Here is a 63,899-nt window from a genome sequence, read left to right on the forward strand (position 1 = left end):
CTGACCACTTTTTTCCTAATTACAACTATTCTATTGGGGTCCATTGATTGGGGTAGACTCAATTATTTATAAGTAATATGTCTGAATACGACTTAATATTACATCCTAATACTTTGGTTGCATAGGAAAATCCATATTGATAATAATAATAATAATAATAACTACCTAATTTTCAGCAAATTATGGACACTTCATTCGTAAAGGTTCTCTCTTTAATAAAATTTGAAATATAACTTAAGGATATGATTAAACTATAGCTACCCTAAGCATAATTAAGTCTAGTAATGTTTACGATTTGGATAAAAATTGATTCAAATCGAAAAATCAAATCAAATTAAATCAATCAAATAAATCGATTTTTTATTTGGTTTGATTTTACATTTTTAAAAATCGATAATAGTTGGTTTGGTTTTGGTTTTGTTCAAAAAAAATAAAGAAATAACCTAACTGAATCGAACCGACAAATTATATACATATTATTTTATAATTATATATAAATAATATATTATTTTTATGAACACTTTTTTATGTAAAAAAATACAGCACACTAATTTAAAATAGTATGATATGATACGTCTTTTATTTGTACAACCATGTCATCAGCTTATGCATTATTCGTTAAGTTTATATTGTTTAGCACACTTGATTAGCTAACAATATAACAGAAAGTTAAAAATAATTAAAGTTTTGGTATAAGAATTATAAGATCCAAAATAGAACGAAGACAATCTATTTTTTTTAATGAATTATTGTCTTTTCTTCTCTTTTGAATGAATAGTTTTTTTTATTTTTGTATATGGTTAATAACCGAATAATCGAACCAAACTAAACCGAAACCAATAACAACCAAACCGATGGATGTATATTTTAATTGGTTTGGTTTTGATTTTCAGCAATAACCGACCTAAACCGACCCATGAACACCACTAATTAAGTCTAAGAAACCAGCTAATGAAACAAATCATTGGACGATACTTGTAGATATTAATTTCATAATATTATTTATGAATTAAGGATAAGACCTTATGATAAATTATGAGTTATGACGATTCAAGTTAATTCGTCATTAATTAGTGCTCCTCATAAAGTCAAAAAAACAAATAGTCTATTCCAAATTGGTAATTAACAAACTAACCCCCAACATCAGCACTAATTTTTTTCTTTGGATTTAAGTATCGTACACTATTTTGGATACAATATTTTACACCAAAAAATAATATTGATCTGTTATTATACCTTACCAACTTTTACCTTTTTTTTTTCTTTTTCTAAATTATATATTCTAGTTTATTTTTCTTTTGAGTTTTAAATTATATCTTTTACCTGTGGTAATAAGTATAATATCTTATTTTTAAGATTAGAAATTACATATTTTAGATGCTCTTTAGATCATTTAATAATATATCAAAAAGAATTATATTGACATTGTACATAAGTACTCAATTCGAAGTTAAGTAATCTTTCATTGACTTGGGAGTTGGAAAGTCCAAAAGCAATGTGCTGTACTATTTTGGTACAGAAAACCCCGTCTTGCGATTAATTTAATTAATTTCTTTAAGCAAATTGAGCGACAAACTAATGTGGTACGAAACAGGAAAAAAAAATTAGTTAATTATTCTTAATCAACTAAGCAATTAAATTAAATTAGTTAAACAGCAACTGATCCGCAATTACTGGGGGAATGAAGGTATAGGAATAGGAACTATAATACCATTAAAAAAAAGACATGTGGGAACATTTATACTTTTACTAGTATGGGTGTTGTCGTGCCACGAGGATGACCGTGGAAGTAATGAAAAAGAAAAAGTTATGTAGTTGGACTATCCATTCGAGTTTTGAGGGCGGTGAGTGACTATTTAGATTCTCAGGTCTAATAAAATTTCCAATAATCTCACGAAAGGTGTCTGGAGAGGGTGGTGTATGACGTGTACGTAAACCTTATCCTTACCTTGTGAAGGCAGAGATGATGTTTTCAATAGACCCTGCACTAATGTTGAAGTTGCTACTTACATAAATTTCAACTGTCTTATGGGTCAAAGAACACCTACAATTTCACCTAAAATGATGTTTTGTTTCTTCAGCATATGCAATGTCCTCTTTGGCATGCCATACAAGATACAACCGACACAAATTGATGAATGAATCCTTTCTTGTTTACAGAAGGACCATCCATATAGGTCTACATTTCAGGTATAGTGCAACGAGGCAGAATTTTATACAACTTTGAAATCTAGCTAGGAGGTGCAAAATGCAGAGCTGGAGAACTATAGCTCCACACTTTTTCTTGGGATATAAACTTCTGTACATCTCATAGAAATCTTACTCGCAAAAGAATTGAACAAATAGTTACAAGTTACAACAATCATACCTCGATGAGTGGATTTGAACCAATGCAATCCCTCATGAACCATAAGACACAGCCACACTGGTAAGAGATTAAATAAGAATACACAACAAAGAGTCAGTCAGATCTTGATTCGGGGTTGTATTCACAGAGATCAGAGGCAGTTTGGATGCTTGAACACTGAGCTTGATTACTTGACGCGCTTTGATTTTGCCTCTCTCGTTGGAAATCTTTCAAGGCTTTAAATCTCAAATCGTCAGTATACATACTTGCTTCTGGGATATCATCAGGGGTATCTCTTTTTCCTTCAAGCATGCCTACAGCCTCAGACATTATAGGCCTGAGTGATGGCGTTGAACTAGTGCATAATAGTGCTACTTTTACTATCCTTTCTGCTTCTGCTTTGCTGAACTGAGAACCCAATTTTTCATCAATCAGCTCCTCCATTTTTCCATTTTGTAGCAAGTGAAAGGCCTGCAATAAAGTTTTATAAGCTAGCAACTTCAAAGGGAGTGGGGGAGGTTCATGGTTAAAAAAGTTCAAGGATTCTCAATCTTAGAAATGGTAGACTGGTCTGGCTTTGTTGAAGTGCATTAACAAAAGGGTAAAGGAAAGATACCCAATCTAAAAGACAAATGAAATTGTCAGAAGGCTCATAGCTATTGTTGTTCTTGCCGCTAACAATTTCCAGGAGGACAATTCCAAAGCTGTAGACATCTGCTTTGTAGGACAAATAACCCCATAGTGCATACTCTGGTGCCATGTATCCTCTGCAGTTATTAGCATACAATTATGCTACAAATTTTACCTAACCACACTGCTGACAAGATAACGGCAAAAAAGAAGATCTAGTATGAATTTTACGTTGAAACTTACATTGTTCCAGCAACTCGAGTGCTAATATGGGTATTATCACCTTCAGTAAGTCTAGCTAGCCCGAAGTCCGAAATTTTGGGATTCAGATCTCTATCTAGCAGTACATTAGTAGCTTTAATGTCTCTGTGTACAATTTTAAGGCTTGATTCCTCATGAAGGAAAGCCAGACCTTTAGCAATCCCAACACAAATCTTGAACCTTGTCGGCCAATCAAGTATCAATTGACTTTTCTCTGAATCTAAAGTTGTCCAACATATTAAAATGTTAATGGACATTTCATAGAGAGTTAGTAATAGTTTAGAAACTTTTTATAAAAGAGATCGAATAACTTACTAAATAATGCGCGAGCGAGGCTATTGTTTTCCAAGTACTCATATACGAGCAGTAATTCAGTTCCTTCAATGCAGCAACCATGCAGCTTAACAAGATTTGGGTGTTGCAAACAAGAAATCATGCCAATCTCATTTAAGAATTCACGGTTCCCCTGTCTTGATTGATGCGAGAGCTGCTTTACTGCAACTAAAGTACCATCAGATAACCGTCCCTACATCAAATATTTGGTCAGTGTTCACAAACAATAATGATAAAGACGATACTATATTAGTATTGTTACCAGAGTAATACCTTGAAAACTGCGCCAAAACCACCTTCACCTATCTTGTTAGAAGCATCAAAGTTATTAGTGGCAACCTTTATTTGCTTTAAAGTAAAAGAAATGGTCTGCAGCTCCATGCCCTCTAAATCTGTCATGGAAATCAAGAGACTTTACTGGTTAGTCATCTATTTACAGCTCAACTTCTGGATATGGAGTTTTCATTGATTATCATTTCTGTAGAATGTACTCATTCAAATGAGTAATGCATTGATCAGCTGCCTAGAAACAAAATTTGCTAGTTAAAATAACTTCTTTCTAACTCCTGTTCAGTGATCACCTTTTCTCTGTTTCTTTTTGCATTGCAGATATCCTTTCCACCAAAGTGTGCTCATTAACAACAGGAAAATGCATGTAGCCACTACTCCAACAATAACATAAACAGTCACACTCTTTTTATCTTCCTCTGAACAAGATCCAAAAGCTGCACAGAAATGAAGACAACATTGTTAAAAGTGTATGCAGTAGCAGGGGCGATAGAAAATAAGATTCATCCAGTTGATTACATATAACTTCAACACGCATATCATTCATGGGAAAATAATAGCAAAGAGAATACGTGGGCAATCATCCAACATTCCTTCAAGCTGAGAATTTCTGTTAGCTAATTCAACCAAAATTATGAAAATGGATTTCCTCGGCCATATAGAATGACCCTTTGAATGAATAACAGAAAAAAAGGAGAGAAAACAGTTATAAAATGTAAACCTACATCGAACATACCAGGAGAGATTTAATTCCTACTTATTTTTTTAGATGAAAAGAAAATAGCAATAGGAATAGGAAAGGAAATTAGAGCTTAGAACTATATATCGGAAGGCTGAAAAGAAGAACCTGGTTGAAATAACCACAATACAAATATTCTATCACCTGGTAAACATCTAAGCTTATAGATGTTAGTTGGGAGCTAAAGATTCATTGATATCTCTCAGATGCTAAACAAAACATACCACCAGTAAAGAAATTATATTTTTTTATTACCTTGGTGTTTGGACCAACTTGCCCGCACCTCGACTAATTCCACGAAATACCTACTACCGTCCACCAGCACAGGTGTCGGGTAACTCTATCCACCGGGCTTGAACAAATGAGAAGAAATTATCTAGTGTTTTTGCCTCCCTTGAGATTTAAACGTGAGACCTCATAGTTCTCAAACCAATTCAATCTAAACCATCAGCTTACAAACTTTCATATCGATATAAATGGTGAACTTTCCCCCTTGACATCACTACTGAAAATATACTGCCTTCATCCTTTTTATGCAGAGATTTTGGAAAACACATTTGTTGTACTTATATGGTTCTAATATTAGCATCGAACTTGTCTGCTGCAAGCCCGGAAATATGCAAGGACCAATAACACTTGGCTTTTGATTGTTCATACAAACGAAGAGCTGATAACAGATATAGTGCATGTATATAAAAGAGAGGCAAACAATTTCATAATTCCAGGGAAATAAAAGCTACAGTCATCAAGAACTGGGAGGCTTGTAGCATCATAAATCAGTAACACACTAATACTTATAGTTAGTACAGAATCATAGGAAGATTAAGCCAGGTATGAACTTTATTAGCTTAGTTCAAACAAACTAGTTTACCCACTAAAAATTAGGAAAGCTATTGAAAAATTGCTCTTTCAATCATTCGGAGCAGGCTAAGTTAAATCCACAAATTGGCTTTTGTTGCTGATAATATTTACTTGGTCGCTAGATAATATTGCAACTATGCAGAGACCAAAGCGAATCAACTGTTGAGAGAGATAGCCAACCAATTATCTTTTGCAATTTCAGGAGCTAACTGGTATTCAAATAGCAGGGTGAAGAATGGCAAAAAAATCAGAATTTCCCACATATTAACATGGATAATGTCAGATAGCAGACCAATTTTATCTTTTACAACAGAAGTTGATAAAAATTGTCAACCCCACAAATAAGCTAACAGAGCATGTAATCAAGCATTCCATTGCAGTATTTCTTCTAGAAGCAATTAAATTTGTCATGTATGAACCTGTTCATATGATATGTACGATCTCTAGAATATCTCTGTGGGACTTTAAACTGATACATGCCTTTTTGTGTTAGTTCTCACTGAGGCATGCTTAATACACAATATACTTGACGGAAACTGAAGGAAAAGTGTAAAAGTAGATATACTATGATATTCCCCTTAAAATGATGAAGGTTGAGGAAACTTACTTGGTTTGAGTGAGATAGCAGATATTAGGGGACCGTAATGCCCTCTAGATGGGATTCTGATAGTTCCTTTGCCAGCCCAGTAAAATCGAATCTCCAAAAAGTTATCTGTTACACTGGTGTTAAAATGCTTAACCACGGGCGTTTGAACTCCACCAGCCTCATTCACAATATTGAAGTCTTTCCAAACTAATTTCTCCTGAAGTAGAAAGAACATTGTGTAGGTATCTTGTTGAAAGACGGGAATTGATTCAGTGAGATGTTAGAATATGTCTAGATTAATAGTATACGAAATTCTTCCTATTCAAAAATCTCAGTATAAAGGAATGATAAAATTTTGTATTCTAGTTGTCTAAACTCCTATATAGAGACTACTTGCTTGTTATAGATCTAATAGCTTCCATCTAACACTGCCTGCCAGACAAAGTTTTCTTTTTTTTCATAATAAGGCTTGTCTCTTTCCAGATAAAGCAGCATCACTCTTTTCCTCTCTCTTCCAGGCTCCAGCATCTTTTGGGCAGCACGTGCCACGTATCAACAGTCTGCATTGGGTTGATATTATCACTCTATACCTGTTAACCTGTCAAGTCAAACAGTCTATATATGCCCAGCTAGCTGATTTTTCACCATCCATACAGCACCATGTCGCTTTCATGAGAACATTTCTAGTTGTGACTAGTACAACTCAATGCATGGTTACTCTATCATCACCAAGTTAAACACCGTGGATTGTCATCTATCCAATCAAGCTGGCACAGTGAGTGCTTCTCTTTAGCCACTAGCTAAGCTGGCAACATGAATGTCCTCAAATTCAATATAACTCCTACTCGATTTTGTCCGAGTAGTATCATGTCACTTTTCACTTTTATAAAAATATGGCACCTTGACCTAACTCAACCCCAAAAGCTAGCTCAAGAGGAGAGGATTGCCAAAGGCCATATAAGCAGACCACCAAGTCCATTCCCCAACCAACGTGGGACTTTGACCCACTCTAACACCCCCCTTCATGCCCCGGTACAACTGGAGCGTGGACCGGGAGCCCAAACGGAGATGGTCCTGGATCTAATACTATGTAAAATACAAAGACAATGGACCAATTTCCTTATCATATTATTCCAAGAACAATAGCTATTTGTAGGTGTACAAGTAAACCTATCTTACGAAACAAAATCAAGTAAATCTATCCAAGGAAACAAAATCAGAAAAATCCTTAAATATCTCTACCTATGATTGTGCTATGTATATTATAGCTAGACATGTCTATGTATATTCTGCAACAACTTTTAATTTGCAAACGCAAGTTGCTGTATCACCTTGAGTTTGGAAGGTGTGTTGAGGGAGAATTAATGCAGTGATGTGTTAAATATATTCTAGATTAGTGGTAGAGAGCATTGGTTTCTAATTCTGTATGGTTAATTTCCCTTATATAATAAATTATCTAATTTCATTAAGGTTAGCTTACCATATTTATAATTGTAAGAACTTCTATGTATGGAGGCACCTTGTATATCATCTCAACCAAATTGAATACAAGTTCTCTCTTTTTTCCTCTATTTTCACACATCTAACATAGTTTAACCTTATAGAAAGTTTTTTTCTAATTGACATACCAACCTGGATGTATATATCAAACACTCGCCTTCCAAGACTGGTATAGGTGCTGTCATTTGTAAAACTTATCTCAGCAAAGTGCAAGCTGACATTGTAACCCCCATTCCTCAAGCAATAACGGAAGTAAGTGAGTGAGAGCGGAGACATCCGTGCGTGATTGTACAATTCAGAGAGGCTTTTTGATGGTGTACTTTCAATAAAACGTGCATTTTGGTCGTTATTATCATCCATAAAGTCCCCAGTGCTACTCAATCCCCAATAATTGGTGCTACTGCTGAAATATCTAGCAGAACCACCATCAACGCTTGCATCTCCTGCATAATGAACTTCTCCATCGCTCTCCTTTACAGTAAAATCATTTCCACCACTACTAACATGTAATGAACACCCATCTGCCAAGGAAAATAATAGAAGTCAATGCTCAAAATATTTCTCATTAAGTTAGGAAAATGATCAAGCAGAAAATATTTCCAACGATTAGGTTGTGAATCCTCAAATCACCTAAAAACCTGTAGATATATGACTTTAAGACTGAATCCACCCTTAGAATGTCTCTGTGTTAAATATCAAAAATGAAACTAACTTGCTACAGTCTCTTGCATAGTTGAGCAGTTTGCTATTTGAGTGAAGGAGAAGAAGGCCAAGCGGCTAAAGATGTAGTTTCAGATTCTTACTACTGATGGGATTCATATTCCATATGAAAATTGAATAACTTTCCAGAGAAGAAAAGAACATACTTACACCGACGACAAGTGAAATCCCTCGTACATGGAAGAATTCTCATTCTGTATATGTTAAAGCACAAAAGCAGTTAGAAGAAAATCTGAATCAAATAGGAAAGTAACCACTTCTGCTTTGCACTTCCTTTTTCCCTCAGTTTCATCATAAATCAGAATTTTAATGTTTCAGAATAATAAGAAGAATCATCTTACAAGGGGCTTACTGCTGCAGAGCTCTTGTACAAGTTTAAATACAGATTCCTGTAGAAGGAATAATTATCAGAACCATATATGCTTATCCAATAAATAATGTAAAAGCATGAATTAACAAAAATGGACCTATCCTTACATGTTTTGCTGACAAGCATGTTTGTCAGGTCCTTGCCATGTAAAATTATTGTAAGAAAGATCACTGCATGCAACGGATGCTATTAGATGTCACCTTCCCGATTATGAACCAAGCAGTTGTGAGATCCACATGAAGACGAAATATGGAAAAAATAATGCCAATGTGAATGAATCAAAAATTGCTTTTGCATGCCACTGTATGACCACTATGTTTATGAATAAAAATTATGACATGTTCCACAAAGACTGAGTCCATCATACACCAGCAGAAATCGTTTATGAAATTAGAATATTAACAAATATACACTTACACATTTATTCCATTCTTCAAAATTGAGTCTGGTATATCTCCACTGAGCATGTTGCCAGTAAGAAACCTATGTAGAGAACATAAAGCAGTTAGGCAACAGCAAATCTGGAAGTATAAGAACATATTTATACACTTCATACTCGAAGATGTTCGGGTATGAGCAAAAGAAGATTGAGAAGAGACTGAAGTTACTTGCTAATAAAAAAATAAAAAGGACATCATATTTGAGAGAATCTACTTTTTGTAATTCAACTTACACAAACTTCAGCACACTTCTAGCACTAATATAGTTTGGGATTTCTCCAACTAACTTGTTGAAGGTAACGTCTCTGCATAAAATTGAATAGAAAATCATGATTACCATTTGAACTCTCAGAAGGAGATAGAGGAGATGAATCTGTGCACACAAACTCTTACAACCGCCACATGTATATTGTAGAAGAAAAATGTATAAGAGCCAACTCTATATGTTAGACTAAATAATGTACTGGAGAGATACAAGAAGAGGAAGGATGAGAAGTTTAATGAAAAGCAAAGAGCAGCATGAAACCTCTAGATATTAAGGTGTCATTTACTAATTAAGAACGAGCGCGTAGTTTCTCAAACAGCCTCAATTATCTTTTAAAACTGGAAATGCTAAACATTTTAAAGTCACAGAGAGCACACTAGCTGTGATAAATCTCAACTTTCCAAACAAAGAAATTAAAAGGGACTTTAATTTCTACAGGAGTTCTTGGTAGAGAAGAAATGATTCCCAATTGTTTTTGACTGGAGAATGTAGTGTTAACTGAAAGAGGTGCCAATAGAGGACAGTAAATAGTGTGAACTCAGAGGATCCAATGGTCAAGGACAGAGGAGGAAGGACAGAAAATCATGTAAAAGCTCTCTCTCTCTCTATTTAATATCATGGAATTTGGAATGCAGCTGAAGAACTTTGAATATTAGGTGCAGAAAATTAAGTCCATAACTTACAATACTTGCAGATCCTTCATCGCCCAAATATATACAGGAAGCTCTCCAGAAAGGCTGCAGTTTCTCAATACCCTGTATCGAAATTTAATTAGCTTAAGGAAAGCTAGAATGCTTCATAGCACACTGTAACTGTACAATGGTTTCCACATATCGGTATAATTTGACATACAAGTTATGCAATCCCATTATATCACTCAGTGAAGGAAATGCCTGAACTGGTCCACCTATGTCACTGATCCTCCTGTGTACAAAATTCCATGAGAAAACTGGCAAAGAGTAAATGCTCTACAAAAACCTAGTAAAAAATAGTTAAGATAATGTTGAAAGGTTCTCTACTCACAAATCTGTTAACTTATTCAGAAGAGATATGTTTGATGGAATGGGACCCTCTAGTCCGGTGGCATGCATCTCCCTTCATATATCATCAAGAAAAAGTTTAGAAACTCTGCCAAAATATTTTTTTGAAGGTTGGAAGGTATTTTGAAAGATCTTACAGTTTGGTAATTTGTTTCCAGTTCTGTATGAAATCCGGAATTTGTCCACTGAAATTGTTGTCACTTAACCTACTGTATAGTAAAATTATACTGTGAGATATTCTATTCCCCAAGAAAAATAGGGACTAAAAGGAGCTGGGCTAGAATGTATGCTCTTACAAATCTGTTAAATTTACGAGTTTGGAAAATGAAGTTGGCACCTCCCCCACCAATTGGTTGGAGGATAAAATCCTGAAAGTAGAAAAAGAATTAATCACCCAATCTATGCATCAATCATTCAGGTGCCAAATGCCAATTATTCTTCAAGTTTGCTTTAGGAGAATATAACAAAGTGGAAGAGATAGGAGAGTCTTACAGGGTTTGCAAGTAGATCAGTTTCCCTAGTTCAGAAGGAACACTGCCTGAAAACTGGTTTGCCTCGAGATTCCTGGTTTAAAACATTTCATCGGATAGAATAAAGAGAGCAAATAACCACCAAAATTATATTTGGACAACATAGCTGCTACATTTTCTTTTGCAATATGTATCAATAATATGAGAAATTTTTTGTCTAGTTAAGAGAATCCAATCTCCAGACCGACATCATAGAAGCAAGTTAAAATAGAAATTCAATACATACAGGTACAAAAGGCTGCTGATATTTCCCAACTCCTTTGGGATTTCCCCTGACAACCGGTTTACAGTAACAGAGCTGGATCAAAAAGTATGCAATTACAATTTGAAAATGAAGACATGACAAAAAAAAATCATCAGCCGGAAAGAAGGTGGGTCATTACATGTTAGTCAGCTGTGTTGCGGCCCACTCAACTGGAATTCTACCACTGAGATAGTTGTATGCAAAATCACTATAAATGGGGTAAGAAAGACGAAGGCAAAAGATTTAGTGACTTATGTTGATATTGTCATGAAAAAAGAGGCTAGTGAAAGGATCAACTGTGAAAATGGTAAAGAATAGCTCTTACATTTCTTCGATGTAGGGAAGCTTAACCAATTCAGGTGGGAGTACTCCTGGAAGATTTAAACCCTTTAATACACTGCAACGTGAAAATAATATATAAAGACATCAATTATGGAACCAAATGCAATAGAAATAAAAAAAGATGTGGACGCAAGTGGAGAAACCAAATGACTGTTTGTGATAAAAGAACAAAGACAATGAGTGGTATTTAGCCCAGTTGAGACAGAAGAGTTCGTATGAAGTCACTAGAAGGAAACTTCTGAATTGATATGGCTTTTCTAAACCCGATAAAAGCATAGCCTATAATGTTTCTCTTTACAAGCTCCAGGAATACTTAAGTTTGAATAAGCCTTTAAAGTAACCATACATATTGGTTCTAGGGAAAGGAAGTTCATGAAAAATCCGACAACCTCTTTACTTCAGAAGTACTTGAGTTCGTTCATTCAATTTTATTTCAGACAGACATCAAGTAGGATTGTCCCCAAGCTGGCTCTGGGGTACCATTGATAATCACTTAGATATTGGTAGAAACAAAACATGCATGACAAACTAAAAGGTTGCAAACAATTAATCAATCTCTATTTGGTAATAAGGTGTAAATGCCTCACATTTTTGTGATGTGGTCTTCATGATCACATCCAACAATTTTCTCATGCCACTGTAGCTTAACTGTGACTCCAACGTCTTCAACTCTGCATAAATCTGCATCGAAACTCAAATATGTTGCACCCATCGTTTTGGCAATATGTTGGAGGACATTCACTGAAAAACAATCAGTAGGTTGAAATCAACTAGTATAGCTTGCACTATGCAATCTCCACAAAGGTACTATTTGACAATTACAACTGGTAATAACCAAAAAGGTCATCAGCCGAAGAAGTTTAGAAAAATTGATTTCTATTTAGTGTCCATTAAATTGAAAAGAACTACTCTCTCTAGTAAATATTAAGTGAATTGTTGGGGGCACATCCCTTAAGAAAAATATTTTAAGGACATAAATTAAAAGTTATTTTCCACTATTAATCTTTTGATTATACCCAAACTATTCTACTAGAAAATAAAAAGTAGTTAAGAACCTCATTAAATGAAGGGTAAATATGAAAAAAAAGTCCCAACAATTTTTCTGAACTTTGAACAATTCACTTATTTTGAACTATGAAAAAAGTCCCAATAATTCATTTTATATGAACCAGAGGGAGTATATAAACTATTGAACACTTTCTATCTGTAAGACAAGCAGAAAGATTCAAGATTAGGCTGCTCAAAAGCATGTTTCATCCCTTAATGCGACCGAGATGCCATGATTGTAAGCTAATAAGTGTCCACACTGACAATTAACACCTAACAAAGAGACCTAGATGCACTCCATCACAAAAACTACTGAAATACATAAAGTCTTTCCAGAGAATAGGGGGACACGTAGTACACTTCACGCAAAAGTAGCGTATAAAAAAGGGACAATTTCAAATATATACAATAAATTAATTAGTTTACAACAAATATAGTCATGTTTTATTTACATAAAATAGCCATAAATTATACAGTGAATATATATTATACCTTGCCAAAAGTCATAGAAAGTATACACTAACTATATAATATAGATTACTTATATATGAGTTATACACTGAATATACATTATGATACATTGTATACATAAAATATACACTGAGTATTCATGAATATACACCGAATATAAATGAATATGCACCGAATGGCTATTTTTTTGGTAATTAAAATGACCGAATGGCCATCTACTGTAATTATCCCTGTTAAAAAATCATCCTCTTCGTGCCCTTGATTCTAGTAAAGGGGTTATGAAAAGACTTGTTATTTTCTTATATCCATGGTGTAAGGGCCAACTTGCATACACAACGACTATTCCACCAGGTACCTAACACTCAAACCAGTTCAGGTACCAGATAACTTGCATTCTCTGGACATCAACTTTGTACTTGTAGTTCTGGACAGAAATGACTTGTAAAATAATGCAACTCCAGAAGTAGAGTATAAATGTTCAACCCTAGAGGGGGCTTTACGCAAAAACTTACCAGATTTCTATGCAAATTTTTTATGTGAAAGATGGTCACATAGTATTCGTCAATCTTTTCTTAAAAACTGTTTCACTTCCCTTTGTAATTTATTCCAGATACATCATATAAATCCTAAGATTCTGGCAGCCAAACGTCTTATTAAGTATCTTTTTTCAAGAATAACTATTCAATATCTGTATTTCTTTTTCTTATTGATTTGTATATGCTTTACTTGATCTAAGGGTCTATTGGAAACCTCTCTACCTTCACAAGGCCAACACTTCCATGTCAAGACGAGCAAATCAGAATAACACCTAAATTGGAACATTCCAACAAGAAGACATAGCATTAATTTCAGGAAATTGGTAACTAACTTTAATAATCCATGATTTATCTATTTGAAAACAGTAAAGTTCACACCTTTTCACTATACATTCAAGTAATTCCATCCATTTCTCATCTTCTTTAAAAAGACAGAGCTGTACTAAGAAATTTAGTATTTCTTGATCTGCTAAAGTAACCCCACCCCACCCCACCCCCCACCCCACCTTCATATGGAGTCCAAAAAAATAAATACCCATTAAAGGAAGAGAAAAGAGCAGCAGTTTTTACCTTCTTCTTGAGGCACTCTGGACTCTGCAGATATCAAGAACAAGAAACAGCAGTGTAATCTCAGAATCCAAGCTATGGTTGGGTACATTTTTCAAGATTCAAAAATGTGTAAAAGAAAAGAGAAAAAAAAAGTGCACTTTACTAGGAGGAATATATGAATCCCAAGAACATAAACATCAAAAAAAAAAAAAAGAGAAAGTGCGCATCAAGTTGGAAATGATTGGTGCTGGAGCTGTAGTTGTGATATTTTTTTTGACAAAAACGAATGAGGAATTTTGGAGGCATGCATATCTGTTTGATCGAGTGCCATTATCCTACATTAATTTAGTCATAAATTTCCTACAACAACAGTAACCTTTCGTCTCGATTTATGTGAAATTAACATAAAATTTTATTAAAAAAATAAATTAACACTATTTAACAATTTGTGTGACTATACAAAATAATTTTAAAATCAATTATTTTTAATTAACAAAATAAAAAGATATGTCATATACACTGAGACAAAATAGATGTAGTTGATCTAAGAACCTCCTCCAGCTTTGATTTTTCTATATTGAGACCGGAGGCAATAAACAAATAATATCAGCATAATAAATAGTATTTTTTTCATTTAAATTTATACGGTATAATTTGATTCGGTATTACATTTTAGAAAGAAAAAAAAACTTCAAATGTTAACATATCATAACATTTATGTAATTATAAGATTTTTAAAACTTGTAATCTTGAATATGTCATAATATTCATCACTAAAAAAAGTAGTAGCAAACAAAATTTATAGTTAGTTATTAAAATCTATCGTTAATCTTATTTGGCATTATTGATATACTGTTAAATTTGTGAGGTGTAAATTAATATTTTTAATGGATTAAAAAAATAGTAATACCACATAAATTAAAATGAGAGAGTACTTTATTTGATCGAATGTATTAGAAAAAAATTATAACTATAAGCTTTGGTTGATTGTATTAAACAATACACGCATTAAGTTATGCGGAAATTTATTATATAATATTTTATGTAAATATAATGTGGAATAAAACTACGTATTGCAAATATCGAAATAGAAAGTATTTAAAAATAAAAATAGTCCTTAATGTAAATTATCCCTTCATAACATTCCACGTATATAATATTATTTCTTAGTATATAATATCCTTAATGTGGAAAAATATATTACTATTTAAGCTAATCAACACATGTGCCCGGTCAAATTTCCACCATGAAGAAAAGTTATATGCAACATTAATTATTGAGATAAGTGTAAAAGCACATTTAAATTATCATATTTTTTTTGAGTTTCATATCTAAATTATTGAAAGGTTGAATTTTATATCTAAACTATCACTAGTTTAAGAAACACACATCAGTGATATGTGTAGAAAACTCTCTCTACTCACTCTATTTTTTGAAAAAACCTGACCATATTGTATTCCATATGGACAAAATATTTCACTTTGATAATAAATAAATAAATTAATAATATTAGTTAAAAGTTAAAGACTAAAGTATTTATATCTCCAAAAAAAATATTTTTTTAATAAAGAAATTACTTTTTTAAAAAAAAATATTAAAAAAATAAACTTTAAAATATTTTGGTCACGCACTCCACTCACAATCTCCGTCCTTTTATTTTTAAATTTTTTTAAAATTCTTTTATAAAATATTTTAAAAAAATTCATACTTCACCCATCCCCACTCCTTCCTAAAAAAATTATTATTTTTATTTTTCAAAAAAAAAAATTATACCGACTCCATCTAACCCTCCGCTATATATATATATATATATATCTTATTTTGTGTTATATATGTACATATATTTTTAGGAAAATATTTTTTCCTACTTGCGTACCGAATATAACAGAAATAAAAATTTTATTTTAAGAAAAGTCTTGTGGGAAGTAAAAAAAATACTTTTCTAAAATTATATATATATATATATATATATAACATAAGACAAGAAAAAAAATTGAAAGCGGAGGATTAGCTGGGGCGGGGTAGATTTTTTTCTTAAAAAGTAAAAATAAAAACATTTAAATTATTATTTGAATGGGCGGGGGATGAAGTAAGATTTTTTTTAAAAAAAAATCTAAAAGAAATTTAAAAATTAATAATAAAACTAAAAAAGTCGGGGTGGGCTGGGGTGGGGTGGGCTGGGGTGGGGGTATGGTGAGAGAAAGTGGTGGAGTGAGGTAAGAAAAATATTTTTATATTTTATTTTATAATTTTTTGGGGGCGAGAGATAGTAATATTTTAATCTTTAATTTTAACTAATAATTTATTTAGTATTTTTAAGGTTAAATGTTTTATCCTTATGGAGTGTGATGTGACTATTTTTTAAAATGAATCCCTTTGCCCCTCATTCTTCAAGAATAAGGAAGATCCTTTTCAAGTTTGAATTTGTTCATTTGGAATCTTGGTTCTTCTACTTCATATTTATTTAATATGAATATTTTCCCTCAAAGAGAGAGTGTATTACACACACCATAATAAGAGTGCAATAAAAGAGAGATGTATGTTTCTCAAACTAATAAGTGATAGTTTAGGTATGAAACTAACACTTTCAATAGTTTAGGTATGAAACTCAAAAAAATAAAATTGTTCAGGTGTGTTTTTGACACTTATCTCTTAATTATTCGATAAAGTTATGAAATTAGTCCATATTGTTTCTCTTTTGTCTGTCGATCGACAACCTATTTAAATTAAATAATGTAGTCATAAAATTTAAAGAATTTTACATTAACTTACAAGGGTCCTAAGTAATTTTTTTAGTTGGTTAACTTCATAGTTAATGATCATGTTTTCAAAGTTTCTAACGTTCAGGATGTCCAAAAAAATAATAATACAAAAACAATAATCTCTCATTATATTGGTTAAGACAAAACAAAATTGGATGAAACAATATTTATCTTTCAAAAAGTAATAGCAAATTAAAATAAAGCTTTCAAGTAACATGATAATAATGTGACAGCTAAAATATGTAAATTACATGACCGGATAAATATAAGGTAAATATTTATTTAAATTATATCAATTTAATGTATCATAATTTAAAAAATTTAATTAAGTAAAAATATATATTAAATAAATAAATACATACGTAAATATTTGAGGTGAGTAAATGACAATCAATTCAAGTTTTGAGACTTTTTGGGTGCTCAGTGCTCATATTGGTGTTATCCAAAGTACAAAAGTCATAGTTCGATCTTCGTTGTAGTGGAGTGAGAACTATGTGAAACAATTCACCACTTTACTATAATAAACTTTTATATGGTTAATGACACATCTCTGTCACCTGGTTAAATCATGGCAACAACACTTGGTGATATTTCCATAGTTGGAAAAATATTGAAATGTTTGAAAGTTGTCTTACGTGTGTAAGTGACTAAGTTTAGTTACTAAAAAAAAATAACAATCAAGAAAGGAAAATAGGGATAAAAAATTATATTTATATTTTAATAATTTGTGCGAAGGTTATAATTTTAATAAAATTTAATGAAAAAGACGTAATTCTCTGATTCTTTTCCTCACGATCAACAATTCAAGAGCTTTGCTTTATTCCTAAATCGACGAAATACTTGTTGCAACTTTACTACGAATGCGGAGCCAAACTTTGATCACAACCGTACATGTATGAAAATTTGCAGCTCACAACTTAGAGATGAAGATTTTTTTGTATGCAAAAGATTTGTAGACCACCACTGAAAAGTAAAGTTTTTTTTTTTTTTATGTATTTCTTCATGTTCTTCCTTTGTCTATGTCTTTCTGGTCTTGTGAACCCCTTTATATAGGCGTGAGCTAGAGGACCTTGAGCTTGAAGAGCATGAGTTGAGCTCGTCTTGTCAATTTAACAGACTGACCCAAATATAGTTTGGACTTTATTTAAGTTATATAACTTTAATTTAAACATTGATCCAATTTTATTAACCAATAATTTGACTTGGTCAATATAACATGAATTTAACAATTAATTCAAAATTTAATATAAATTTATTAATAAAATTTCACTTTTGATGCATCCTTGATATTTTCAGCAGAAAAATTGAAATTTGTTTAGGATCACAAGTCATAACATTGATTCTTCAAGAAAATAAATATCTTTTGGAGGGACATTTTTTTCCTTCCTTTTTTATACTTTCTTTTTCTATAATTCAATTTTAATTTTAATTTAGAGAAATTAAAAATTTGTCATGATTCATTAACTAATGGACTCTTGATCAATTTCATAATCATAAATCAAGAAATTCTTCTTAACTCATATCTCTTCAATTTCTCTTCTTAATTATATTCATAACTCCCATAATTTTCATATTCATAACCCCTAAACTTTAATTTGTAATACCTCGTGATATTCCTCTATTATGCCTATATAAACTCATATTTTGTTTCATGAAGACTCCCGGTCAAAGTTAGTCTTTCTCTTCTCTATCACTTTGGCTTGTGAATTATAACATGTAACAGGAAAGAAGTATGTGAACACAAAAAATATTTAATTCTTAAGTCTTTCTTTTCATTTTTATGTTTAGTTGTGCTTTCTTAATTTTATAATATATATTTTTACATATTTGGTATCCTCCTCCAAGCAAGTATATATATATATGATCAAGAAATTCTTCACGACAATCATACTAAGGTAATTTTGATAGCGGTAATAATTTTAATGCATTATTTTTGTGTGGTTAGTTGAAAAGTCAATTTTCGTCGAACACTAATTTAATAATTATAAAGTGTAGCGATTATGATATTTGTTTGATTTCAAGATATTATGATTTTGAATTGTTAGTACACTCGATTTTTATTTTTATTTTGCAGATGTATTGTATAGTTTAATTTTTTTCCTCTTTTTGATATAATTATTTTTGAATTGGTATAATTGGAATAGAAATATTATAAATATCATACATAGTGCAATATCATATTAACAATTGTATATATTTCTCTTGTGTTTTGTGTTAGTATCATTCAATAAGTGAAGTGCATTAAAGACGAAAACGGAAAAGTATTGGTAGAGGAGACCCTTATCAAACAAAGATGGCAGTCATACTTCCATAAACTTTTGAATGACAAAGGGGACAGAAAAATTGTGTTGGGAGATTTGGAACATACAGGAAGGAGTCACGATTTTGGGGGTTGTAGGAGTATTACGGTCGATGAGGTTAAGGATGCTGTTCGTAGGATGCGCTGGGGAAGAGCGACCGGACCTGATGAGATCCCTGAAGAATTTTGGAAGAGTGCGGGCTTGGTAGGTTTGGAATGGCTGACTAGGTTATTTAATGTCATCTTTACGAGGGCAATGATGCCCGTAGAATGGAGATCGAGCATCATGATCCCGCTTTACAAAAATAAAGGGGATAGCCAGAGCTGTGACAACTATAGAGGTATTAAGTTTCTAAGCCATACTATGAAAGTGTGGGAAAGAGTGGTGGAGATGAGGGTGAGGAGAGGCGTGTCTATTTTAGAGAACCAGTTCGGATTTATGCCGGGACGCTCAACTACAGAAGCCATCCACCTTATGAGGAGACTAATGGAGCAATATAGGGAGAGGAAGAAAGATTTGCATATGGTGTTCATCGACTTGGTAAAGGCTTACGATAAAGTCTCACGAGAGATACTATGGAGATGTTTGGAGGCTAAAGGTGTACCTGTAGCGTACATAAGGGTGATCAAGGACATGTACGAGGGTGCCAAAACCAGGGTAAGGACAGTAGGAGGGGACTCAGAACACTTCCCAGTTATGATGGGGTTGCATCAAGGATCAGCTCTTAGCCCGTTCCTATTTGCCTTGGTGATGGATGGATTGACGCGACAAATTCAAGGTGAGGTGCCATGGTGTATGCTTTTTGCGGACGACATAGTCCTCATTGATGAGACTCGTAGTGGAGTTAACGCTAAGCTGGAAGATTGGAGACGCACCTTGGAGTCTAAGGGGTTTAAGCTGAGTAGGACCAAGACAGAGTACCTAGAGTGCAAGTTCAGTGAGACACCTCAAGAGGTTGGCGCGGAAGTTAGGCTCGGGGACCAAGCCATCCAAAAGAGAAGTAGTTTTAAGTACCTTGGTTCTATCATACAAGACAACGGAGAGATCGACGAGGATGTCACACACCGTATTGGGGCAGGATGGATGAAATGGAGGCTCGCCTCCGGTGTGTTATGTGACAAGAAGGTGCCACCACAACTTAAGGGCAAGTTCTACAAAGTGGTCGTTAGACCAGCTATGTTATATGGGGCGGAGTGTTGGCCAGTTAAGGTCTCCCACGTGCAAAAGATGAAGGTTGCCGAGATGAGAATGTTGAGATGGATGTGTGGGCATACCAGGAGTGACAAGTTTAGAAATGAGGCTATTCGAGAAAAGGTAGGAGTGGCCTCGGTGGAGGACAAGATGCGGGAAACGCGACTGAGATGGTTTGGACATGTGAAGAGGAGAGTCCCAGATGCACCAGTGCGGAGATGTGAGAGGCTGGCCATGGATGGTTTCAGAAGAGGTAGGGGTAGGCCGAAGAAATATTGGGGAGAGGTGATCAGACAGGACATGGCGCATTTACGATTTATCGAGGACATGACCCTAGATAGGAGGGTGTGGAGGACACACATTAGGGTAGAAGGCTAGTACATAGTGGTTTTATTCTCCCTTATTCGTAGGCGTATTAACGCACTATGATTTCTTTTACTCTGATGTATGTTATTTATGGTATTTATGTTATTATCCAATAATAATATCTACTGTTTTTTGTGCTTTGATTATACTATTGTTTGGACCGTTTTCGTCATCTACTTATCTACTTATTTACTTTAATATTCTTGTCTGACCTTTTTCTATGCTTTTATTGAGCCGAGGGTCTTTCGGAAACAGCCGTCCTACATTGGTAGGAGTCAGGTCTGCGTACACTCTACCCTCCCCAGACCCCACAATGTGGGATTTCACTGGGTTGTTGTTGTTGTACATTTTAAAAAAATCTTTAAGTAGTAGCATATGACAAGGACTTTGATATAACTTTAGGGAGAGGAACGTGGATCTACTTGCAAAGTAGACCTAAAAGAAAACTTTTTGAAGCATAATTAAAAAATATTTTTGCTAGAGATTATTCTACCTTGGCTTGTAATAGTAATATAACTCTACCTATTGACAACACAATTTTTTTTAGTTCTCAACGATTCTATTTTTCTTATGAAGCATAATTTATATAATTATCTCATTTCAACTAAAAGAATTATGAGGACCAGTTTTATATTTATTTTTCTCGCAAAGAAAATTAAAGATGAAATAATTTACTCTATAGTATCATCGTTTATTCTTTTACGTATGTAAAAAATTATTTTTGTAACTATTCTTTTCTTGGTTGAAATGTATTTATAATGTTATTTTTTTCCTTTTTATTACATTATGAATGTAATAGTATATATTGTTTTTTGTATGTCTTAACTATATAACTATAAAAATTTATGTCTATATATTATTTAGTTGTGATTTTTGTAGCCATGTAACACATCTCTTATGCAGCCAAATCATTTATTCTTTTTTTTTGTTTTATTTAATTTCCTCCCTTACTTTTGTTATTCATATTTATTTTTACAAAAAAAAACTAATGCATAATAATTAATGTATTTGATGTCTATTAATATTATACATTCAAGTTGTCAATAACTAATATCTCTTTGTCTTCTTAGTAGATTATCATTTCAAAATATAACCTCTAATTATTTCATTTACTTCACTATTCATATATTCTAAAATTTTATTTTATTATGTACATATGAAAGATTTATACTTAAAAAAATAAAAATAAAATTATTTTATCAATTAAAAAAAATAAATGAACTATCATATCCAGAATGAATACGTAAAAATACCTTTATTAGATTTTTTTTTTTTTTTATTTTAAAATACCTTTATTAGTAAGAGGAATATTCGAAGAAAACAAAATGATCAAACATTTATAGTTGGAAACTTTTTATAAAAATAATAAATGCTTAGTCAAAAAAACCAGTTAAATATGAAAACAGTGATAAAAGTTGACTAAGAAAAGTTTGGTAGGACTCATAATAGAGTATATTTTATAGTAAGATTTATATGCATGCACTATTGGAGTGCTGTCGTTTCTAATATAAAATATATTGCAGTACTAATCAACACATCCCATTATTGACTTTGTTTCCTTCTAGCTCTCTCTACAAGCAACATATGTTTTAATAAATCAAATTTTAATAAAATAATTGAAAGATATTTGGAGTTTACTATGAGTGTTGAGGCTTCTATTATTTCATCTGCTCTCTTTGTTTTCTAGAATTAAGGTATGAAAGTTTTACAGTTATATATTAATTATACATTATGATAAACTAAATAAACTAAATATAATTAACTATATATGAGGTATACACTTGTTATAAATGAAGTATACACTAATAATTCAATCTCGATCAACTTAAATTTATTTTTAAATAATTTTAAATATGAAATCTCTCGATGTTTCGAGTCTTGAAATATATAATTTGCTCAAAACGATTCTGCAACAAATGTAGAAGAAGAAGCAAGACTAAAAAAAAATCATAAGTAGATGAAGAAGAAGAAAGAAGGTAGAATAGATGTCTTCAAAATTAAAGAAAGTTTTTTTTATAACAAATTAAATCATTGGTGTTTCAAAAAATAAGAAGTAGGTCATCTATTACTATATTTCTTAAAGTTAAAAGTTATTAAGTTAAATTTTCGAGAGATGTTTTCAATTTTTTTAACTCAAGAAAATAAAATTCAATATGTTCCATAGGCATAGAAAGAAATCATGATATTTAAAAGGTAAAATTTAGAAGATAAAATTGATATTTAAAATTGAGAGAGAAATGAAGAATAATTATTTTTCAAAGTTGGAGGGGAATTTGGTTTGTAACCCATTAAATAGATTGGGCCATTAGTCTCCAAATTACAAGCCCAAGTCATTTCTTCCCAAATTAATTTCGGCCCGCAATTTTTGGGTTAGTTCTTCCCAATAGTCAATTGAACCACTACCACAAAGTACACAACTCACTCTGCTGTGACACTGCCGGCGACGATCTGCTTAACTCATCCTCTTTCTCCGGCGAAGACGTCTACTTGTAGGTTTAAGTACTCTCTGCTCCTCATTAGGGATAATTTCTAATTTCTTCTCCAAATGCTTATTTTGTGTCTGCTTCAACCTATTTGTTATGGATTATAGCTACTGTGAGAAATATACCAATTAATCCTCCTTTCAGTTTCCGATTTTTAAAGTTTTCTAATCGTTTCTTTTCTCAGAAAAAAAATAAAAAACATAAAGCTCTAGAACAAATTTGAAATTTTATCACATATTAGAGAGTAGAGTCTAATTTTGGTTTGTTGTCAGAATATAGATGGACTGCAAAATTCTATCATTGAGTAGTTCCTGTAGCTTGGCTAGTAATCTTCGGGCAATTCATACACGCAATACTGTATTTTATCGGAAATATTCTTATCTGCCTGCAGGTATTACTTTCACAAGTTCCTTCTTTTGCAGAATGTTATTTTGCATTTTATGCATGACAGTTTTTGCAAAACTTTTAATTACAGTAGTAGCTTTTAGTTGTTCTTATTGGTGATAACCATTGCAAAGTTCTATACTTCAAATTAAATGTGTCTTCCTAGAGATTTACTGTTGGGTTAATGTGTCATGTTGTTTTTGATGGTTATTAACAGGGTTAATTCGTAAGTCAATTAGGTGCTCAATGAAGTCGTATAAGTTATCAGAGCTTACAACTTCTGAGGTTGACAGCCTCAAAGCTCGTCCTCGCATTGATTTCTCTTCCATTTTCAGCACAGTGAGTTAACAGTGCTTCTTGAACTGATTTCTTATTTTTTCCCCTTTAACTTATTGTACAGTTCAATCTAGTAGACTTGTTTTGAATGTTGAATGAATTGTATCAGGTTCAACCCATTGTTGATGATGTTCGTAATAGAGGTGATGCTGCAGTTAAAGAGTTAGTGCTTGTTTCAAAATGTTACCCTATATCTGCTATGTCAAATCCCCTTATTTTCCTCTTCGCTTTCCATAAGGATGCAGAACATGAGTTTACCTTTAATGATTTAAGGAAAAAGAATGCAGAACATGTGTTGTTGATCCATAGAAAATGCCAAAGATATGCTCCATGTGGAGGTCCTGGACTATTAAACCATATATAAACAATTTGTGTAATATTAATGAATGATGTAATGGAAATCTCTCCTTACATATTATGTTGTAGAAAATTATGTTGTGTGTCCTCATTCATATTGCATGGACCAAAATGATAATATTAGTAAGTGACATAAAGATGAGGTTTATCATGCTCCACATTTCAATCTCTGGTACAGTGTTCTTAAAAATGAGAAGTGCAAAAAAATGACAAGGTTCCATGTAGAAGATCCAACTGGATGGCCTTTGTGGCTTTGCAACTGTTAGCCTAAACATAAAATATAAAAGATTAATGATTCTATAATGCCATATCAGACTCTCCCTCCCCCTCTCTCTCTCTTCATTTTTAGTTCCCTTTGGAAACACTGGATATTGTGTCAACTTCTTAGTTATACTTTCTTTCATTAATTAAAGCTGATAACAAATATCTTTGGAGCGTGTTTTTACTCTTTCTGTAATTGGTTCTTATGTACTTTAGTTGACATTTTTTTAGTTTGATGGACGAAGTAATTTCAAACCTTCAGAATATCCCGAAGTTTAGATTAACTTGCCATAGAACGTACAAAAATCTTCATGTTTTTGCTCCTTGTCCATCACTTAGCAATTTTAGGAGTTAATAGTTCCATGTGAAACTAAAATTTGCCCCTATATGTAATCTGTCTTGTTGTATTGATGTTACTTTGTTATGATATCTGTAATGTGCAGTTACACATCACGGTTTGACAAAGTTGTACTGGACAAGATAGTTGAAGATGTCAATGAGCTTCCAGATCCCGAGGTATGTATTTGAATACACATCTTTTTTTTTAATGACAGCAATGGGGATTAAAGAGAGTATGACATTTTCTAAATAATTTTTCTTAAAAGACAATTGACTTCAGCTTTTCTAATTTTCAATCTAATTGCTTCTTTATTTGACTCAGCTTGATTCATCTGTTCAAGAAGCATTTGATGTGGCATATGACAACATATATGCCTTTCATGCTGCTCAAAAGCCTGTTGAGAAAGTTGTGGAGAACATGCATGTAAGTTTTGTGGATATTGTACAGGATTGATCTCAGTTGTGTGGCCTTATGTAGAAACATTGTGTTGACATTCTTACTTATCCTTTAACTTCTGTATTTCCTGCTTTGTCAGGGCGTCAGATGTAAACGTGTGGCTAGGAGTATTGCCTCTGTAGGGCTTTATGTTCCCGGTGGAACTGCTGTTTTACCTTCTACAGCTCTGATGCTTTCAGTTGTATGGTGATTCAATTTTCTGCTCTTATTAATCATTTCTTTCAACTCTAATTCCCTGAGTACAAAATCATCAATTTTTCCCTTTGGCCAGCCAGCACAAATTGCTGGATGTAAAACAGTTGTACTTGCAACTCCACCTTCTCGGGATGGCAGCATTTGCAAGGTATTTGTTTGCCATCTCACTTTGTTAGTATAACTTTATCAATGGTCATTTATTTGGACACCTTTTTTGTAGGAAGTGCTTTATTGTGCCAAGAAAGCAGGTGTGACCCACATCCTTAAAGCTGGGGGCGCTCAGGTATATGATGATACTCTTCCTTGATCTCGCATTCATCAACCGATGTTGCCCCTGATTCATTTCAATTAATTTCTTACTTTTTGGAACTCAAATCTTTTACTAACTGGGCCATTTATTGTAACTTTCTTACAGGCAATTTCTGCAATGGCCTGGGGCACTGAATCATGCCCAAAGGTACAACTTTCACCTTAAAGAATTGAAGCCTGGCATATTGAATCATACAAGCACTAGTATATTTCTATTGCTTTGCTGAGTTTAAGCATGAGACACAGAATAATGTAATTAACACGAGTACATGCAAGCAATAAATTTTGGCTTGAGTAGACTGTAGACACACACATTAAATTTCTGAAGTGTTCTTTTTTGATAAAGTAAGAGATTATCATTGCATGGGCCCCAAATTACAAAAGGTGTAACCAGTTGGCTCCAGTACAGAAGGGAAAAAAACATTTCAGCACTGGTACAAGTAATCTAAGCTAGAACTAAGGAGTGAACAAAGTCCAGAAACATGTCACTGCTATTAACAGGTGAAAGAAAATTTCAACTGAACAAATTAACTAACCATTTAGTCTTCAGAGAGTGGGTAGAAGTTGATATTCCATCAAAGCATCTGCGATTCCTTTCATTCCATGTAACCCAAAGAATGACTGCTGAGATCATCCTCCAGACTTTCTTGATGCCTTTGTCAACTCTCCAAAAATCCAGCTGATGTAGGGCTCCTTGATTGACTTGGGCATACTCCAGGGGAGGCTATATAGAGAGAAGAAAAAGTTCCAAATATCATCTGTGATGGGCAGTGCAAAGACAGATGGCCAACACTCCCAAGATTTCTGTTTGCATAAATAGCATCTGTTTACTAGATTAAGTTTCCTTCTGCTAAAATCATCTTGTGTCAAGCATGCATTACTGAGAGCTGTCCAGGCTAGGCATGCAACTTTGAGTGGTAGTCTGGTCCTCCAAACATGCTTCCTATTCCAGTCCTCCAGAATTCCACCTTGTAAACACATTAGATCATAACCTTCCTTGACTGAGTATTTCCCGCTTTAGATGTACTCCAAATGATTCTATCTTCTTGATGCTCATTAATGTTGAAATCTGCCAAGGTTGCAAGTAGAGCAATCGGGTCATTGATTTCCCAATCCTGTAGGTTCCTTCTGAAGGAGGGGCTCCATATGTTGTTGTCTATGTACTTGGTCTAGTGCACCAATGATTCAAAGAGCCATACTTGGCATCAATGACATCTTTCCAGTATCCTTCTCCTGGTTGACCATACCTCCATAACCTTTTCATTAGCATACTTTGGTTGTGAAATTTGAGATTCCTGATGCCTCGACCCCCTTTGGACTTGGCTTGAGTGACTCTAGGCCAACCATTTGACTAGAGAGAATGTATGAGTTTCACTATTACCTTCCCATAGGAAATAGTAAACATTCATTGAGATGATCCTAATTAGTTTACGATTGAGGCATATTTGTTTTATTCATGAAATAATATAAGCTTTAATAATTGGACAAGGGCCGATGGAAAAGAAACTATGCATCCCTTTCATTAGTCCATATTTCCTTTAAAACATGATGTCCCTGCAGTTATTGTTATTGTAGGAAATGCTATTGCTTGAAAGAGGGACACTGATTTCTAGGCAGTAACAGGAATTAAAGCACGTGTGTTGTAAATAAGAATGTGCTGAATAGATATTGCTAAAGGAACCAATCTTAAGGGAAAGCCAACAAAGCAACTATGCCTTGTTTTATTGATTGCTATAAAAAGACGATTCCTTGTTATATTGATTGTTCGAAAACATGATAGATGATAGTAGGTGAACATAATATTAATAGAATTTTGCACCTAAGGGTGTAGCTTAGTGATCAATGAAGTGGGTTGATAACCATGATGTCTCAGGTTCAAATCCCTTTCTCCCCATATGTCCTAGGCTTGGTGGACAAGGTTACCTAGTATGGTGGGAGGTGACAAATATTTCGTGGAATTAGTTGAGGTGCACGCCTAAAACCACCATTATTAAAAAAAAATATTCATAGAATTTTCTTGAATCATCAAAAAGAAAATGAGAATTTTGAAATAATTTTTTTTAAGTGGTAGTCGCCTTCTATTTTATAGGGATATAAGTTTACTGGGTATTGTTTATAGATTTTAGTAAAGAGGATATATGTTACAAAACTTGGATGCTTGGGGAAGTATTATCTTCTATGAGGAGGAACTGCATCTCAATAGCCGCTAAATACAAGCATTTCTATGCAATTCTTGTGGACACTGTGAAGAGCTCAGGGGCTCCTTTTCTTTTTTGCTTGGACAATGAGAGCATGAGCTACTTCTAATAGATCTTCATGACAAGGGACAGAAGGAGAGTGGTAAAGAGATAGAAGATCTTATGTTGGTATATTCCTTTTTTAAAAATTATTACTCCCTCCGTCCCATTTTATGTGGCACCATTTGACTTGGCATGATATTAAGAGAAAAAGGAAGATTTTTGAAACTTGTGGTCTAGAATAATCCTTAGACATTTATGTGGTTGTAAATCATTTCATTAAGGATAAAAGGAGAATTTTAAAGTTGAATTGTTTTTAATTATAGTAAGGTGACATTCTTTTTGGGGGGATTAAAAAGGAAAGGGTGCCACATAAAATGGGACAGAGGGAGTATTATTATCATTATTTAATAATAGTATTAGGATTAGAATCCAGATGGAGTTTTTCTTGGTTAATTTACAGAAATGGAAGATTACCCTTTTTGTGTTGAGTAAATCGAATTAAGGCTTAATAAAACAAGAGTAGGACTGAGAAGGCTAGATAGTACCATTGGTTTTGGTCGAAAGAACAAGAGAATGAGAATAGAAGAAGTTAGGTTAGGGAGGCGAGCAGTCCAGTCTGATATTAGCTCAGGAAAGTCTGTCGATTTTTTTCTGCAGTGGTTTAGGAGCAGTTTTATCCTATAAAATACAGTATAAGTTTTTGGAGTATTTGACAATTTACCTTTTGTTTCTTCTAAAAAAAGTTTCTGGTACTTGGCTGAAATTTATATTTTATTAGGGTTACATTCAGTCAATCACTTCTCAGAATATATATCAAGGAAGATGCCCCTGTGTACAGTGTATGCAGTTGATCCTTATTGTGGAACATTGACAATATTTCTTACAAAGGAAAGTAATTATGGCTTGTATAAGCACATACACATTCTATTTGTTCCTTATACATCTGTAAATCTAGAGCTACTAGCCTCGATGTCCTTGAATCCTGTGGTTGCTTTGTAGATACCTTACTGAAGTTGGTTTCCTTTCTTATTGGCCTTTGGATCACTTTACAATCAAACTTTCCTTTCTTTCTTTGATAATATTTAAAGGGGAAGCATTACATTGCCATCTATGCCAGGTTGAGAAGATATATGGGCCTGGGAACCAGTATGTCACTGCTGCAAAAATGATTCTGCAGGTATTGGTTTCAAGTAAGAGACAATCTTAGGTTAGGGATATTTGCAATGTAGATAAATGTCACTTGAAATAAATATGCAGCTGAAAGACTAATGTCCTCACTTTAAATTGTCTTTTGCTAAGTAGTATTCTCTCTCAACAGAACAGCGAAGCGATGGTTTCTATTGACATGCCTGCTGGGCCTTCTGAAGTCCTTGTTATAGCTGACAAGCATTCCAGTCCTGTCCACGTGGCAGCAGATTTACTTTCACAGGTATTAACTCCATTTTTCACTGCTTGATCAAGTTTCCATTCATACTTTCAGTGTCTTAATCAAGTGCTCTTATTTCACATTGGGACAGCTTATGTCTCTTCTGAGAGCAAAATAAGAGAAGATTTAAGCTTTTCATAGTGAAGAAGATCAACTGTTAATACAGATTAAACTGAAACTTCCATCAATTCCTAGCTATCATTGAGGCAAAGACGGCGCAATGGGCAACCTCTATTTATTCTTATCACCTCTTATGCATTTTTTCAGGCGGAGCATGGGCCAGATAGCCAAGTCGTACTGGTTATTGCTGGGGATGGTGTTGATCTAAATGCCATTCAAGAGGAAATTAGGAAGCAGTGTCAAGCGCTTCCAAGGGGAGAATTTGCACTTCAGGCACTAAGCCACAGCTTCACTGTGTTAGCACGGGATATGCTTGAGGTATGTTTGTGATTCGTTGATCTTGGTTGGCAGAAATTTGCATAGAGTTGGATGTATACTTGCTGTCATTAAATAATTCTGCCTGAACATATTTTTAAAAATTGATTACATCATTTATGTAATGCAATATTCCTTATAAATTTCTTTGTCAGCTACAGTCTTTTCTCTTAAACTTAAATCAAAATCTTTTCCAGGCAATTTCCTTCTCAAACATGTATGCACCTGAGCATCTTATAATCAATGTGAATGAAGCTGAGAAGTGGGAAAGTTTAATTGAGAATGCAGGTACTTTAGATCCATGCGTTTGCTAAGTTTTTCATTTTCCATTTGGCATATCCACTCTTCTGTTTGTACGTTTTGGCTATTGGGGCTGCTGATGTTTTTGTGTATCTGAAATATGATCCACAATCTTCTCTTGGTTTTTGCAACGTTAAGGCGAGATATGTAGTGGGTAATATGTTCATTTTTATTCTTCCTATCTTTTTAAATTCCTTTGTGTGAGTCTCCGTCCTGCCTTTTGTGATCCTCCATTGAATAAAACTTCTCCATATGATTTAACAGCCTTTTTTCTTTACCCGAGATTTTTGTTTCATTTTCTATTTTCCCCCTTGTCTCATCATCCAGCTGGTTAACTTTAGTGGTTTAAGACTGTATTGAACTGTATGAGATTGATAGTTTTTTTTTCCGTATTCCTTTGAACTGATGACAAATAGAAGGTTCATGGTGGCTGGCCATTGGTGAACCGGATTAGTTTTCTTCACTAGTGATCCTGTGAAGTGTTTGCATTGTTCTTAAATTATTCCGTGTCTCCTTTTTTCTTAGAAGATATTCGTGCATGGGGTAGTTGCCTAGCCTCTTCTTCTTTTTCCCACATAGTGGTCAGTCAGCTTGGGTTCCTAGGATAAGGTCTAATATTTCACTTCGGTAGTTGACATGCCATATTTTTCTATTTCGGAGTTCCGGGCTTAAAGAAATCTGGATTTACATTACAGTATTACAGATGAGGCAAAATGAAAGTACTCCCTGCACTCAACAACTATAGGGTATAAATAATAAGTAGTCTGCACACTAATAACCTATCTACATTAGGAAGAAGGCCTTTTTATATGGCTCACAATCAACTGAAATTATAAATTATGGAGGGAGCCTGTTTTTTCAAACAGACTGATTGATGTTACAACTATTGAGAAATTGGATGATGCTACTTCCTCAAGTTAAATTGTGAAACTTAGTAAAATTTAAGCAAATTCATTTACTATAAAATCAGCTGTATGTTCATTATGGTCACAACTGGCGAACAATCTCAAACATTATTAAGAGAAATTTCAGAACTTCCTCCGAAGAAGAAAAGGGAAGAAGAAAAACTGCAGAAACTAGAAGATGGTATGATGAATATTGAATTACTGTCCTTTCAATCTGTGTTTATGTGTGTGTCTGTTTCTGTAATTTTGTTTATTCCACGTACGAAATTGACACAATGCCAAGCACCAACTACTTGCGTTGATCAGTGGTGATGGATGCTTTTTCCTAGACTTTTTTGTCAGTCTGGTTTGTCCGATTGGTGGGAGCTGTCTAATGCTTGTCCCAACTTGGGCTCTTTAGAATAACAACAACAACAACAAACCCAGTATAGTCCCACCATGTGGGGTCTGGGGAGGGTAGGGTGTACGCAGACCTAACCCCCACCTTAAAAGGTAGGGCGGCTGTTTCCGAAAGACCCTCGGCTTAAGAGAGAAGAACAAGGGAGGAGAAACAAGGAAAACAAAGCATAGGTCAGTAGAGCCAGGCATATATCAAACAATATAAAAATATGAATAATGAGAGCGATAAAGTCAGGGTAGGAAAGATCGGGGATAAAGGAGCATTAACTACTATAGATAAAATAGGATACCCAAAGTAAACTGGGCCAACTAATATAAGCAGTAATCCCATGCAAAAATCATATGTTAATAAACAAATGAGCGCGACTACGACTACTATGGAGAAAAGATAGGCCACCTAGCCCACTATCTTAGTCTGAGTCCTCCATAGCCTCCTATCTAAGGTCATGTCCTCGGTGAGCTGCAACTGTGTCATATCATGTCTAATCACCTCTTCCCAATACTTCTTCGGCCTCCCTTTGCCCCTCCTGAAACCGTCCATAGCCAACCTCTCGCACCTCCGCACTGGAGCATCTGTGTCTCTCCTCTTCACATGCCCAAACCATCTCAGTCTCGCTTCCCGCATCTTGTCCTCCACCGATGCCACTCCCACCTTGTCTCGGATATCTTCATTCCTAATTCTATCCATCCTAGTGTGCCCACACATCCACCGCAGCATTCACATTTCCGCGACTTTCATCTTCTGAACATGAAGTTTCTTGATTGGCCAACACTCCACCCCGTACAATAGAGTCGATCTAACCACAAACTTAGGCTCTTTAGAATACAACTCAAAAATGTTCATGTTCATGTGCTAATTCTGATGTCTTCAGTGTTCGTATAGATACCAGGAAAGTTGGGTTGGAGCCTTGGAGGTTCATATTTTACCATCAATTAGCAATTTACTACTAATTAATCATGTTTCCCTTTGGTAAATCTAACATATAAATAATCAACACTGAATACTTGCAGGTTCTGTATTTATGGGACAGTGGACACCTGAGAGTGTAGGAGATTATGCAAGTGGAACTAACCATGTTCTTCCAACTTATGGATATGCACGGATGTATGGTGGGGTCTCTTTGGACTCTTTCTTGAAGTACATCACTGTGCAGTCTTTGACAGAAGAAGGGCTGAGGAATCTTGGCCCTTACGTAGAGAAAATGGCTGAAGTTGAGGGTCTGGATGCCCACAAGAGGGCTGTAACCCTTAGACTGCAGGACATAGAAGCGAGGCAAGTATCGCACTCAAGATGATCCCTCTATTTGTATGCATGAAAGAATAAATATTGAGCAATTCCAACCCTTCATGCAAATCCGAGGTCGTTTATAGTTTTGTTGAGGAGTGTTGAAGCTCTATGTTACCTGCACTCTGATTTTTGTCCTTCCAAGTGTTGAATCAAACACACACTTGGAAGAAAAAACAGTAATGGTGCCATGGATGAGCGAGTTCTTCTGCTGTATTTGTTAGAAATAAATTCAAACCAGATATCTGAAAAGATGATTTCATCAAATCTAGTAGTACTGAGTTTGAGGGTTGTATTTTAATTGGTCTTTCGCCATGCTTTATAACAAAAGTTGTATTGGAGCAAACGTGTAATATTTTGGATTGTATGTGTAGTTGTGGTGACAAGAGGTTGCTTAAGCTACACATAATGAAGAGCTAATTTGAATTTATATCCCAATTAAGGTACCAAGTGTATTCTATAGACAATCTTTCAATGGTTAGTTATGCACGTTAGACAACGATTCAACTGATTGATAGTCGAGTTGATTTATGCCCTAATTATGGTGCTTGTGAATCCATGATTTTTATAAAAGTAGGTATTTTATGTACATATTTTCCTAATATGTAATATGGATATACTAATTATGGTACACATCACCTTTTATTAGTGAATTGATATTAATAATTGAAAGTTGAGTTACCACTAGTCAATGATTTATCTTATATAAAATTAAAGAAATATCTTCATTTTTCCAAGTGAATTATATAGTTAAAGTAACATCTTTCTTTTTTTTGGCAACGTAAATGCATTGTACAACTCAAAATCAAGAAATACATCTCGTCAAGAACAACCACACAAAGCAAAGCTGTTTGGCGGCTTATTTTTAAACCCATCCGATCCAACCGAAGATGAATGGTGCTATATTCATTTGGAGGGTACCACAAGATTTACGCCGAGAAAGTGTTAGAACTCAGCGTAAATTCCAAGCCGATGAAAAATGTACAAACATTGTAGCTAAATGTACAACCTGTGTGCCACAGAATTTTTTATTTTTTTAAAATTTATTTGCAAGCGCATCAATTTCCCTTTAATTTTCTGATCTTCATCATCAAACCCTTCACACTCCAAAATACGTAAGAGTCCACAATTGTTGAATTTCGCTTGTTATGGAAGATACACAGCCAAATAAGCAAGCCAATGACGAAGACCTATTCGACGATGCGGCGGAGGAATTCCCCTTCGACGATTGCAGCGTCATATTTTCCGACGCCGAAACTGGCGTATCGGAGGATGACGTAAACCCCAATCAATCCCCGGAAAATGACGATTTTACTTCGTCTTCTCTCCGGCACCGGCGACCTTTTTCTTACAATGATTCTGGTAACGAGTCTGCTAAATTTCGACCTTCTATAAGTTCCGGGAGTTATTCGAATTCGAGAGAGCGAAAGTTAAGGTTCTCAAGGAAATTGATGGCATACGATCAGGATAAGAACGGAAGTTTGAATAATATAGAAAATTCGAACTCAATGCAGCTTGATTTGAGCACAAAAAGTCAAAAAGGTAGAGGTGATGAAGAAAATAAGGAGATTTCGATAGGTATGAATGCAAATAGTGTAATAATAGGTACTTCGAATGATGATTCTTCACTGCTGAAAGAGGATTCTGTAATTACGGATGTGAACAATGACGGAATCAATAATTCAGAAGAAGTTAATTCGCATTTGAGAGAAAGTGATGATTCAAGTTCGAATGTTTTGTTGGATTTAGCGAATTTAGTGATAAAATCTGTTGGATTTCAAGTGAATATGTTGATAACTATTGTGAGTTTAATAATAAAGCTGTTTACATTTCCTGTATGGCTAATTTATAGCTCGTATATGTTTGTGATGGATCCATTTCAAATAATGAGGCGTGTGAAACGATATGTAATACACAGGTTTATGAGCAGTTTTGGGTTTGTGTTTGAGAAGATGTTGAAATTTGTATCTGGATGGTTGAAGGAGCAGAGTTCAGTGTGGAGGTTGGGGCTTCAATTTGGATGGGGATGTTTGTGGTCTGTGTATGTGTGTTTTGTGTTGGTTGGATTGTTGGTATCAGCTTTTATAATGGGCGGCATCTTGATGAGAATTATGGTGGAAGAGCCAATCAGGATGAACGAGCCTTTGAATTTTGATTATACAGCAAAGAAGCCAGTTGCATATGTGCCGATAATAAAAAGTCCAGGTGTGACCTGTGGTGTAGATAGTCAAGTGGAGGTTGGAATGGTTGATGGGGTGCGAGTTATCCCACCTAATCATAAGCTGCAGGTTACTGTTTCACTAATGTTGCCTGAATCAGATTACAACAGAAACTTGGGCATTTTTCAGGTATGAGCCCAAGGACGTTTGTGGTTGATACTTGATGGATTTTTTCCTGCTATATACAGAATAGTGATAATTGGAACTTCTTGTTAAGAGTCCATCAACATGGGTTCATTGACCTGGTTGGGAAGTAGTTTTTTAAAAATAAATTGTGAAGTTATTGCTTTAGTTTATGCGTAAAAAGTAGTCCCAACAGCTATGAAGTCGCTTGACTGTCTACATGTTGTCCATATTTGTTATGTTTGGTGCTTTCTGCGAGGATGGAGTTCTGTTGTATATTCAGATGGAGGATATAGTCTAGACATGGTTTTCTATTGCAAAATGATTATAAACTGCTATCTTCCAGATTAGTTTAATTAATGCATACAAATAGGAAGTTGGAGTTTGAATAAGCTTTAGATATCTGTTTGCTGACTCTGTATCTGGTTTGTGTATGACATGTGATAGGTTTCTAAGCTAGTGAATTTTTTAATTGATATACTTTTTAAAAAGCTGCATATAAAAAAGGAAGGGGGATCCGGGGAGGTGGGGAAGGGAGATAGTTAAGAATAAAATGTCTCACAGTGATTTGAATATTTGACATTAGTTTCTTTCTCCTGTCCAGCGTCTATTTACCAAGTTAACATGTCTGCTCCTCTAATTCCAGTTTCATCTTGTCCGTTTCGTTTATGTATTGAAGAACTTGGCATGATTAATTTCATTGATTCCCTCCTCGTAGAACTTCAAGCCTACAACCTATTTTAGGAAAGCAAAGTTGAGATTTACATTGTCGACCCATAGTAATTCTCGTTACTTGAATTGAATGATTTGTTGGTCTGTGATGCATTTCTACATGTTCGGTCTTACCTGAATGATTTAGTAACTTTTTTGTTTCTTACATCTGAAGGTGAGGGTGGATTTCCTCACTTCTAATGGTAAAGTGCTATCTAGCTCCAGGCGACCCTGTATGTTGCAATTCAAAAGCAATCCTATACGCCTTTTTTCTACTTTCCTTAAAGCTGCCCCTCTTGTCACTGGATATACATCAGAATCCCAAAAGTTGAAGGTAGACTTAAGGGGCTTCTCTGAAGGTTTCATTCCAACTGCATGCTTGAGGGTTATCATTGAGCAACGAGCTGAATTCCATCCTGGAGGTGGAATTCCCGAAATATATGCTGCCTCTTTAACACTGGAGTCTGAACTTCCTTTTACGAAAAGAATGCTATGGTATTGGAAGACAACATTGTTTGTGTGGGTTAGCATGATGTTGTTTACAATGGAATTCCTTCTCGCTCTTCTTTGCTGCAAACCTCTTATCATTCCGAGATCAAGATTGAGGCGTGATCCAAACAGTCGTACTGGGTCACAGAACAATCCACCTATTGGACGGTAGTAAAACCTTATGGTTTGATCTCTTGAATCATGCTGCCATTTCTTTTTTGTTTGTACATAACAGGTAATCTTTTTCCCCAAGTGTAACTTATTTTAACATGTATGCATAGTGAATGGTTTTTATTTTTTCTCTGAATATGTACACCCTCTCAAGAACTTCCAGTTTCATTGACTAGTATATCATTGTGTCCTGAATTTTACAAATGTCGGATACTTTGTGTTTCCTAAAAGTTTCCTCTGTAAAGCATCATTTAGAAATACTGCCGATATAGTCATTTCCTATATGGACAGAGTTCTGAGAAATTTAATGTGGTTATGGGACTACTTCTGTTAGTGTGCTTGTGATAGTATTTTCTTATGGTAAAACCTCAAAATGATTCATGGAGAGCCTCAATGGAAGGATATAATCTAAAGATTAGCTAAACAGTAGATACTTTTAAAATCTAACATATAAATTATAACATATGGTAGCTGCCAAATGCTTCTATCAATTCTAAAGAATTGCATAAGAGGACCAGACCATTGGTTTTTGTATTATATATTTTTTTGGCTAATCTACTGCTGAAAGAGTTAACTTGGACCTGAGAAGTGGTTGATTAATCAGACCGGGACAGTAGTATCTGTCGTTTATATTTTGTTTCGGGCTAATCTTCTGAGAAAGGGAAAAAACACAGTGGTTTCATTATAGGTCTTAACAGACTTTATGGCATTGTAAACCAGATACCAGCTATAGCTCCTGCTGTAGGACCCAAAATGTATATCCATTGTTTCTTGTAACAATTTGATAGAATTACTGGTCCCAAACTTCTCGCGGAGTTCATTGATGCCCCTGAAATAGGCCTGTTCATCACACTATCCCAATGTGTAGAATGAAGAAATTAAAACTCTAAATAACACCACTAGAAACTTTTACTCCCGACTCAATTATGTGTGTTGGTCCTGTACTCGTTTTATTTGTGAAAGTCATTTTATTATGTAGGTTCATCCCCAAGTTCTCATTCTTGTAGCTTTTCGCTTAGTTTTAACTTCCAATTGCTGATGATAGTCTGAACTCTGAAGTATTCTTCTACTTTGAGTTGCTCATGTTTATTTTCTGAAGCTATTTTAGGAAAACACGTAGTTTTAAACGCTTAGCTTTAGAAATGCATTCTGAAATGGGTCCAAAGTAAGTGGAAAACCAGAAGATATCTATTTAGCATACCCAGAAAATAGAGTTAATTGTGACTACAGCTCCAATAACATGTCCAGTGAGTTCTCCAACCTGCATCATTAAACAGAGAGAAGGATAGAATAAGTCAAATTCTGCCCTAGGACCTTTACATTTAAACAAGCAGTGATCACTAACAGCTCGATTATCCACTGCGGTGCCTGTAACAGCAAACATGAGGTTGAAAGTGATCAAGAATTCTAATCCAAGAGACTGCAAATCTGAGCCAGCTGGTATTGTTCTCAGAGACTGAAGTTGCTCTTCCTTGAACATTAATCTCGTAGTGACAGTTGCTAGAGTTGCTCCCACGACTTGTGCTAATATATATGCTGGCACCTGAAAATAGAGTATCCCCAAAAGTGAGGACAAACATATTTAAGTATCTTTTTTGGATGTTTAGTCCTTTCTTGCTTATTCTTGTTGTATTTTGGGTAACTGAGAATGGAGAAACTTACATGTCTCCATGCTATCCTCTTCCATAAAGCAAAAGCAACGGTGACAGCAGGGTTAAAATGGGCACAAGAAACAGGTCCAACAGTGTAGATCATAGCCATCATATCCAAACCCCACAAAACTGTTATTCCTAGAAGGCTCATGTTCTTGTTCACCACCATGGCAGCAAAACCAGCAAACATCGATAAGTAGGTGCCTAGAAGCTCTGCACTAACTGCATTGATAACAGAAGATTATTCATTAACTGGCTCCGATAAGAATATGATTTTACTTAATTCCCCTTTGAATGTGGAGATAGGAGGAATTCATATTTGTTTCTTTAAGGTGGGGTGGGCTGGGTGGCAGTTCATAAGGTGGTGGAAATTTGGAAACATGAATTGACTTCAAAGTTTTTTAGTGCCCTTTTGGAAACACATCCTTTTACCCTTTTGCTAATGTAAGTATAACACAAGAACCGTAGTTTGTGAAATGGAAAATGACCAATATGTTTCAATTCTCTGTAATAAACAAAACTTAGGAAAATCCGAAGGGTTTATGGAAAATATTGCGCGCGTTCAAATGCTCAAACAGAATCCAATACTTTGTTCTCTTAATGACAATAATTCTATTGTTTGGGTTAATTCTTATGGTAAAGTGACTTGTGCCATTAAGTTTCACTAAATTGCAATGTATACTCAAAGCACAAAAGATGTCAATCAAGCTCATTTTAATTGTTCACGATGGGAGAGTTGAAATCTATAGTAATGTTGATTGGGGTGGATCGACAAATGACAAGAGATCAACTTCAAGATGAGAAAAGATCATTGAGAAAACATCTTGGTGAAATGCATTGAACATTCTATTGCACATAGTTTTCGGTGCTACAATCTAAAAGTTAGGGTTTTTCTCCGATATTACATCTTTCCCAAAGTGTAAATTCTAACAAGGGTGTGTTCGGTACACAGACATATTATTTAGAAAATGTGCCCCGCTCCCACCCCTTATAAATCCCAGACTCCCATCTTTCACCCTCACAATGTTTGTTTAGATTATATATAAATGCTCTTCACACAATATTTTCTGCTTACTAAGAAAATATTTTCCTTCGCAAAACACACCGTGAATTCTAATTAGACGAGATCTTTTTTTTGGATGTACCATAGACTATGTATTTGATTATGTTTGAAACGAGAATTATTTATTTTGGTACGTGCTATTATCTACAAATTTTAATGTATAATTAGAATGGAAGTGGTAAGAGCATCAAAATACTATTTAAGTTCAACCAAAAAATATAACAATGAAATAGACTTGTTGCCTAAAACATCCATATACACAAATCAGCAGTCAAGGAGCTAAGATGTTCAATCCATTCTTATCACAAAAGGAAATATTTGCATTGGGATTTCTCCAACATATTCCAAAAAGTGTAAGGAAATTGGAAAACAATTTTAGGTGGAAACTTGCTAGTGTTAATAAACGAGACAAAAAGTTTTCCCCAACTTAAAAAAATCAAATAATAGTGCGTGCATTACTACAAAAGTAATGGGAATGGTGAAGAACAACGGAATATAATGTTGTGGATTGAATAAGATCTTTCCATCTTTAACTAGATATTTTGAGTTGAGCCGATAATTGAGAATGAAAAAATCTCGATAGTTTAGTAGGACACAAATTCAAAATAATCCTTAAACAATCCACTGTAAAGTACTCCACTGTCGACATATTCATTAGATTATTTTACTTGTTTTTTCGTGTACAAAAGTTAAACAAGACTAATTTGCAACAGATTTTTCTTTCTTTTTATCTATTTCTCAAAAGAAAAAAAAAAGTAGTTCTAATTGGAGGGGTTACGTAGTAGGGATTTGGATTTGAGAAAAGATCCACTTTTAGTAATCTCACGTAAAGGCTTATCAGTAAATCTGATGATGTTGTAGACCCAAGCACCTGCTATGGCCCCAGCTGTTGGGCCTAACATGTAAACCCATAGACCTCTGTAATGGCTTGACACTATTGCTGGCCCCAAACTCCTTGCTGGGTTCATTGATGCCCCTGATATAGGTCTGTAACAAACAACAATAACATCATAATTCATTGAGATATTTCATCATATAGTATATATTAGATAACGTATTCTATCATTTATTATATAACTTTAAAAATAATCAAAGAGTAATAATGAAATTACGTAATTACCCAGCAAACATCACATTAAGCAACACGGTTGCCCCCACAGCAAGACCAGCAAGTTCTCCAATCTGCAAATAATATTTTAATTAACCACCACAAAACAAAACAAAATCAATCATGAAATAATGATGATTCAGAACAGTCCACGTATAATTAAATTAACAAAGTCACAATCTTCTTACTAATTTAATCATGATTATTGACTACCCTTAGCGTACGATATATAGTCGATTGATATACTACATTAATAATTGCATGCAGAAAAAAGAAAGAACGAAATTATTATTTTTAATTAGGTTTAAATAATATACTAATTTAAAAAAAAAAGAGATTAAGAAAGAGTAGTTACAGCTCTATTATCAGTTGCGACACCAGAAATGACAAACATAAGATAAAATGTGATTATAAATTCGAGAACAAGAGATTGAATGTCTGATCCAGTGGGTGAGGTTCCAACAAAGTGATCATGTTTCCCATTAAATATTAATCGTAGGGTCCCACTTGCTAACGTTGATCCAATCACTTGAGCTGCCACGTAAGCTGGTACCTATGAAGAAAAATAAAAAACCTCATTACTATAGGTTAGAAAAAAGAAAAAAAAACAGTGAAATATCTTTAGTGTTCTCAACTAATCAAAACTAACAAGATTAGTATAATAAAAGTTGGAAAGTTTTACAAGAAAAAGACTCGGGAAAAAGTCATACAGATCATTATTTCCTTATTAGAAATCTGTAGAGTCAGTGTGTAGGTATTTCAATTAATGAGAAAAAAAGAAAATTCATAATCCGTACAAACCTACATTTTCTCATATGAAAAATAATTTCCTATATAATTTTAACTTAGTATAATTAATATTCATTTTTTTATTATATTTTTTAAGATATTATATTCAAAGAGTGTTATGATAAAATTATTCTTCTATTTATAATTTTTTAAGAATTGTGCGTAAAATTAATAATGAATAAGTAAAAATGGCCGGAGGGAGTATTTATATATTGCAAACATTGTGACTAGTGATAAAAGCAGTTTTTAACCAAAGGGTGTAAGACTTAAATTTTTGAACTTTCATATAAAATGTGATTTTCTGACAAAGTGGGTACTGCGTAACCCCTGCCTCTCTAACTCCGCCCTTGATTGTGACGAATCATTTAGAGATTTGTACTTTGTGATGTTGATACAAACATGGTGTTGACATTGTCTCCCTTATAATTGAGTAGAAATTTGAGAACCCTAAAAGTAAGAAAATGATTACCGTCGATATTGCTCAAAGGTATCAAGACCAATTAACTTGTTAGAGTGGGTTGTACAGTCTTACATTGATTGGAGGACCATCCTTCCATCGTGATCTAGCTTTTTGAGTTGAGTTAGGATCAATTTATAGGAAAATTTATGAGAATTGAAGATAGGTGTACCTGTTTCCAAGGGAACCTTTTGTTAGAGGCAAAGGCAATAGTAACAGCAGGGTTGAAATGAGCACCAGAAATGTGTCCAACAGAGTAAACCATGACCATCACCACCAGCCCCCACACTATGGATATCCCCGGAAAAGTCACCATTCCTTTGTCTGCATTCACCGCTACTGATCCACACCCCGCAAATATCAAGAAGTACGTCCCTAATGTCTCCGCTATTATCTGCACATTAATATTGAGCGGAGTTAAGAGTATCAGAGCGACGAGTTCCACCGACCTAATTATTTTTTTTTAATTTAAAAATTCATCAAATATGTACAACTCACCTTTTGGATGAAAGGAACAGTAACAAAATTGCAGGTTGAGGTTGAGGAAGAATCTTGATGTGATGATGAATTAACACAATTTTTATTGTTAATCTCATCATCTCTAATATTCAAACTCACTGATCCATTAGTCCCTCCACCACCACCACCTATCTGCTGATCACCCATAGTTCAACAAAAACAGGGGCGATGAACTTATTGTTTATAGGAAGAAGTAAGCAAACAGAAATTCTCTAATTTATAAATACAATTACAGAGATGAGCACAAAGAATATAGATATATATGGAAACAAAGAGAGAAGGGGAATGGGGCCTATTTATTTTTATTTTCATTTTCTTTTCGGAGAGATCAATGCTACCTTTGACTTGAGAGATTTATCTCAGGTTTATTACCCCCTCCTGTTCAAGTTGATTGTCTGATTTAACTTGCATAAAATTTAAAAATGTCGGTTTTTCTTTTGATTTTTATAATTTTAAATATATCATATGGAAAAAATTAAAATTAAAGAATTTTCAGAAAAGAAAAGAAATATTATATTTTAAATAAATTTTTAAAAAAGTAAAACAAATAAATTGAAACATAATTTCTCTCTTCTTTTTATATTGTCTTGATGCATTTTTTAAAAATCTATTTCAAAATGTTTATTATATTTTTAACTAAATAATTATAATTGATCTTAGGTTATAATTTTTGTTCTTAAATATTATAAATTAAAATGTATCACATAAATTAAAATTAAAAGTGAATGTGTAATGGTAACCTTGCAAAACATGGAAAGTGACTCGTGACAACAAATAAAACTGCATTAATGATATTAGTGGATATAATTTGATTTTGTAATATTAAGAAGTTACATAAACATTTATTATTATTAGAAAAATTAGGCTAATACTATTGGAAGTGTCGTACTATATTTATTAAAATGATCAAATGTAAGGCATTGAAGGCTGATCCAACAACCCACCGGTAATACAGAAAAGTTATGAATGCAAAAGACGATAGCTTTTAATTTTCACAACCATTAACTAACTTTCCTATTATCTATAAATGACAAATGGTAACTTCTTTTTCTTCCTTTTTCCATAATTGTAAATATGCAAATCACTACAAACAAAAAGTAAGGTATAACGATATCAAACTGGCATTTCCACTTTTAGTAGTTTTACTTGGAATATTCTTCATGAATTATACATCTTACGACTCTCTTTGGTTTAAATAGTCGAATAACCTACTATTTAGGTTAATTCTTATTTTATAACTTTATTCTCTACATCTTTTCTAATTTTTCCTTTTCAAGAGATTCTGATCGATAGTAATGGCTAGTGTGAAACCATCTTATATCGTATTATTTTCTCTGTTTTAATTTATTTTGTATTCTATTTTTTATTTAGTATGTTTCAGAAATAACAATTCTTTTCTTTTTTGAAAATTTTTAATTGCAATTTTTCACATAATTAAACATGTTTAAAGTCACAAGATTTAATTTGCATATAATTAATTTAAAACATAATATTCAAATTTTAAAAAATTCTTTATTTTCTTAAACCTCATATCAAATCAAAATATGCCAAATAAATTAAAATGGAAGGGGTATATTATACCAATAATAATTACTACACAAGAAGAAGATCAACCAAAAAGAAAAACGAGATAGAGTACGGGTGTATTTGGTATGATCGAAGCAAGCTGGCAGAGCTAATATATAAGAGGAAAGGATTTTCAATTGATGAAAAAAATAGGATAAAAAAATTATTATTTTTTACATCGTCAATATATATAACTAAACTTCGTAAACAAATTGTTGGATTTCTTGAAATAAATAAATAAATGAAAATAGTGTAATGGAAAAAGGGTGCAAATTTAGTTGGTTTAGATTATAAGTTTAAATTCTTGTTAGACATTAAATAAAAAACTTATATCTTATTTTGAATCATTTGATATAAACTTCTGGATCTACAAATTGGGGGAAGATATAAACTCCTAATTTTGGTTTAAACTCCGTACCTATATTAAAAAATTCATTAAATATGTATAAATTATTAATTTAAAATTCATCAATTTTAAAACATCCCTTTAGTATACTCACAGCCGAATCATGCATGGAATAGAAACGTTATTTAATTTTCAAATAAACTAAGTTTTTAATTAGATAATTTCATGGTGGGAGGTAGCTGATCAACTGCTTATTCAGTTACTTTAAAATCAAGTTAACGAACTTCATACCTTCCTTGCTTTTATATATATTTATAATCATACAATTTTATATTGTCTTTTCCACGAATTGTGACCTACTACTCAAATATTTGTGTATTTACACTTTGATCGTGACATCATACATCAATCTTTTCTTAGTGTGGGTATACCGATCATATATAACTTAGTTTTATTTATAGAAGGGACTAGTTGCAACATAACGTTCCTCGTCTAGACATGGATTCAAAAGTTGTACAAAATAGAATTAATTAGTTTTTGTCAAAATCGTTGAAAGAGAGACCGTTGACTTAGAAAAGAATGGACAATACTATTTTATTAGTGGTTATGCAAAATTTTGTGCAAACAGTATCGATCTAATCAATTTGTAAGTTGGTTAATTAGGATCTAGAAGAACGATGTTTTTAAGTATTTATTTTATATGTCAAATTGATATTTGCTCGTGTTGACTTATTATATAAAATATGCATATTAATTTTTAATTAATTTTTTTTTTTTTACATATATATGTACGAAATATTTTTGTGAAGCGATATCGGATGACAGTAGCCCTACTAAATGATATTTCTGCATGCCAATGTTATCAATTATCATGTCATCCATAATTAATCGACATAAAATTCCTCTAGAAAAAGAAAGATTTTGTTATACAAGTAGTTACTCATTTCTTTCTTATCCACTAATTTTATCGCCTACTTTTTCCTGCCCAATTATATTATCACTTGCCTTTGTTATTATGACTCCCTCCCCTTCCCCGACTATAAATAGCCTGTATGTTATGATATTAAAACACACAAATATCTCTCAATTCTCTCTTTCTCTTACTGTCTTTCTTTATTTTATAACATGTTATCAGCACGGGACTCCATCACTTTGAGCTATTTTAAAAAAATAACAAAAGAAAAAGAATTTTATTTTCTTAAAATATCTAATATCTCTAAACTTAAATTTGTTACTCTTGACATATGTTCGTGCTATTGGTGCACTTATGTATCTTGCTAACACAACTAGGCCTGATATAACATTATCTGTTAATTTGCTGGCAAGGTATAGTTAATCCCCAATGCGAAGACATTGGAATGGTATCAAACATATTTTGCGATACCTAAATAGTATCATCGATATGAGTTTGTTTTATACTAACAAAGGTTGTGCAGATCTTATTGGATATGCAGATGCATGTTATTTATCAGACTCACATAAAGCTCGATCTGAAACAGACTATCTATTTACATACAGAGGAACTGCTCTATCATGGCGATCTACAATGCAGTCTATTGTTGCTACTTCTTCAAATCATGTTGAAATAATAGCAATTCATGAAGCAAGTAGAGCATGTGTGTGGTTGAGATCAATGATACAGTTCATCAAAGAAAGATGCAGCTTAAAAAATGATGTTAAAGTACCCACAGTTATATTCGAAGACAATGCTGCGTGCATAACTCAATTGAAAGGTGGCTTCATAAAAGGAGACCTAACGAAACATATTTCACCAAAATTATTCTTCACACATGATCTCCAGAAGAATAGTGATATTTGATGTACAACAAGTTCGTTCGAGTAATAATCTTGCAGATTTATTCACAAAGGTATTACCAACATCAACTTTTAAGAAGCTAAGATATAAGATTGGAATGCGTCGTTTCCAAAATATTAAATGAAGTTTTCATTAGGAGGAGTAAAATACACACTGTACTCTTTTTTTTCTTAACCAAAGTTTTGTCCCACTGAATTTTTCCTGGTAAGGTTTTTAATAAGGTGGACTCAAGGCGTAATACCAGATGTGTGTACTTTTTTTTTATTAGATTTTTTTCCACTGAATTTTTCCTAGTAATGTTTTAACGAGGCACAACATCTATGGGTGTTCAGGATAACTATATATATTATTTCTTGTAAAAATTTTAATGAGGTACATTACACGTGGACATCCAAAGGGGGGTGTTATACAATTGGCTGTTCATTTCTTTCCTACCCACTAACTTTGTCCCCTATTTTTCCCTACCCAATTATATCACCACTTGCCTTCATTATTATAACTTCCTCTCCTTCCCCGGATATAAATAGCATGTATGTTATGATATTAAAACATACAGATATCTCTCAATTCTTTTTTTTTATTACTGTCTTTCTTTAAGTCAATTTGTTTTATAACAGATTTAAAGTTTTAGTGCCGAGTACTAGTCTCAATTTAATGGCTATATATATGTAGGCTGCTAAAGTAGTAATAAAATGTACTCCCTGATCTACTATTTTTTAACTTGCCAAATTTTTTGGCAATTTAGCATTATTCTTTTAATATATTAATAGAAATATATTTTTTTATTCTTAACATTATTTAGTCATTCCAAATCAATTATGAAGTTCAATTAAAATTTAAAACTATATACCAATTGATATTGTATGATAACAAAATATGCACTTTATTTATTATTTGTTGACAGGAGAAAGTGTGAAGTTCACGATGGACAACTAAAATAAAAAGAGCGGAAAAAGCAGTATAATTGCTTCGGACCGCATTTAGAGGTCAACTTTGATGTTCTAGCAAATAGCCAAATATGAAACTTATTACGTTGAAGAGATTAAAAAGACATGGGGTGGACTAGCAGCAACCCATGTGTCTATTAAAGTCATGTACTCACAATCTTGGAATTTTTGGTGTGAAACTAAAACATTTCACACCTTTCTAGTACATTAATTCCTCGATCGGCGTGATCTCATAATTATGTCATAGATTACATGATCATAGTTCCATGCATGCACTTTTATATTCATGATTGAAGTTCTTAATATCTGATACGAAAGTATTGATTACAGGATTCATTTTTTTAAGAGATAGATTAGTAGATAGATGTTGGAACTTTGTGAGTTATAAAATAAAGCTAATTAAGAAAGTAAAAAAGAAACAAAATGGGCAGAAATTCCTAGTTCATAAGTTACGTACGGATCGCAAGATTCGCAAGTATCCCACACTATATTAAAGCCATGTATATACACTTAAATCATGATTATAATTTTGTGTCATCAGAAATCCCTTTTCATTATTAAGATACTGAATAAAAAGCCATTGTTGACATATAAAAACTAGTGCTATTACGGATATGTACACATCCCAATTTATCAATTATCCTACAAATTAAGAATAGCATGAATCGATTGCTAGCTAGAAAGTATCCTTTTGGCACAATATGAGGAGGGGGAGGGGGTTAAACCGGTCAAATAAATAGTAATTCATCTTTGTATAAGTTACAATTCTCCGTACTATTATTATAAATTCACGAATTTGAAATTTTGTATCTCTTGAAATACCTAAAACAACATAAAATTACTTTCTTTCCACAAATAAATACTCCACCAAAATTGAGTTATGCTACAAGTAGCAAGTAGTTAGGACAGGTTTTCCAAAGTACAAGATTTAACAAATTATTTTTTTAAAAAAACATTTGTTCCTTGAATAAATGGAGGAGTACCATTAGACACAGCTAATTAAACGATGATATAAAAATTTCATAACAACCCACAAAACTTGGCAGGATTGTTGCGCGCATGCAAGAAAATTAAATGTCAAGTCTCATGCATATATATAATTAATCTCACTTCCCATTATTTACCTCCTTAATATAGTCTCCAACTAACCGCTCTTTACGACTTGTGAGTCAAAAAGATTAATAACAAGATTTTCATCTTAACTAACACTTGCATGTACACTTAATATTTCAACTTTCTCTTTCCAATGCCGTTAGTTGAAGACAATTTGGTAGGAATATATACAATTGTCTATTTTAGTCAAAAGAAATCTATACACCATCAGCACAAGAGACAAACATATAGTACTATATATGGTAATTGGTATTCAACAGTGCTAACTCATTTAGAGTACGTGAGAATTTTTTCAGAGCATTGACAAAAAAATTGAAGTCCACAAACACAAAACTTTTCGAGAGGCGTAGTGATATAAGTTTTCTGATGGTTAATTACTTTCATTCGTCTCAATTTATGTGATGCATTTTGATTAAAATGCAATTACTCGATCCGGCCATAACTTGATAGCATTATAGTTGTTCTAAAATTAATTATCCTTTCTTTGTTTTAGTCGATGACATGAACATCATTAATCTTTGGGATCTCCATGTGTATATATTGACCCTGTTTTTTAGTTTTTATTTGGAGTCACAAGGTTTCTGTGAATGGATTAGGACAAGTAGTTACATGTTGTGGTAAAAATAAATCCAAAAACAAAAGATATATAAGGATAAGGTGTTGTGGTCATAATGCCATGATTCATGGAGTTATTGTGGCTGATTTTATCTTTTATTAGGCGACAAGCAATGACTTTCGTGACACCCCTTCCACTTTTTTCTAACTTCACGTCCTTTTTAGTTATATATGACTATTTTCTACTTCTTCAGTTGACTTTTATTTTTTCTGTTATTTAAAAAAAAAAATATTTCACTTTTAATATGTGTGTAATTATTAAATATATATACACTATATTTATTACTTTCTCTATTCCATATTAATTGAATTTACACATATTAAGAAAAGCATTCAAAAATAAAATTTGAACTATATTTTTCTCTATTATCCTTTTATTTAATCAGCCTCATAAAAATAATTAAATGTAAAATCATAAATACAAATAGTTCTTATTGGAGTATAACTTTATAAGTAGTGTAGTTTAACTTTTAGAAAATAATAAAACTTCATTAATGCAAAGGATAAACATGGAAAAAGATTCAAATTTTTCTCTTGAATTTTGAATAATTCAACTATTTAAAATAATAAAAAAAGCTCTAGAAATTCAATTAATATAGAATAGAGAGAGTATTTTTTAAAAGGGTCAACAAGTAAAGTGAACAGATGGAATATTAATTAACTACCAGTTATTTGAAGGTGCTTAATCCTTTCTTTTTGTACGTATCTTCCTTCTCTTTTTGTTCTAGAATAAGATGATGAAACTTATACGATATAAGAGTCATGTTTGATTGGATGATGAAATTTCTTGCTAACATGTATTTGATTTGAATTATCAAATGATCTGGGTTTGGGCTAGGAGGCCGACCCGAGCCCAATGTACAGAGTCCAAGTTGATTGCTAAATGGATAATCCAATCATTGGCCCATGTGTATTAAACATACAAGCTCAGTAACCAAATTTTGCTCATCTCTTACTTTTTTTTTTTTTGGGGTAAATTACCCTTTTATACATATTCCTCTACTATATTTACTTTTATTCCCATCTACATCAAAAAATTTCTAAATTCCCTCTTTTTTCTTTCTCTCTCTATACCTCACTGATACATCCGCCTCTTCCTTCATCCTTGCCCTAATTTGCTCTAGTTAATTTGATACTCTTCAACCGTTAATCAATTTCAAGGTTCCAAATAAGGTATATTTTAATTTTTTCTTATATGGAATTTCACTTCATCCTCATTCAATCTGATTTCTCCTAAAATTTTTATATTTTGATTTCTTCTGAAAATCTTTGAAAAATCTTCTAAATTTTTATCATTTGCTTTCTTCTGTAAATCTTTCTATTTTTGTTTCTCATACCTTCAATGATACATATGGAATCCGTTCATGGTCTCAAACAGTCCAATAAAAATCAAGAAATTCTTGTTTCTCCTGGTTCTGATTCGTCTTGGGAAGGTTACGACGAAGTTAGATCCAAACATCGTAACGATCCAGCAGTGATGAATAAGCTACGTGAGAAATTGAAGTCGAAAGCTACAGTTAAACATGCACCCAAAGAAATAGACAACAAGATTGAAGGGGTTACAACACGCCCTAATCTCCCAAAGGTATGTGTTCAATTAAGTTTTTTGTTTTAGAATGAAAATTTTGTGAAGGTTTTAATGATTATGATACATATCATTTATGTATCAGATACATAATGTCTTTTTAAAAGGAATTTTTTTGGAGATTTTCTATTTCTGATACATCATCTTTAAGTGTCAGTTTCTGTTGTTTTAATTTTTAATGATTCTGATACATATATATTTATGTATCAGAATATATCGTGTTTATGTTGTTTCAGGTTTTAATGATTCTGATCATATTTATGTATCATGTTTATGTTGTTTCAAGTTTTAATGAAGCTGATACATATCATTTATGTATCAGATACATAATGTCTTTTTCAAATGCAATTTTTTGAGATTTACTATTTCTGATACATTATGTTTAAGTCTCAGTTTCTGTTATTTCAAGTTTTAATAATTCTGATACATCTACATTTATGTATCAGATACATAATGTCCGTTTTAAATGTAATTTTTTGAAAATTACTATTTCTGATACATCATCTTTAAGTCTCAGTATTTGTTATATCAAGTTTTAATGATTCTGATACATCTATATTTATGTATCAGATACATAATATTTTTTTCAAATGAAATTTTTGTGGAGATTTACTATTTGTGATACATCATGTGTAAGTGTCATTTTTTGATGTTTCAAGTTTTAATGATTCTGATATTCTACATTTATGTATCAGAATATAATATATAACTGTTTCTGATACATCTTCTGTATGTATCAGAATCTCATCTCATGCATCATATATTTTAATGCATATGATACATCGTATTTATGTATAAAGTTCAAGTTGTATTTAACCATTTTCATGTCAATGCAGGGAATGCAATACGTCATCAAGAAGATCCCGTCCCACCCATTGAGATTCGGAACGGCATATATGGCTAATTTTCTTGATGATTTTGAATCATCAATAGGTGAAGAAGGTATAAAGTTATTTAGGCAATGCATATTTGGTCACTACTTAGATATGCCAAACTGCAATTTTCAAGGGCAAATCATCAAATGTCTCTTACTTCTTGAGGTAGACCAAAAAAACAAAGAAGAATTGCACATTCGTCATGTGCAGGGTAATATACTACGATTTACAATAAATAATTTTGCTATCATTACTAGGGGTGGGCGTTCGGTATTCGATTCAGTATTTTCAAAGTTCGGATTCGGTAATTCGGTAATCGATAATTCAAAGTATATACCAAATACCAAACTTTCAAACTTCGGTTCGGTAATTCGGTAATCGGTAAATAAAACTTCGGTTCGGTACGGTATTCGGTAATACCATATTTTTTTAATAGTTAATATACAATAAAAATTTATCCGCATTTAATATTTACATTAACCTAAAAAATACATATCTTAACTTACATTTTTATTAATACACCATAATTAAGTAATATATGCATTTTAACTTGCCGAATATCGAAATCGAAATTGCTTGTAAGCCACATTCTACGGAGGAGAAATGATACATCGTAAACAAAGAGAAAATAATTTATGAATCGATACAGAATATAAAAAATATTACCATGTAATAAAAATAATGAAAAAGAGTGAAAACAAAAATCTCTAATATATCATACATAATTTTTATACATATGTTTTTCTTTGAATTATCCAAAAACTCTACATCACTGCACTAATTATTAATTAGTTCCTGCAAAGATATGAAAGAGTTGGAATCTTTCGTTTTCAATGTAACTATCAAACAATTTATGTAGATAACTAACGTGGAAATCATGCAAAGTGAAATTAGAATTCTTAATCAATTGCATAAATTTGAAATTAGAATTTATAATTTTTACATGTACATGAATTAAATTTTAGCAGTTATCCATAATGTACGTGTAAAGTTGCTGCCATGTGACCAGGAGGTCACGGGTTCAAGCCTGGAAACAGCCTCTGGCAGAAATGCAAGGTAAGGCTGCGTACAATAGACCCTTGTGGTCGGGCCCTTCCCCGGACCCTGCGCATAGCGGGAGCTTTAGTGCACCGGGCTGCCCTTATCCATAATGTACGTGTAAGTGTGCATATAATGATATAATATACGGTAAATGTGGGAAAGTTGAAATGCAAATGGTAAGGGAAATGAAAAAATGAGATAGTTTCCTCTTACTATACTCTTATTTTTTGGTAATTTTTTTTCCAGTTTTTTTGTAAAAAAAAAAAAAAAAAAAAAAAATATTTAAAAAGTTCGGTATTCGGAAAATCCCGAATACCGAAACCAAAATCCCGAATACCGAAACTGAAATACCGAAATATCAATTTCGGTACCGAATACCGAACCGAAATACCGAATTACCGAATACCGAAATACCGAAATAGCCGGTTCGGTTCGATAATTCGGTTTTCGGTATTTTATGTCCAGCCCTAATCATTACTGGTTTGCGATGTACTGGTAATATCAATGACTTTTGGTATTCTGATGACCAAACAAGTAGATTATTGTCTTTATATTTTCCTGGTGCCAAAAATGGGGTCAACAAAGCTCGTTTCGTTGAGCGTTTTCTAATTGGAGGATGGAAAACAAACGAAGACGCTGTTCAGATGGCCATTCTCTATTTCATCCACACTTTTGTTTTTTCTCAACTGGGTGATGCACCTATATTAGTTGATGATTTTAAGATAGTAGAAGATGGTAGGTATGAGCAATATCCATGGGGGAAAATAACATTTTCAAAATTGATAAAAGGAATGCGTCAGGAGTTTTCAAATGCCAAACAAAAGTATCGTCTAGGCGGCATGCCATAGGCTCTGAATGTTTGGATATATGAATGTGCATCTCAAGTTCCCTCTGAAATTGCTGTAAGAGTGGGTAATAAAATTCCCAGAATTCTTAACTGGCGTGTTGTCGCCGTGAAGCCAAAATTTGAGACCTTCATGTCTACCATCTTCAGTGAGGTACATGCCTTGAATATTATTCGTTTATGCACTGATTCATTATACATAAAATCTAAGATACATTATATATTCATGACCTTGATACAGTATAATTTGATTCATAAAGTAGATGTATCAGCTCATATATTTATATATCAGGATATAAATGTATCAAGATATAATGTATCTGATACATATACTTTATATAACCTTTCTGATACATATAATTGTATGTATCAGAAACTCATTTATCAGTATTTACAGCTCATGAAAACTCTATCTTATGTATTAAATTATAATGTATCAAGAATTACATCTCATGCGACATCTGCATTTATGTATCAGATAATGTTTTTTTTCTATCAGTTTAGCATGTATGAAGGATTAATGTTTCTGATACATCATGTTTATGTATCAGCATTAACATGTATCAATTATTCAATTGTTTTCTGACAATCAATCAATATTTTTTGCAGTATCCATGCTCCAACATTGTCCAATCTCAATATGAAATGGAATCTATTGTCATTAATGACAGCCAACAGAAACCTGAAGCTTCAACATCGGCTGTCAAGGTCAATTTCAGAAAACCTCATGAAGTCCTCGGATTTGAGGACTTTTCAACAACAACACCCACAGAATTATTAAAGAGATCCATTCATGTCGCTGATTCATCTTCTCCACCTCCTTCCAAAAGAATGAAGACTTCCCCTGCTAAAAAGCCAATTCAAGTAGAAACATCCAACATGCACAAGGATTTCATACCACCAAATGAATCAGAAAAGCCTGTTTCTCCTGACAATGTACCAGGGGCGAAGTCAGCTGTAGGAGGTGAATCTTCCGGTCATTCAGATCAAATTATTCATATGCAATTCAAAGCATTGAAGAAGTCCATAAAGAAGTTTCTAAAGAGATACGTAAGATTTTACTTTAAGATGTATCACATACAATATACTTTTAATTAGGTGATACATTCTGATTTTTCATATACATGTATCAAGGTTGACCGGAAGTTCAAGCGTTTGGAGAATAAAATTAATTCAAATCACATTGATCTTTTGAAAGCCATCGATAGTATGGCGAACCGAATGACTGACACATCATCTTAAGTTAAAACAGATGATTTTGATCAAACATTCCATGTGACTGAACAACAAGAAGCACCTACTGGATTGGAGGTGCACAATTTTGCAAATAAATCTGACCCACAAATCTAATGTCCAGGAAGATATTAAGGTACATACATCATGTAATATTTGATATTTATGCTTTTAAACTTCTGGATACTTTTCATTGTCATGTATCAAATGTAAATGTTATTATGTTTTGAGGGACCTGAACCATCCACCATGATAAAACAGGTGGACAATATATCGGAACAAAGAATTTCAGCAGATGTTCCTGAATTATTTGATCAGCAGGTTTATTCTGATACATTAAAGGTAATGTATCAGAAACAAATTGATGAACAATCTGATATATATATATATATATATATATATATATATATATATATATATATATCTAGACATTTAGTACATATATATCATAAGTAAATGTTATTATGTTTCCAGGAAGATGAACCATCCGTCAAGATACAAAAGGTGGATGATGTATCACAACATAACATTGTAGCAGATGATGTATGATATCTGCAGATTTTTTATTAAGTAATTGGTTTTTTAAGATAATGTATGATATCCACATTTTTTTATTAAGTAATTGTTTTTTTAACATTTGTAGGAATTGAAAATATTAATTTTTACACCACAATTGAAGGATGTATCAGCACACCAAATGGAATCACAAAGATCAGATACTGATCAGCTTATTACAGATTCTGATACATTACAGGTAATGTATCAGATACATTACTGAGATAAAGTCAACATTATTAAGTTTTTTAATGACGTTATACATTACGTTTAGAACACAGAGTAGTCGATGATAAAACTGACAAAGTAGAAGAGCAAGTTGAGGAGATTGAAAAAGAAAAAATCAAACCAAGCACATCAGAATCCAATATTTCAGCACCATTTTCGACCGAAACTCTGGATGTGATAGATGCTCTAATATACGGACTTCCATTATCAGCCATGCCATTGACAGCTGTTAGTCATGAGCAAGTTCAGGATAAATGTCTATTACGCGATAGCCAGCTACCAACCACTCTTCCATCAAAAGCCAATGTATTGTCTGACGATGCGAAGACACCATTTTGAAGAAGCAGGATTTCTTCGAAGATCTTACAGTTGCCGTATCTTTCAAACTTTGGGTCGAGTGAAAAGGGAAAGGAAAATTTATCAGCTGTTATGCATCAGATACACCCTTTTGAAGGTTTTGGTATATGCTATCATCCCCCATCTGAGCTTGTCACAGACTACTCTCAATGGATAGATAAAAGACTACTAAAATCACATGGCAACAAGTAAGTATGATATATTCAACTTATACCCATACAAGTTGTGTATTATATTTGTTATGTTATTAAACTACAAGCTTCCATTCAGGAATTCGAAGGAGGATCATTACAGATCTAAGTGCTCTTCATTCGGCTTTGAAAAAATGGACTTTGTAGTGGCATTTCCTAAAAATAAGAAATGGTTCTACCTAATGTCACAGCCGAACAGATGCTGGAACGATGAGGTAAAAATTTCATCATAAATAATATGATACAACTCATACTTACTACCTGATACATACATATTAATGTATCTGATACATATATAGATAAATGTATCTGATACATACATAATCTGATACATGATGCTAGTTGTTATATAACTAATACTTTCTTAAAATATGCAGCATATCGATGTAATATTTTACTACCTTCGGAAGAAATCGAAGATGCAGTTGAGCAATCAGTATCGATACACAACGACAAACTGCATTTTCAAAATTTACATCGAATATGCACACATACGCTACTATCACCTTCCACCTAACATTTCTACATAAGAAGATATGGCAAGGGCCACTGTTACAGCTCATCACGAGAGATCCGTGAAGAACATAATAAGAGGTTTCTCAATACCAGCCGGTTTGCCATGGCATTTGGTAGATGAGGTATACATTCCAGTAAACTGCGACAAGGATTTTCATTGGGTTCTTGCGGTAGTTATTTTGAAAGAGAGGTTGATACGTGTGTATGATTCATCGCCTAGACGAAGAAGTAGCAACCCTTCCCTAGAAATTCAAAAGATAGCAGCAATGCTACCAACATACCTGTAAGACAGTGGTTTCTTTAACAACAACGAACGTACTGATTGGTCGTCTCTTGATTCATACAAGGACAAATCAACCGGTAACATGATTGAACCACATCACCCATTTGCAATTGAGTATGTTGAAGGAATTGCGCAACAGGGAAGTGATAGCTTGTGAGTATTAACATCGGCTATGTATACCTAAATCATTCATATGTCAATTTTACTTTTTTTAAACTTGTGTATTCCTTTCTTTGCAGGGATTGTGGAGTTTTCCTGGCCATTTTTGCTGAATATCTTAGTGATGGAATTTCTATTTCAAATACCGGATTAAACGCTAAATTCTTCCGTTCAAGATATGCCGCACTCTTATGGAGATATGGTTGTCAGAAGGCCATGGATGGTTATGTTAGCGATAACGACGATCCAAAAAACCTAGGAGAGACATCTTTCCAAGCCAAGGAGAACTGATTGATGTCCAATAGTTTTTTTTTGATAGTGAACATTTTAGGTGATTCTGATTCTTTTAATGTATCTGATACATAAACTGTAATGTATGAGATTTAATATGTTTTAATATTTCCATATATCAGATTTACTATGTTTTTCTCTGGTGTCAAAATCGAATATAAAATCAAAGTTTATGTTTTATATTCTACTGTATCAAACTTGTATCGAGTATAATATTCATAAGTGTCACATTTTGTGAATTCTGATACATGAATCAAGTTTTATTTATTATGATACATCATGCACATGTATCAGATTCTCATTTCTCAATATTTAATGATTCCGATACATTAATTTTTTGCATAAGAATTCTATGTCTCAAGATTTAACGTATATGATACATCTTGCTTATGTATCAGATTCGCATTTATCAAGATTTACTGCATATGATAATCTACAACCTATATCAAATAAGATCTTATGTATCACCCACAACTCTTGTGTAATTTTGGTTGTCGAAAAGACAAGATTGTTTATGTTTGGGAAAATAACGATCCAAAAAATAAACCATGTGAGATTTCATTAATCCAAGTCAAGGCGAACCGATGGACGTCCTGTATTTTATTTTTAAAAAAATTATAGCAATAAAATATTCTAATCTTGATACATATCAACTGAAAAAAGATTTTTATATTTATGTCACATGTCAAACTCAAATATAAAATATAAAAATAGATGTTATTATATGATTCAAATAGAATGTATACCGAGATACCACAAACATCATATCTATTTAGGAATGAAATTACAAGTCTTTGTGGCCTTCGTGGCCACAACGTCCACAAGAATTTGTGCTACTTGTTATGTTCTCACTAGCGAACTTTTTTCTCCCTTTCTTTGGTCTTCCTGGCATCCTTTTATATATTGGCGGCAAGACAAATTCTTCCAAAATTTCTTCGGAGCAGTCCAGTCTTTCTTATCTGGCATTGGAACCATTGGTAATTCATAAGTATTTGCCAACGCCTCTGGTTTGTAGTAATCAGAACAGTATGGGTGCAGGTCAGTAATGTTCTTGCTCTTCAACACTGTAATTGCATGTGGACATGGTATCTCGTCTAGTTGAAATCTACCACAAGTGCATGTTTTTCTCTCTAGACACACAATGTATCTTATACCTAATTCGTAAACAGAATAAAGATATTCTGATGAAGCAACAACCTACAGAAATTATATTTCAAATATATGTATCAGTACTGCTTCCTCACATACACAACTATGTATCAGAACTGATGTAAAATGATAATAATTATCACAGGATATACATAACAGATGAATCAACAGCCAGCAAGAAATAAATTTCACATATATGTATCAGAAAATATGTATCAATTACAGAAATGATGTATCAGAACTGATGTATCAGTATGTATTTTAAACATGTTATGTTTATATGTGTCAGTACTTATGTATCAACTACACATTTGATGTATCCGAATTGATATATCAGTGTATAATAAGCACAGGCTATACCTGAATAACGAAGCAACAAATTGATATAAATAAACTTCACATATATATATTAGTACTTATGTATCATCTACACAACTAATGTATCTACACTGATGTATCAGTATATATTTAGAACATGTTATGCATAACTGATTAATCATCAGCCTGAAGGAAAATAATCTTTACATATATGTATCAGAACTTATGTATCATAATTGAAGTTTCATTATTTAATTAGCACATGTTATACATAACTGATGAATCATCAGCCACCAAGAAATAAATTTCACATATATATATCAGAAAGTATGTTTCAATTACAGAAATGATGTATCAGAACTGATGTATCAATATATATGTATCAGAAAGTATGTATCATGTACCAAAACTGATGTATCAGTATATATGTATTAGAAAGTATGTATTGTGTACCTTCATTCGCGAACACTTGATCGTGTTTGAAACTAGGATATCTTCGAATTTTCTACCCAAAGTATGTTTTGTATAAGATGCTATTTCCCTATTTTTGCAGTTCTAAGAACCAAATAACATTCTCATTTGCTCCAAAAAATCAATTATAGACAGCTCTCGTGCTTCAACAAGACATCCATTGATATATTTTGCGATGTTAGAAGTCATCATTATATCCCTGTTGACAGTGGCATGAACCCTTGACCACTTTTTGTATCCTGCATTTTTTAAATATTGTGCCACCCGTTGATCGATTCTTTCAACTTTGGCCATTAATTTATCGACTTTATCTTTTCGGTATGCCTTGGCCATTGAATAGAAGATGTCACTTAGTACAACTTTGCTCCTTCTGTATTTAGTACACACATTTTTCCATATATGCCATATGCATGCAAAATGAGGAACATTGGGAAATACCATGCTTACACTCTTAATTATGCTTTCGTTCCTATCTGATACAACACACATATTGTCCCTCTCACCAAATGCATTCTTGAAATTCTGAAAAATCCACGTCCATGATGCATCATTTTCCGTATCAACAATAACATACGCCAACGGCAATATGCAACCTAATAAATCAATAATAGCGATACAATAGTTATTAGAATTCATCAGAATCACAACAAACGTGAAAAATGAGATGACACACTATTATTCAATAAGAAACAGTATAAGAAAGTAATACCTGCCCCATCAAGTGTGCTAGCTGATACAAACGTCCCTTTATAAGGTCCATCAAGATGTGCACCGTCAACAACAACTACTGGTCGACAAAACTGAAACCCCCTCATCAAGGGCCTTAACGCTATGAACAAATACATGAACTCATCAGTTGATGACTTATGCATACTTATGTACGAATTTGGATATACGGTTTTTAGAATATGTATATATACAAGCAGCTGTCTATATCCATCAGCAGGTTTTCCCCTTAACATCTCCAAAGCATGCTCTTTTGAACGTCATGCCTGTTGATAGGTAATATCAATTCCATACGCTGATTTAATATCCTCTCGTATATCATTAGGGGTGACAATTCTCTTATGATTAACCAATTTATGTGCTGTGAATGCACTAACAAAAGCCTTTGTAGCATGAACTTTGTTAAAAATCCTATCTCTCAGTGCACATGAATGTTCACTATTGAAATATCTAACTTTGAATATATCGGATTTTTTCCAACATGAAGCTTTCATTCTCCAACAACAGCCGTCTGAAAGGCATACTAACACATAACTGCATTTGTATAAAAAAATTGACATGTATCATACCAATATTTTTTCATATATAATATCAACAAATAAAGTGACATAGTGATAGGAAGTCTGTCAACCCATGTACTTGATACATGCTTCTTTGTATGTATTATTAAAAAAAACATCTGATACATAGAGTCATATGAATCTGATACATACTGACAACATTATTATCATTTTTTAACTGAGTTACAGAAATGGAGTTTTGATGTATCATGACAGGAAAAATTATTTTATTTTAAGAATGTATCAGATACACACATTTATATGTATCTGATACATACTGTTGGATAATATCCAACATCAAAATTTCCAACTGCAGAATATGCATATACCTTTTACTGTCGGATCTTTTAACCTTGAAATTAAATTCATTATTGATTTTGTATTTGGCCATTACATCAATTAGAGTTGCTTTATCCTTATAGAATTGATTCTCCTTCACTTCCACACCATTTGTATCATCTATGTAGTTCGTCAACTCCAATTCTGCTATATAACAATTTGCAACATTACCAGATTCTTCTAAACCAAAAATGTGGGACTCATTCGCATTTGATTCGGCACAAACGATTGCTCCAGATGTACTGTCGAATGATTTTATCTCACATCTTTTTATATCAAAGCTTGATATGCACAGGGGATAATTCACGAAACCAGGCTCTTTCTTCTTCAACTCTATGTAAAGATTAACACCCATATCATTACAAATATATATTGGCGACGAGTTACCTTCTACTATGTATCAGATTTCAATTTTTTTCTCTGATTCATCCACACTCAATTCAGCAGCTATTGCTGCTTTTAGATTTGAGTAAGATACATTGTCACCGATAATGGTTCCATCACTTTTGTATTGTTCATAAGTAATATCGGATTGCCAAACTCCAGAATGTCTCAGTAGTATCGGGATATTCATATCGATTAATTGATGAAACGCGAAGTTTGCTTTGAATTGATGCTCTGTTGTTTTCCTTGGAGTCGATGCTCTGACTTTTGGCTTCAAAATTCATGTACATAACTGTCGCCTTCTTTAATAGATCAGTAATTGATATAAAGAACCAATCTTTTATCCATAAATAGCTGATGTGCATTAACTATTCTATAGCTAAAGTTATGTATCTGATACATAGCTTATGTATCAGATACATAACTTATGTATCAGCAAAAGTGAAAAAATAATTGAAATCAACTTCAGTATGAATTGATGCTCTGTTTTTTCCATTCGAGACGACACTCTGTTTTTTGGCTTGAATCTTCATGGACATAACAATTGATTTTTTTAACAATTGATGTATCAGATACATAACTTATGTATCACCAAAACTGGAAAAAAAAATGAAATCGAAGTTGGTTTGAATTTATGCTCTATTTTTTTTGGCTTGAATCTTCAACTACACAACCGTTATTTTTTTAACCAAATTAATCTCATTAATTAGATCAGTAATTGATACTATCCATAAATAGATGATCTTCATTAATTACTCATTAGATAATTGATGTATCAGATACAAAACTAATGTATCAGAAAAGTTGAAAAAAAGGGGATATCGGGTAATTTTGATACAATGAGGGATATATAGTAATTAGACTTTTTCATTATGGGATTTAGGTAAAGTTTATTTTTTTTTCGTCGTTTTAAAAAATGTTCTTTTGACCTTTTTGATAATTATTTAAATTTAATTTTTCACATAACATGTTTAAATTATAAAATTAAAAATATATTTTGATATATTTGACGTAAAATCTTTTCTGCCAATTTATACAAGTCCCGCTATAAGTTTTTGAACCAAAAGATATTACTGCCAGCTGTCTAGCCCTTGCCAACGTTCACTTTCCAAAAAAATCCCATTAGCTTCGGTTCCCAGCCAAAGAAAAACTCGACCGTTGCCTCCAAACCTAATTTCAAATCTCAGTAACTCCTACTACAAGTTGATAGAATTCAAGAAACCAGCACCCCCAACACAGTCCCCAATTATCCTTCTTGTTCCATTTCTTCAGAGAAGAAGGAAAATGGTGTCTAAAATCATCAAGAGAACTCCGACAAAGTCCATCAAGAACCGGAGGAATCTCCCGAGCCATCTCCGCCGTAGCCGGAAGAAATCCCCTGCTAAAAATCCAGCCTCTGTAGTTGTTGCTTCCATTAATAAATCCTTGTACACTTGTCACCGCCGTCTTATTAAACTCTTCACGAAATTCACCCGTGTTGCTACTCCTAAGAAAACCCCAAGAAAACAGGGATATCAGCTTCTTGGTAAAGTTTTTGATGAACCTGCAAATGGGAATAATTTGAGGCGATCGCTTTTTGATGAAGGAAATGCCCTTCCCCCATTGGTGTCACCTGAGAAAAAAACCATCTTTCTTGACTTGGACGAGACTTTAGTGCATTCTAATCCAAACCCACCTCCAGAAAAGTACGATTTCATTGTTAGGCCGGTGATTGATGGACACAGAGTTGAATTTTATGTGTTGAAGAGACCATTTATGGATGAATTCTTGGAATTTTTGAGCGACAAGTTTGAGGTTGTTGTGTTCACTGCCGGGCTTAAAGAGTATGCTTCTCTTGTTCTTGATAGAATAGACAGGAAAGGTTTGATTTCACATCGATTATATCGGAATTCTTGCAAGGAAGTTGATGGGATGTTTGTGAAGGACTTGTCTGACAAGGGGAGAGATATGAAGAGGGTGGTGATAGTTGATGATAACCCGAATTCTTACCTTTTTCAGCCGGAGAATGCTATTCCGATTAGGCCATTTACCGATGATCTTGCTGATGGGGAGCTCAAGAAGCTCATTGAGTTCCTTGGTGGGTGTAATGAAGTTGAAGATATGAGAGATGCTGTGAAGGTTTATCTTGCTGAAGAAGAAGAATACACATCAGTGGAAATTTAGTTTTTTTTCTCTCTTTTTATGCTTAGTTTATTTATGCATTTGTTGGTTGCTTTTCTGGGAATTTAATGTAATAGGTATGAACACTTTTTGTGTTCAGTTGGAAATGAGATATGAAACTTGTATACAATTCTGAAAATTTGAGTGTAAAACTGTCCTCTTTTGTTCTCCTCGGATTCTTGAATAGTAAGGTAGAAGTAAAGTTAATGTTCTCCAATTGAGACGAGTCATTTAATGTTGAATTCAAAGTGGCCATAGTAATTTAGGCTTTAGAAATTGATTCCAGCAGTCAATTCAAGAGTTCATAGTTTAATACATTTCCTCTCAGTTGCTGGATTTAGATCCTCTCTGTTTATGCATCTCTTCTCAGTTTTCCATGTACATTCTATTACGAACTCAGAAAAGATCAAAACTGTTATAAAGTAGAGTGACAATAATCCTCCCACAATTGAGCTGCACTCAAGTTCAACTTCATCCTGTGACTTGGTCTTTAAGCTGCTTCAACATGCCAAATGGTTTTCAGCAGCAGAGAGTTTTGCAACAGCAGTTGTTCTTCAGCTAACAACCAGTGTAGATGGATCAAAAAGTCTTAACAGTTCCATATAATTCTTTCCCAAAAGAAGGATAAGATTGTCTTCAAGATTTATGTGTTACGGATGAGCTTAAGTCATTTAATATTCTATGCAACCATTGTCTCATTAACACTAATACACAGTTCTAGTTAGAATCAACTTCTGCTTTTATCCTTGTTCAATGCAAACAATTGCTAATCTTAAGAAGCCAGTGTATGTTTTCAGTTTTCCCCTTCATGGTCATTTGCATAACAATCATACTCATACAGTTTTAAAAAGAAGTGGATCCAACTTCTTAGAGGAAGACTTCAGAAATCAAAAGAGCTGCTGCATACACCAGAAATATACAACTTCTACAACGTTCAGATAATGCTCTCTAACAGTTAGAATGTGAATTACAGAAGAAACAAAATATAATAGTGTTTTTTTAACAAGAAAAAGCCTCAACTTTATCCTGCCAGCTTATTCATTAGTTGATTCATAATGTGGGTTAAATTTACCAGGTCTATCTTACACCACTTCTTGAAGT

The 63,899-nt window shown here is 33.3% G+C and overlaps 6 protein-coding genes and 1 pseudogene across 8 annotated transcripts; 4 read left to right on the forward strand and 3 right to left on the reverse strand.

Annotated features, from left to right (window-relative positions):
* Nucleotides 1–2,235: 2,235 nt before the first annotated feature.
* Nucleotides 2,236–14,443, reverse strand: LOC129872420 (probable LRR receptor-like serine/threonine-protein kinase RFK1). The gene is made up of 24 exons (XM_055947415.1): nt 14,121–14,443; nt 12,084–12,237; nt 11,480–11,551; nt 11,294–11,362; nt 11,137–11,208; nt 10,873–10,944; nt 10,677–10,748; nt 10,518–10,589; nt 10,364–10,435; nt 10,193–10,264; nt 10,024–10,095; nt 9,309–9,380; nt 9,053–9,118; nt 8,743–8,805; nt 8,607–8,654; nt 8,416–8,459; nt 7,678–8,066; nt 6,067–6,262; nt 4,153–4,296; nt 3,845–3,963; nt 3,554–3,764; nt 3,221–3,458; nt 2,964–3,114; nt 2,236–2,818 (listed from the first exon to the last, which is right to left on the reverse strand). The coding sequence occupies exons 1-24, from the start codon at nt 14,206–14,208 to the stop codon at nt 2,462–2,464; spliced, it is 2,985 nt and encodes a 994-aa protein (XP_055803390.1). The 5' UTR covers nt 14,209–14,443; the 3' UTR covers nt 2,236–2,461.
* Nucleotides 14,444–23,098: 8,655 nt separating this feature from the next.
* On the forward strand, nt 23,099–33,258 carry LOC129872829 (histidinol dehydrogenase, chloroplastic). Of its 3 annotated transcripts, none has more exons than XM_055947739.1 (15): nt 23,099–23,207; nt 23,474–23,592; nt 23,803–23,924; nt 24,031–24,083; nt 24,983–25,055; nt 25,201–25,302; nt 25,415–25,516; nt 25,607–25,678; nt 25,751–25,813; nt 25,946–25,987; nt 29,197–29,256; nt 29,398–29,508; nt 29,773–29,943; nt 30,138–30,228; nt 32,556–33,258. In XM_055947739.1, the coding sequence occupies exons 2-15, from the start codon at nt 23,481–23,483 to the stop codon at nt 32,837–32,839; spliced, it is 1,458 nt and encodes a 485-aa protein (XP_055803714.1). In that variant the 5' UTR covers nt 23,099–23,207; nt 23,474–23,480; the 3' UTR covers nt 32,840–33,258. The 3 variants fall into 3 exon arrangements, with proteins under 3 accessions (XP_055803714.1, XP_055803715.1, XP_055803717.1); XM_055947740.1 differs by having other exon boundaries at nt 23,481–23,592; XM_055947742.1 differs by lacking the exon at nt 23,474–23,592 and having other exon boundaries at nt 23,100–23,207.
* Nucleotides 33,259–33,779: 521 nt separating this feature from the next.
* On the forward strand, nt 33,780–36,746 carry LOC129874754 (seipin-2). Its single transcript, XM_055950104.1, has 2 exons — nt 33,780–35,177; nt 36,058–36,746. The coding sequence occupies exons 1-2, from the start codon at nt 33,978–33,980 to the stop codon at nt 36,541–36,543; spliced, it is 1,686 nt and encodes a 561-aa protein (XP_055806079.1). The 5' UTR covers nt 33,780–33,977; the 3' UTR covers nt 36,544–36,746.
* Nucleotides 36,747–37,092: 346 nt separating this feature from the next.
* Nucleotides 37,093–39,906, reverse strand: LOC129872623 (aquaporin NIP1-1-like). The gene is made up of 4 exons (XM_055947561.1): nt 39,876–39,906; nt 38,205–38,416; nt 37,744–38,085; nt 37,093–37,194 (listed from the first exon to the last, which is right to left on the reverse strand). The coding sequence occupies exons 1-4, from the start codon at nt 39,904–39,906 to the stop codon at nt 37,093–37,095; spliced, it is 687 nt and encodes a 228-aa protein (XP_055803536.1).
* Nucleotides 39,898–42,403, reverse strand: LOC129874922 (aquaporin NIP1-1-like). Its single transcript, XM_055950313.1, has 5 exons — nt 42,110–42,403; nt 41,784–42,005; nt 40,721–40,918; nt 40,378–40,439; nt 39,898–40,244 (listed from the first exon to the last, which is right to left on the reverse strand). Exons 1-5 carry the CDS (start codon nt 42,275–42,277, stop codon nt 40,019–40,021), a joined length of 876 nt encoding a protein of 291 aa, XP_055806288.1. The 5' UTR covers nt 42,278–42,403; the 3' UTR covers nt 39,898–40,018.
* Nucleotides 42,404–55,542: 13,139 nt separating this feature from the next.
* LOC129872625 (uncharacterized) lies at nt 55,543–56,691 on the forward strand (annotated as a pseudogene).
* A 5,018-nt stretch (nt 56,692–61,709) lies between these two features.
* LOC129873776 (uncharacterized) lies at nt 61,710–62,937 on the forward strand. Its single transcript, XM_055948951.1, has one exon. It carries the CDS (start codon nt 61,923–61,925, stop codon nt 62,799–62,801), a length of 879 nt encoding a protein of 292 aa, XP_055804926.1. The 5' UTR covers nt 61,710–61,922; the 3' UTR covers nt 62,802–62,937.
* Nucleotides 62,938–63,899: the final 962 nt, after the last annotated feature.

Source organism: Solanum dulcamara, chromosome 11 (assembly GCF_947179165.1).
Source record: "Solanum dulcamara chromosome 11, daSolDulc1.2, whole genome shotgun sequence".
NCBI classification, from domain to species: domain Eukaryota; kingdom Viridiplantae; phylum Streptophyta; class Magnoliopsida; order Solanales; family Solanaceae; genus Solanum; species Solanum dulcamara.

What these genes read in the sequence shown, in the direction of transcription:
- LOC129872420 (XM_055947415.1), bottom strand. Translation starts at nt 14,208, where the DNA reads ATGTACCCAACCATAGCTTGGATTCTGAGATTACACTGCTGTTTCTTG. An exon ending in CAGAGTGCCTCAAGAAGAAG is followed by an intron (nt 12,238 to 14,120) that starts GTAAAAACTGCT and finishes ATTGTTTTTCAG; the next exon opens with TGAATGTCCTCCAACATATT. An exon ending in CTGAATAAGTTAACAGATTT is followed by an intron (nt 10,265 to 10,363) that starts GTGAGTAGAGAA and finishes TTTTGTACACAG; the next exon opens with GAGGATCAGTGACATAGGTG.
- LOC129872829 (XM_055947739.1), top strand. Translation starts at nt 23,481, where the DNA reads ATGGACTGCAAAATTCTATCATTGAGTAGTTCCTGTAGCTTGGCTAGT. An exon ending in GGTGATGCTGCAGTTAAAGA is followed by an intron (nt 24,084 to 24,982) that starts GTTAGTGCTTGT and finishes TGTAATGTGCAG; the next exon opens with TTACACATCACGGTTTGACA. An exon ending in ATGAGCTTCCAGATCCCGAG is followed by an intron (nt 25,056 to 25,200) that starts GTATGTATTTGA and finishes TATTTGACTCAG; the next exon opens with CTTGATTCATCTGTTCAAGA.
- LOC129874754 (XM_055950104.1), top strand. Translation starts at nt 33,978, where the DNA reads ATGGAAGATACACAGCCAAATAAGCAAGCCAATGACGAAGACCTATTC. An exon ending in GAAACTTGGGCATTTTTCAG is followed by an intron (nt 35,178 to 36,057) that starts GTATGAGCCCAA and finishes TTACATCTGAAG; the next exon opens with GTGAGGGTGGATTTCCTCAC.
- LOC129872623 (XM_055947561.1), bottom strand. Translation starts at nt 39,906, where the DNA reads ATGTCGACAGTGGAGTACTTTACAGTGGATT. An exon ending in GGAGTACTTTACAGTGGATT is followed by an intron (nt 38,417 to 39,875) that starts GTTTAAGGATTA and finishes TTATCAATGCAG; the next exon opens with TTAGTGCAGAGCTTCTAGGC. An exon ending in AGAGGATAGCATGGAGACAT is followed by an intron (nt 38,086 to 38,204) that starts GTAAGTTTCTCC and finishes CTCTATTTTCAG; the next exon opens with GTGCCAGCATATATATTAGC.
- LOC129874922 (XM_055950313.1), bottom strand. Translation starts at nt 42,277, where the DNA reads ATGGGTGATCAGCAGATAGGTGGTGGTGGTGGAGGGACTAATGGATCA. An exon ending in TCGCAACTGATAATAGAGCT is followed by an intron (nt 40,440 to 40,720) that starts GTAACTACTCTT and finishes TATTATTTGCAG; the next exon opens with ATTGGAGAACTTGCTGGTCT. An exon ending in CTTAATGTGATGTTTGCTGG is followed by an intron (nt 40,245 to 40,377) that starts GTAATTACGTAA and finishes TGTTTGTTACAG; the next exon opens with ACCTATATCAGGGGCATCAA.
- LOC129873776 (XM_055948951.1), top strand. Translation starts at nt 61,923, where the DNA reads ATGGTGTCTAAAATCATCAAGAGAACTCCGACAAAGTCCATCAAGAAC.